The sequence below is a fragment of the Cannabis sativa genome, chromosome 7 (assembly GCF_029168945.1).
Source record: "Cannabis sativa cultivar Pink pepper isolate KNU-18-1 chromosome 7, ASM2916894v1, whole genome shotgun sequence".
NCBI classification, from domain to species: domain Eukaryota; kingdom Viridiplantae; phylum Streptophyta; class Magnoliopsida; order Rosales; family Cannabaceae; genus Cannabis; species Cannabis sativa.
This window is the reverse complement of record NC_083607.1, coordinates 780,714-842,784: the sequence shown is the minus strand read 5'-3', so window position 1 is coordinate 842,784 and position 62,071 is coordinate 780,714. Positions and strand designations below refer to the sequence as shown.

Below are 62,071 nucleotides of genomic sequence, written 5' to 3'. Positions count from 1 at the left end.
CGTTTTTGGGTTTTTAGGGGTATTGCCATGCTTTTTATCGATAGGGAAACTTTTAGTTTCGAGTTTTAGTCCGGGAAGTGATTTAGCGTGTCACTTATAGCGTTGTGGTTTTTATGGTTTAGGAGCCGATGTCCGCCGTTCGCTTCGATTCCGGTCGGGTTGACGGCACACCTGAAATCGGAATCCAGGTAAGATTAGTATAACAGTATGCATATGTAGTTTACATGTTTAGCGTGCATGTAGGAAGCCTGTTAGTTTACATTAGATATGTATTTAGGCTTCGAACCACCCAACCCTGTCACGTCGGTACAGGCTGGAGTATGACCGACGGCGGAGTATGGCCGGTTCGACCGATCAGCCGACACGGTTGGTGGTTCGGTCTTATTGACCTATCCCGTCGGTACAGCCGGAGTATGACCCGGCGGCGGAGTATGACCGGTTCGGCCGATCGGGAGGATACTTGTCAATAGTGCGGGTCCCCGAACGTTCAAAACTCAGTACCATGTTGGACATGGCAGTAGTGCTCAGTACCATGTTGGACATGGCAGTAGCGGGACTCAGTATCGTGTTGGACACGGCAGTCAGTTTTATGTATGATATTATTATGCTTTTCTTACTGAGTCTGTCGACTCACAGTTTACGTTGCATGTGTAGGTAAAGGCAAGGCGATTCTTGATGGACCGTGAGCGAGCTTATGGGATTGTACATGTCGGGGCGGTTAGGCCTGGAGCGTACGATCCTCGGGACAGCACGGCTGAGATTTTGTAATTGTCGTTAAACGACTTTATTTTGATGTAAAAGTTGAACAGTGAAAACGTTTGTAAATATTTTTTTTATAAATCGGGATCCCGAGACTTTTTTTGCAAAATGGTTTATAAGTTTAATGAAAAAGCAAAATTTTAATTAATCACGTTTTTCCATAAACCTCGTTGATTAGCAACGAGCTGCACAGTACGTTTAAAAATCACGTAATACGCCTAAGTTAGTTAGGGTGTTACAATTTGGTATCGTAGCGCGAGGTTGTCTTCCGAAGATCGTCACGACATGTACGGTCATCATCGGCGAGTTAGCTCGGTTCACGGTTCAGTAAGCCTTTATTGCTTTAGTAGTTTATTTTATTCAGTTATGAAAAAGAAAAGCCTGTTAGGAAGCATGTTAGTAGCCTGATAGTAGAATAGGCGCATGTTTCATTTCTAATTTCCAAATTAAGCGGCATTAGTAAGCTCGCCTTGAATACGACCTGATATGCCAACTCTTGGTTTCGCAGGCGGTTCTAACTAGATGGACGCCAGGCGGACTACCAGGAGTCGAGGCAACTCAGTGGGGTCGAATCAGGGAGAGGGAGCTCGGTTTCCCCCACTGCCAGGGGCGGGGTAGAGGTCCCCGAGGCGGGGGCTCGTGGTCGGGGTGATGTGAACCCGCCACAGCGCCCGAGCTCCCCGGCCGATCGGGGAGCCCGGTGGGAGTTACGGTTTGCGGAGATGCAAGCCGGATCGAAGAACAAGACCTCGAGATTCGAGAGGTTGAGACGGCGGGGTGCTCCCAGGTTCCGGTGCCGGTAGTTCCGGCGGCACACCCCTGCGCCCGGGCCGAGATGGTAGTGGCGGCCCACAGATTGGAACCTTTATCTGAGCGGTTCCGGAAGCAAGCACCTCCGGTATTCCTGGGAGGTCCAGATGTGTCGAAAGCCGAGCAGTGGCTTACGGTGATCACCAGGATTCTGAACTTTATGGGTGTCACCGCAACGACGAGTGGTGTGCGCCACATTCCGGTTCCGGGAGGATGCCCTGGTATGGTGGGACATGGTGTCTCAGATTCACGATGTCACCACCATGACTTGGGAGAGGTTCCAGGAACTTTTCAACGCGAAGTACTACAATGAGGCGGTTAGAAGCGCCAAGAGACAGGAATTCGTTCACACGACCCGGCGGGAGAACATGAGTGTCACGCGAGTATACAACTCGGTTGTGGGTTGGCGAGGTTAGCCTCGGGTATTGTGCTTAGGCCGACCGACTTCGGCGAGAAAGGAGAAGTATCCGGACGGGTTGAATCCCAAGATCGAGGCATGACCCGATGATTACCACCGACGACGGCACCACCTACGCTCGGATGGTGGAGAAGGCCTTGCGAGCCGAGGGCGCGGTGGGGTGCATGTCGAGTCGGCTAGTACTCGGTTGGTGGCGGAGCTCCTACCCCTCCCGCATCGGGCTTCGGCGGGGGGAGTAGTGGTTCGGCCATTGATCGGAGGAAGAGGGCACCCACCGCTTCCCGGCGGCTCGAGCCGAACAAGAGGTTCGGGGGAACCGAACGAGAGGGAGTCGTCTGGTGGTAATGAGACTCGCTTCTCCTACCCCGAGTGCCCTAGCTGCAAGAGGCACCATCGGGGAGAGTGCAAGGGCGGGGATGCTTTCATTGTGGCATGCCGGGCACTTCAAGAGGGAATGTCCCCGGCTCGGCCGGAGGCACCGAGAGCTCCGGCGATACCCACTCCGGCCCGGGGTATTCGCGATCACGCAGGCGATGCGGATGCCGGCCCATCGGTTGTTACGGGTCGATTCTTATTAACGACTCGTTTTATTCAAGGTCTTGTTTGATTCTGGGGCTACACGTTCTTATGTGGCGGCCAGAGTCTTTAGTAAGTTGGGTAGACCCTTTGATAGATATGAGTCGGGGTTTGGAACCCCGTTACACAGCGGAGAATTGGTTATCTCCAATAGGTGGATTAGGTCTATGCCGATCAGGATAGATGGTAGAGAGTTGAGCGCTGATCTGATAGAGATGAGCTTAGTCGAATTTGATATTATTTTAGGAATGGATTTCCTATCTAAATATTCGGCGAGCATTGATTGCAAGAGGAAGATGGTGGTCTTCCAACCGGAAAGTGAAGAACCGTTCGTATTTGTGGGTTCGGTTCAGGGATCTCGGATCCCGGTGATCTCGGCTATGTCAGCGAGAGAATTATTGCACGGTGGGTGCTTAGGGTTTCTGGCCGTGGTGGTGGACACCACTCGGCCAGACACCATTCGGCCAGAGGACATCAGAGTGGTTCGGGAATTTTTGGACGTTTTTCCCGAAGAACTTCCAGGGTTACCACCTCATCGGGAGATTGACTTCGTGATTGACTTGGCACCAGGGGTGGATCCGGTTTCTAAAGCCCCGTATAGGATGGCTCCAATTTGAACTTAAGGAGTTAAAGATTCAGCTCCAGGGGTTGCTTGACATAGGGTTCATTCGGCCCAGTGTGTCACCTTGGGGAGCCCCGGTTTTGTTCGTGAAGAAGAAGGATGGCTCTATGAGAATGTGCATCGACTACAGAGAATTGAACAAGCTGACGGTGAAGAATAAATATCCCTTACCTAGGATCGATGACTTGTTCGATCAGCTTCAGGGGAAGACGGTCTTCTCTAAGATTGATCTCCGTTCGGGTTATCATCAGTTGAGGATCCGAGAGGAGGACATTCCAAAGACGGCTTTCCGCACTAGGTATGGACACTACGAGTTCCTGGTTATGTCATTCGGACTAACCAACGCTCCCCGCAAAGATTCATGGACACGATGAATAGGGTATTCAAGGATTTCCTCGATATCTGTGTGATTGTGTTTATCGACGACATCCTCGTGTACTCTCAGTCAGAAGAGGAGCATGAGTTACACCTCCAGATGGTACTGCAACGACTTCGAGAACATAGACTCTACGCCAAGTTCAAGAAATGTGAGTTCTGGTTGTCTCAGGTGTCCTTCCTAGGGCACATAGTGAGTAAAGATGGGATCAAGGTGGATCCCGGGAAGATCGAATCCGTCAGGGATTGGCCGAGACCGAAGACAGTGACAGAGATCAGAAGCTTTTTGGGATTAGCTGGGTATTACCGTAGGTTCGTGGAGGGGTTCTCCAAAATTTCAATGCCCCTAACCGAGCTTACAAAGAAGAATCAGCGATTTATCTGGTCAGATAAATGCGAAGCTAGTTTTCAGGAGCTGAAACAGAGGTTGATTACTGCTCCGGTATTAGCTTTGCCTTCGGACGAGGAGAAGTTCGTGGTCTGTTGTGACGCATCCAAACAGGGTTTGGGGTGCGTACTGATGCAAGCCGATCGGGTTATCGCTTATGCCTCCCGTCAGTTAAAGGATTATGAACAGCGATACCCGACTCATGATTTAGAATTGGCCGCAGTGGTTTTTGCACTGAAGATTTGGCGGCATTACTTGTATGGTGAGAAGTGCGAGATCTATACTGACCATAAAAGTCTCAAGTATTTCTTTACTCAGAAAGATTTGAACATGAGACAGAGGCGTTGGTTGGAGTTAGTGAAGGATTATGATTGCGAGATCCTCTATCATCCCGGAAAAGCCAATGTAGTGGCCGATGCCCTGAGTAGAAAGGGGCCCGGGCAGGTAGCTAGCATGGTTCAGATCTCACCTCAGTTAGCAGAGGATATGGTCAGGTCCAGCATTGAGTTTGTGGTAGGTCAGCTACACAACTTAACGCTGCAATCTGATCTGTTAGAAAGAATAAAAGTTGCTCAGACGACAGATCCGGAGTTAGTGAAGATCCGAGATGAGGTATTGGCTGGTCAAGCCAAGGACTTTTCAGTGTCAGATAGTGGGATGCTTTTGTATAAAGCCAGGGTTTGCGTCCCGAACAGTGTGGACTTGAGGAACGAGATCTTTGAGGAGGCTCATTCTACCCCGTATTCTCTGCATCCCGGCACCACCAAGATGTACCAAGACTTGAAACCGTACTTCTGGTGGAACGGTATGAAGAAGAATTTGGTAGAATTTGTATCGAGATGCCTCACATGTCAGCAGATCAAGGCTGAACATCAGAGACCGACGGGGTTGTTGCAGCCTCTAACCCTACCAGAATGGAAATGGGAGGATATTACTATGGATTTTGTGGTCGGGTTACCTAGGACCACGGGTATGTATGACTCCATCTGGGTAGTGGTGGACCGATTTACGAAATCTGCTCATTTTCTGCCGGTCAGAACAACGTTTACAGTGGATCAGTTGGCAGAACTGTACGTCAGGGAAATAGTGAGACTTCACGGGGTACCGAAGTCTATTGTTTCGGACAGGGATCCGAAATTCACCTCCAAATTTTGGCAAAGTTTGCAACGGGCAATGGGTACAAAGCTAAAATTCAGTACAGCATTCCATCCTCAGACAGATGGTCAGTCCGAAAGGACAATTCAGATATTAGAGGACATGCTGAGAGCCTGTGTTATGGACTTTGAGGGTTCATGGAATAAATACCTACCGTTAGTAGAGTTCTCATATAACAACAGTTATCAGAGTACGATAGGGATGGCACCCTATGAACTGTTGTATGGTAGGAAATGTAGATCCCCTATCCACTGGGGATGAGCAGGGGAGAGGAAATATCTAGGTCGGAGTCGGTTCGGCGGACCAATGAGGCAATAGAGAAGATTAAAGCTAGAATGCTTGCCTCCCGGAGCGGACGGAAGAGTTACGCGGTCCGAAACGTCGAGATGTTGAGTTCCGAGTAGGGGACCATGTGTTTTTGCGAGTATCTCCGATGAAGGGGATTAAACGTTTCGGGAAAAGAGGCAAGTTATGCCCTAGATTTACAGGACCTTTCGAGATTCTCGAGAAAATAGGTCAAGTGGCATATCGGTTAGCATTGCCTCCAGCTTTATCAGCAGTGCACAACGTATTTCATGTCTCAATGTTGAGAAAATACGTTTCAGACCCCTCTCATATAATCAGTTATGAGAGCCTTCAGCTTCAGTCAGATATGTCCTATGAGGAACAGCCAGTGCAGATCCTGGATAGAAAGGATAAAGTCCTTCGGAATAAGACCATAGCGTTGGTCAAGGTTCTCTGGAGAAACAGTAAGGTGGAAGAAGCCACTTGGGAGCTAGAATCAGATATGCGAGCTCAATATCCAGAGTTATTCAGGTTAGATTTCGGGGACGAAATCCTTTTAAGGGGGGGATAGTTGTAAAGCCCGCTTAGTTAATTTGGAAATTAGCAGTTATTTATGTTAATCAGGAAATTATTTATAGCTATTTAAATAATTTATCATTGTTATTTATGGAATTCAGATATGCATAATTATGTTATCAGCAGTTTTTATATTTCGCATTTCCGGTGTCCGGTACTTTGGAACGCGGCGTTTGGCTCAGTAGAAATCACAACTTAGTATGTTAGTATTTTGGGGACGGGTTTAGACATTGGGAATGTCGGGAATGGCCGGGAATTTAGAATGTCCCAAAAATACCCCTTTAGTATGATTTTAGTGATTTTTTTGGTGGAGGGGCAAAATGGTCTTTTTGCCCCATTAGTGTTTTGTCTTATATGATTTATTAAATGGAAAATAATTAATTATATGTTGATTTTATTTATTCTTTTCTTGGCTGAAATTAAATGAATAATGTGTTAATAAATCCCTTTTTCTCTCATTTCAAACACTTAGTCAAATTTTAAAGAAAATAGAAAAACTCTCTCTCTCTTTTTTCCTCTCTTTCGGCTGAGGCTTGGGGGTTCAAAGGGCTGGTTTTCTTTGGTGATTCAAGCTCTAACTTGCTACTTTATTGATCTCTTGTGTGGTATGTGTTTCCTAGGCCCTTCCTCTTTAAATTCTTGAAGAAAAATGATGAAAATGGATGATAATGCATGTGTTTTTGAGAGTTGTTTTTACTGCATTGTGTTTTGTTGTTGATTTATGTTGTTCAAAGCATGATTTTTGATGGTAAATGAGTTGTGTGAAGCATGAGTAGCTAGATTGTTCAAGCTTTTAAATTATATGTGAAAATTGATGATTTTTGTGAGAAAATGCCATGTTTAGTTTCTGTGTTATTGCTGGTTGTTATTGTTAGTTTGCAGAGGTGTTTTAATGCTTAGTTAAGTAGAATTAACTAGGCTAGGGTGCATGCTAGAGGGTTTAACCAAGTTTGAGTTCTTGAACTCAAAGCTTGGTCTTCAATGGTGAAATTTGCTTGTGAGGTTTCTGGGTAGGTTTGAGGCCTTGAAATGGTCATTTGGGACCTAGGTAGGAGGTCTGGAAAGTTTGGGACCATTTGGGTTCGAATTGGTCAAGATATGGGAATTTTTGGTTCTTTGCGAGGAACCGGAATTCGGTTGAGCATCCGGAATTCGGATGGGGGTTCGAATTTTCCCGAACCGGAATTCGGTTGGGCAACCGGACTTCCGGATGGGGGATTTTTCAGAACCCTAGTTTTCCTCGTTTTTGGGTTTTTAGGGGTATTGCCATGCTTTTTATCGATAGGGAAACTTTTAGTTTCGAGTTTTAGTCCCCGGGAAGTGATTTAGCGTGTCACTTATAACGTTGTGGTTTTTATGGTTTAGGAGCCGATGTCCGCCGTTCGTCGGTTCCGGTCGGGTTGACCACACACGAAATCGGAATCCGGGTAAGATTAGTATAACGGTATGCATATGTAGTTTACATGTTTAGCGTGCATGTAGGAAGCTTTGTTAGTTTACATTAGATATGTATTTAGGCTTCGAACCACCCAACCCCGTCACGTCGGTACAGTGGAGTATGACCGGCGGCGGAGTATGACCGGTTCGACCGATCAGTGACCGGTTGGTGGTTCGATCTTATTGACCTATCCCGTCGGTACAGTGGAGTATGACCGCACGGCGGAGTATGACCGGTTCGACCGATCGGGAGGATACTTGTCAATAGTGCGGGTCCCCGAACGTTCAAAACTCAGTACCATGTTGGACATGGCAGTAGTGCTCAGTACCATGTTGGACATGGCAGTAGCGGGACTCAGTATCGTGTTGGACACGGCAGTCAGTTTTATGTATGATATTATTATGCTTTTCTTACTGAGTCTGTCGACTCACAGTTTACGTTGCATGTGTAGGTAAAGGCAAGGCAGTTGCTGATGGACCGTGAGCGAGCTTATGGGATTGTACATGTCGGGGCGGTTAGGCCTGGAGCGTACGATCCTCGGGACAGCACGGCTGAGATTTTGTAATTGTCGTTAAACGACTTTATTTTGATGTAAAAGTTGAACAGTGAAAACGTTTGTAAATATTTTTTTTATAAATCGGGATCCCGAGACTTTTTTTGCAAAATGGTTTATAAGTTTAATGAAAAAGCAAAATTTTAATTAATCACGTTTTTCCATAAACCTCGTTGATTAGCAACGAGCTGCACAGTACGTTTAAAAATCACGTAATACGCCTAAGTTAGTTAGGGTGTTACAAAAATAGTTTTTTCCGAAGTTTTTAAACACTCGTTTAAAGTATTCTTGTTAGTTTCTAAAACCGTCGCTTATACGACCGTAGTAAAACAGGCAAAATAGGTAACGGTTAAAAACCGTCACTAATGTAGACTTCCCGATGGTTTAAAACCATTGCCTATAACAGGGTATAGGCAACGGTTTTAAACTGTCGGGAAGTCTACATTGAAACCGTCGCCTATACCTGACCTGTAATAACTGTTATAAACCGTCAAAAATATTAATTTAAGCCATGGAGTTTTTTCGTGATGGGCTACCAAAAAACAAGATGCAACTTGTTGATATAGGTAGTACCAATCAATCCATTTAAGCTATCTTCAACTATGTAGTCTCATACCTATACAGTCTCAGAATCATCACACTTGACTTTCCTCAGGCAGTGTGAGATTACACAACTTACCCGATATTTCTCCTTACGGATCACATGACTACTGACTATCACAATATTAAGCACCTAAAAGGGCCACATAACAATAATAAATACAAAAAATTATTTACTGAAAAAATAATACAAAAATTATTCATAAAAAATAAAAATAAAAACACAAGACAAAAAAAAATTACTACCTAAATATCACATGATATCACATCGAGAATTTTAAGACACTCATAACAAATAAAAAAAAATATTTACCAAAAACAAATAATAAAATAAAAACAGAAAATGACAAAAACAAATCATTTTCTTATGAATACATTCTTCTTATGTAGTATGATATATTATATACACATATTTATTTAATATTAATATATATCATTATGTAGAAGTATCAATATAATAAGCTGTTTCCTCACAGTACCTCTGAAGCTGCCTAGAAAATTATATATACGTATCTCTTTTTTTCATGTTTTCTTAATTTAAAATAAAATAAAATATAAAAATAATTGTTGATCATGACATTATAATAATATAATGATATATAATACAATTTCATCACAAAACTATATTTTAATAAATAACAATATAATTTTCCCATACAAATTACTATATATAAACGGTTTCCTTTCATATATATTATCTAGTAAATAATATTATTAGAATTTAATGTTATTTAAAAAAAAATGTAGTATTTTTTTTTTAAATTTAATAAAAAAAATATGTAATTTTAAAAAGAGAAAAATTTTTTGAGCTCCTGAATTAAGTGGGATTTAGCCACACAGGTTCGACTCTATTTCTTTTTTTTCTTTTATATATATATATATTAATTTAATAAATGAGTTTTACTATTTTACTGTATTTTTTTTTACAAAATACTATTTTTTTATAAAACAACAAAATAGAACAATTAAAACAACAGTGGAACAACTAAAAATAATTGTAAAAACTTAACACAATACACAGTATAAAACTTATGTACAGTATTTATAAAAAAAATTCTACCTTACAGTAAAATAATTAGAAATTTGTGGTGTAAAAAGTTTATATATATAGCTTGAAATTATATGAAAAACGTGCATGTTTCTAAATATTATTATTATATATATATAAATATTTATACTTGCCAAAAAGCAAAAGAAGAAGAAGAAAGAAGAAGAAGAATAAGAGAATTAGCTAGAAAAGTATATAGTTGTACTTAAAAAAATCAAATGAAAACTTCAATTTATTTGATATTCAAGTCAACTGAAGGGTAAAAAGGTTGTTTAAATTAGGGCATTATATTTGAATTCAATATAGTCCTCTCTTTCTCTCTAAAAAAAAAAAAAATATAGTCCTCTCTATTGACTGTCAAGACTCCTATGTCCTTTTCTTCTATTATTCTTGTTCAACTTAAAATTGAAAGTTGAATCAATAAACTCTTATATATGCATGTGATATGTTACTCTGAAAAAAGCTATGTATATAAATATATATATTGTTTTAATTTTATTTTAATTTGTATAGTGTGTGAGACCTATAGTAATTATGGGTTTGATTATGTTTAGTGTTATATTAGTTAGGGCGAAGATGCAAAATGACCTTAAATCTAACAATTAAGTTAATAAATGTCCATTTTTTAAAAAAATTAACAAAATGTCCTTTTAGTTAAAAATTTGATGATAAAATTACAATTATAACCTTGAATAATTAAGTGTTTGGTATAGTTATTTTGCACAATAGTATATCGTTTTTATGTGCAATAATATATTAAAAAAAACTGAAAGGTAGTATATATATATTTTGAAATAACTGAAAGGTAGTATATTAGTTTAAGATTGTAGTATATATTATTTTAATGTGCTATGGTATATAATGAACGAAAGACGGAAATTAAAAAAATATGGAATATTAGTTTCAGTTTGAGGTATAGTTATATTTCACTAGGAAATATTGTCTTTATGTTCATTAGTATATCATGAAATAAAGAAAAAGAAAAAAAAAACATGTGGAATATTAAATTAAGTTTTTAGTATATATATATTTTCCACTATATTGGTGACATATTAATTTTTCACTATAGTATTTATGCTTATGATTGCAGAATATAATTTTCATATGCTATTATATATCGTGGAAAAAATCATTTAATAGTATGTTAGTTTAAGTTTATGGTATATTTATATTTGTCTAAGGTATATCGTTTGTATGTGATATGTATATCGTGAAGGATATAAAGAAAAAAAACTATTAAATATTAATTTAAGTATGAGGTATAGTTATATTTGACTGGGGTATATTGATTTTATATTCATTGGTATTTCATGAAGGAAAGAACAAGAAAAAAAACTTGTGGAATATTAAATTAAGTTTTTTGTATAATTTTTTTTTCACTATGCTGCTTATGATTGTGATATATAGTTTTTGTATGCTACTGTATATTGTGGAAAACAATTCATTTAATAGTATATTAGTTTAAGTTTGTGATATATGTATATTGGTTTAAGATATATTGTTTGTATATGATACGATATATTAATAAAAAAATAATTATATGGTTAAATAACATATTAGACAACAACAACAACAGCAAAATCTAAAAAAATAAAATATATAATACCTTTTATATAATGGAAAAATAGTTGACAAAAATTCAGTAGAGAGGTTTTGATTTATTATTTTTCATAATTTCTATTAAATGAATAAAACATATAATACCTTTTATATAATGAAGGGTATTTTAGGTATTAAAAAGTAAAAAAGAATATTTGCTTTATTATTTTAAAAAAGGGACATTAATTATCTATAGAGTTAGAAATAGGACCATTTACTTACATTTCTCTATTAGTTAATAAATTTATATGGGCCTAAGCTTTGGCCTAGCCCGCTTAGCCCAAGATCGGTCTTGTCTAACTACTTATAAAGTATAGTGGTAAATGCGTGTGTGTCGTGTTAGTTTGGCCTATATTTTTTAGACTGTTTAAATACGGGTCGTGTGTGTCAGGCCTAAAAAAATATGGATCGTATCGTGTAATAATTTTATAGATCCAGCATGGGCCTGCAAGTCCGGTAATTTCGTACTGTGCTCGGATTCGTGTCGTGCTTTATTCAGTTCGACCCATTTTTTTCAAATAGACCAACTTATTTTTTATACCGGCTCAAATTTGTACTCAATTTTTTTGCATTTTTATTACAATTGATGAACTAAATACTAAAATATATGTGTATTTTATAATTGTTTTAATTATTCTTATATCTTTTTTTCAATAATAGTTACACACAATTATATAAAAAGTAATTATAATTATTATAATTTGTGACAGTCAGTAGTCCCGTGATCCGTAAGGGGAAATACCGGGTAAGCTGTGCAATCCCACACCGCCTGAGGAAGGTCAAGTGGGATGATTCTGAGACTGTGTAGGTATGGGACTACACAGTTGAAGAGGGCTTAAATGGATTGATTGGTACTACCTATGTCAACAAGGTCCATCTTGTTTTTCGGTAGCCCATCTCGAAAGAACTCCACAGTTAAGCGTGCTTGGCTTGGAGCAATTTCAGGATGGGTGACCTCTTGAGAATTTTTCTTGGAAGCGTGCGAGTGAGGACAAAGTACGCTGGAAACACTTGTGTTGGTCTGTAGGGTCAGTCATCGATCCAGGAAGCAGCCAGAGTGGCGTACTCGTGTATAAGAGCCATTCATTCCGTGGGTGTGAGGACCCAATGGAGGCTTGAAGCGGGGACGTTACAAATGGTATCAGAGCCTTGACCCAGCTGGAAGTGTGGTCAACGAGGACGTCGGACCCCGTAAGGGGGGGTGATTGTGACAGTCAGTAGTCCCGTGATCCGTAAGGGGAAATACCGGGTAAGCTGTGCAATCCCACACCGCCTGGGGAAGGTCAAGTGGGATGATTCTGAGACTGTGTAGGTATGGGACTACACAGTTGAAGAGAGCTTAAATGGATTGATTGGTACTACCTATATCAACAAGGTGCATCTTGTTTTTCGGTAGCCTATCTCGAAAGAACTCCAAAGTTAAGCGTACTTGGCCTGGAGCAATTTCAAGGATGGGTGACCTTCTGGGAAGTTTTCCCAGGATGCGTGTGAGTGAGGACAAAGCACGCTGGAAACACTTGTGTTGGTCTGTAGGGTCAGTCATCAATCCAGGAAGCAGCCAGAGTGGCGTACTCGTGTATAAGAGCCATTAGTCCGTGGGTGTAAGGGCACAATGGAGGCTTGAAGCGGGAACGTTACAAATGGTATCAGAGCCTTGACCCAGCCGGAAGTGTGGTCGACGAGGACGTCGGACCCCGTAAGGGGGGGTGATTGTGACAGTCAGTAGTCCCGTGATCCGTAAGGGGAAATACCGGGTAAGCTGTGCAATCCCACACCGCACAGGGAAGGTCAAGTGGGATGATTCTGAGACTGTGTAGGTATGGGACTACACAGTTGAAGAGGGCTTAAATGGATTGATTGGTACTACCTATGTCAACAAGGTGCATCTTGTTTTTCGGTAGCCCATCTCGAAAGAACTCCACAGTTAAGCGTGCTTGGCTTGGAGCAATTTCAGGATGGGTGACCTCCTGGGAAGTTTTCCCAGGAAGCGTGCGAGTGAGGACAAAGTACGCTGGAAACACTTGTGTTGGTCTGTAGGGTCAGTCATCGATCCAGGAAGCAGCCAGAGTGGCGTACTCGTGTATAAGAGCCATTCATTCCGTGGGTGTAAGGACCCAATGGAGGCTTGAAGCGGGGACGTTACATAATTTAATTATTTATATCATTTTAATTGATAAATAAGTTTATTATTATTATTATTTATCAAATTATTGAACTTTTTAACGTGTCATGCTTTCAAATTAATTTATTCATACTTATATGTTATGTTTTAAGGCTTATCGTATCACATCGTGTTTAAGTCTATATTTTTTTTTCGTGTCGTGCCTAAGCATATAGTTTTTCATGTCGGATCGTGCTCGTGTTGGTTTCGTACCGTGTCAAAAAGCTTAATCCATATATATAGCATTACCTACAAGGACATTAAAATGAGCATAGTCTAGTGGTGCCTAGCATCATATAGAGGTGTCTAGTAGCAATATTTCATAAAAAAATATTATATAAAACTCACTACTTAATTATACCAATAACAATTAATTAATTAATTTTAGAGGTCTTTATTTCATACTATTCACATATATCACTAGTAGTCCAACACATGACCCCAAACAATATTGAACACATTATTATTATTATTATTATTATTATTATTATTATTTTGAGAGATGATCATAATAATTAATGTTGAACATTTCTAGTTAATGCAACAAAAGGACAAAATATAAGATAACACTTTAATTATATTCTTTTTAATTTTAACAACAATGACAAGAAATAATATTTAATACATCTATACTTAGTCCAACCACGTTATTTTTATTTTGTCGGACTTGCACATATAAATATATATATATAATTATATATATATTATATTGTTTACATTTTTTTTTTCTTTTTTGAGAATGGGGCCAAATAGTCTATATATACAATCACATTTCATTGTAAGCTTTTTAATTTTTGAGATGTTGATGGATTCATCATGTATTGATCTAATTTTTTTTTTACAATTAATTAATTAGTAATAAATAATAAGCTATTTATGTATGAAACTATTTATTAATAAACAAAGCTGCATGGTTAATTGGAATCATATTTAACAAATCATTAATTTTACACAATTTTACACATAAAATAAAAAAATAAGACAATATATATTATATATGAATGCTTTTTTTTTTCCTTTTTCTCTTTACCACATATAATGTAGTTTTATCTATATATATCTATCTTTTATATATATGCATGATGATCATTTGGATCAATACTTATATAATTTTATAAAGTATATATATGAATATAAATTAATTCTATGCCAAAATAAATCAAACTAAATAATAATCTAGTTATTATATGAACAAGAGCATTGTTATTAGGCATCAGTAGTGCCTAGCACCTTCTTGACATGTCGCGTTGTGATTGGTTAGCGATACTCTCTAAAAACTATATTAAACTATATGAGATCCGATACTTAGTTGGACTAATAGCGATACTGACACATGAAGGATACTAGGCACTACTGATACCCTTTAGCATTTCTCATATGAACAAATCTAATGATATTGATAGGTCAATTAAGCCAAAAAAAAAAAAAATTAGGGCATATATATTATAATTATAACTAACTCTAGCTAGCTATAGCTCTCTCTATATATATAAATATTATTATTTTAATTAATAAAACACAATTTATGTAACACCCTAACTATCTTAGGCGTATTACGTGATTTTTAAACGTACTGTGCAGCTCGTTGCTAGTCAACGAGGTTTATGGAAAAACGTGATTAATTAAAATTTTGCTTTTTCATTAAACTTATAAACCATTTTGCAAAAAGTCTCGGGATCCCGATTTATAAAAATATTTACAAACGTTTTTACTGATCAACTTTAACATCAAAATAAAGTCGTCTAACGACAGTTACAAAATCTCAGCCCTGCTGTCCCGAGGATCGTACGCTCCAGGCCTAACCGCCCCGACATGTACAATCTCATATGCTCGGTCACGGTCCATCAGCTACAGCCTTGCCTTTACCTACACATGAACATAAACTGTGAGTCGACAGACTCAGCAAGAAAAGCATAATAATAACATACATAAAACTGACTGCCGTGTCCAACACGATACTGAGTCCCGCTACTGCCATGTCCAACATGGTACTGAGCACTACTGCCATGTCCAACATGGTACTGAGTTTTGAACGTTCAGGGGACGGTACTATTGACAAGTATCCTCCTGATCGGTCGAACCGGTCATACTCCGCCGTCGGTCATACTCGGCTGTACCGACGGGATAGGTCAATAAGACCGAACCACCAACCGGTGTCGGCTGATCGGTCGAGCCTGGTCATACTCATTTCTTGGTCATACTCCAGCCTGTACCGACGTGACAGGGTTGGATGGTTCGAAGCCTAAATACATAACTAATGTAATCTAGCAGGCTTCCTACATGCACGCTAAACATGTAATCTACATATGCATATTGTTATACTAATCTTACCTGGATTCCGAATTCAGGTGTGCCGGTCAACCTGACTGGAACTTAGCTGAGCGGCGGATTACAGGCTCCTAAACCGTAAAAATCACAACACCGATAAGTGATACGCTAAATCACAACGGGGACAAAGGTTTTAAAACCAAACCTAACTCACTGCAATTAAATACTAAAATACCCCCAAACTAACAGAGAACAAACTGTCTGAAAACCCGAAACTAGCACAAAACGGAAAGTTGAGAAAAACCGGTTTCTCACCTTCGCAAAATCCGGGTTAGGTTTTACATGCGATGTAAAACCGGTTAGCGGTTACCCAGAAAAAACCCAAAAATCATTTCACCAACCAAAACGATTCCAAACTCAACCAAACTTTCCAGACCTGCTAATTAGACCCTAATAAACATTTCCAAGGCATCAAACCTACCCAGAAACCACATACACAAATTTTGCCATTGGAGCTCAAGCTTTGAGTTCCAAACTCAAGCTTGAGCAAAACCACATAAACAAGCAATCCACAAGCTTAATTCTACTAAACTAAGCATAAAAATACCTCTGCAAACTAACAGAACATCCAGCAATAACACAGAAACATATCATAGCATTTCATCCAAAAATCACATATTTTACATAAAAACAACAAAGCTTTGAACACCCTATCTAGCATGCTTCAAACCACTCAATTAACATCACATAAACATACTTTGAATCACACAATTTAACCATAAAAACACAAAGAAGAAACTCAACTAGAAATCATGCATGCATCTCATTTTTTCCACATTTTTCTCAAGAAATTTAAAGAGAAGGAACTAGGGAACACATACCACAACAAGAGATCTCTAGAGTAGCAAATTAGGGCTTGAATCTCTACCAAAAATCCCAGCTTTGAACCCTAAGTCTCAGCCGAAATGCAAGAGGAAAAGAGAGAGAGCTTTCTATTTTTTAAACTTTCTAATTTTTGACTAAGTGTAAAATGAGAGAAAAAGGGATTTTCAAGCTTAATATACCATTTTAATAAATCCACTTCAGCCAAAAGCAATTAAATAAATAAACATTTATTTCATTTAATAAACTCATATAAGACAAAACACTAATGGGGCAAAAAGACCATTTTGCCCCTCCACCATAAAATCACATAAATCACACTAAAGGGGTATTTTTGGGACATTCTAAATTCCCGGCCATTCCCGACATTCCCAATGTCTAAAACCCGTCCCCAAAATACTAACATACTAAGTTGTGATTTCTACTGAGCCAAACGCCGAGTTCCAAAATACCGGACACCGGAAAAGCGAAATATAAAAAGCCGCCGATGACATAATTATGCATATCTGAATTCCATAAATAAAAATGATAAATTATTTAAATAGCTATAAATAATTTCCTGATTAACATAAATAACTGCTAATTTCCAAATTAACTAAGCGGGCTTTACAACTATTCCCCCCTTAAAAGGATTTCGTCCCTGAAATCTAACCTGAATAACTCTGGAAATTGAGCTCGCATATCTGATTCTAGCTCCCAGGTGGCTTCTTCCACCTTCTTGTTTCTCCAGAGAACCTTGACCAACGCTATGGTCTTATTCCGAAGGACTTTATCCTTTCTATCCGGGATCCGCACCTTTGTTCCTCATAAGACATATCGGACCGAGCCGAAGGCTCTCATAACTGAGTATATGAGAGGGGTCTGAAACGTATTTTCTCAACATTGAGACATGAAATACGTTGTGCACTGCTGATAAAGCTGGAGGCAATGCTAACCGATATGCCACTTGACCTATCTTCTCGAGAATCTCGAAAGGTCCTGTAAACCTAGGGCATAACTTGCCTCTTTTCCCGAAACGTTTAATCCCTTTCATCGGAGATACTCGCAAAAACACATGGTCCCCTACTCGGAACTCAACATTCCTACGTTTCGGATCTGCGTAACTCTTCTGTCTGCTCTGTGAAGCAAGCATTCTAGCTTTAATCTTTTCTATTGCCTCATTGGTCCGCTGAACTGACTCTGGACCTAGGTATTTCCTCTCCCCTGTCTCATCCCAGTGGATAGGGGATCTACACTTTCTACCGTACAACAGTTCGTAGGGTGCCATCCCTATCGTACTCCGGTAGCGTTGTTGTACGAGAACTCTATTAACGGTAGGTATTTATTCCATGAACCCTCAAAGTCCATAACACGGGCTCTCGGCATATCCTCCAATATCCGAATTGTCCTTTCGGACCGACCATCCGTCTGAGGATGGAATGCTGTACCGAATTTTAGCTTCGTACCCATTGCCCGTTGCAAACTTTGCCAAAATTTGGAGGTGAATTTCGGATCCCTGTCCGAAACTATAGACTTCGGTACCCCGTGAAGTCTCACTATCTCCCTGACATATAACTCTGCCAACTGATCCACTGTAAATGTTGTTCTAACCGGCAGAAAATGAGCAGATTTCGTAAATCGATCCACCACTACCCAGATGGAGTCATACATGCCCGTGGTCCTAGGTAACCCGACCACAAAATCCATCGTAATATCCTCCCATTTCCATTCTGGTAGGGTTAGAGGCTGCAACAACCCTACTGGTCTCTGATGTTCAGCCTTGATCTGCTGACACGTGAGGCATCTCGAAACGAATTCTACCAAATTCTTCTTCATACCGCTCCACCAGAAGTACGGTTTCAAATCTTGGTACATCTTGGTGGTGCCGGGATGTAGAGAATATGGAGTAGAATGAGCCTCCTCAAAGATCTCGTTCCTCAAGTCCACACTGTTCGGGACACAAACCCTGGCTTTATACAAAAGCACCCCACTAGCTGACACTGAAAAGTCTTTGGCTTGACCAGCCAATACCTCATCTCGGATCTTCACTAACTCCGGATCTGTCGTCTGAGCAACCTTTATTCTTTCTAACAGATCGGATTGCAGCGTTAAGTTGTGTAGCTGACCTACCACAAACTCAATGCTGGACCTAACCATATCCTCTGCTAGCTGAGGTGAGATCTGAACTATGCTAGCCACTTGCCCGGGACCCTTTCTGCTCAGGGCATCAGCCACTACATTGGCTTTCCCGGGATGGTAAAGGATCTCACAATCATAATCCTTTACTAGTTCCAACCAACGCCTTTGTCTCATGTTCAAATCTTTCTGAGTAAAGAAATACTTGAGACTTTTATGGTCGGTATAGATCTCGCACTTCTCCCCATAAAGGTAATGCCGCCAAATCTTCAGTGCAAAAACCACTGCGGCCAATTCTAAATCATGAGTCGGGTATCGCTGTTCATAGTCCTTTAACTGACGGGAGGCATAAGCGATAACCCAATCGGCTTGCATCAATACGCACCCCAAACCCTGTTTGGATGCGTCACAGTAGACTACGAACTTTTCCTCGTCCGAAGGCAAAGCTAGTACCGGAGCAGTAATCAATCTCTGTTTCAGCTCCTGAAAACTAGCTTCGCATTTATCTGACCAGATAAATCGCTGATTCTTCTTTGTAAGCTTGGTTAGGGGCATTGAAATTTTGGAGAACCCCTCCACGAACCTACGGTAGTACCCAGCTAATCCCAAGAAGCTTCTGATCTCTGTCACTGTCTTCGGTCTCGGCCAATCCCTGACGGATTCAATCTTCCCGGGATCCACCTTGATCCCGTCCTTGCCCACAATGTGCCCTAGAAAGGACACTTGAGACAACCAGAACTCACATTTCTTGAACTTGGCGTAGAGTCTATGTTCTCGAAGTCGTTGCAGTACCATCTGAAGATGTAACTCATGCTCCTCTTCTGACTGAGAGTATACGAGGATGTCGTCGATAAACACAATCACACAGATATCGAGGAAATCCTTGAATACTCTATTCATCAGGTCCATGAATGCTGCAGGAGCATTGGTTAGTCCGAATGACATAACCAGGAACTCGTAGTGTCCATACCTAGTGCGGAAAGCCGTCTTTTGAATGTCCTCCTCTCGGATCCTCAACTGATGATAACCCGAACGGAGATCAATCTTAGAAAAGACCGTCTTCCCCTGAAGCTGATCGAACAAGTCATCGATCCTAGGTAATGGATACTTATTCTTCACCGTCAGCTTGTTCAACTCTCTGTAGTCGATGCACATCCTCATAGATCCATCCTTCTTCTTGACGAACAAAACCGGGCTCCCTGTGGTGACACACCGGGCCGAATGAACCCTATGTCAAGCAACCCTTGGAGCCGAATCTTCAATTCCTTAAGTTCGAGTGGAGCCATCCTATACGGGGCTTTGGAAACCGGATCCACCCCTGGTGCCAAGTCAATCACGAAGTCAATCTCCCTCCGAGGTGGTAACCCTGGAAGTTCTTCGGGAAAAACGTCCAAAAATTCCCGAACCACACTGATATCCTCTGGCCGAATGGTGTCTGGCCGAGTGGTGTCCACCACCACGGCCAGAAACCCTAAGCACCCACCGTGCAATAGTTCTCTCGCTGACATAGCCGAGATCACCGGGATCCGAGATCCCTGAACCGAACCCACAAATACGAACGGTTCTTCACTTTCCGGTTGGAAGACCACCATCTTCCTCTTACAGTCAATGCTCGCCGAATATTTAGATAGGAAATCCATTCCTAAAATAATATCAAATTCGACTAAGCTCATCTCTATCAGATCAGCGCTTAACTCTCTACCATCTATCCTGATCGGCATAGACCTAATCCACCTATTGGAGATAACCAATTCTCCGCTGTAACGTGGTTCCAAACCCTGATTCATATCTATCAAAGGGTCTACCTAACTTACTAAAGACTCTGGCCGCCACATAAGAACGTGTAGCCCCAGAATCAAACAGCACTGAATAAAGCGAGTCGTTAATAAAAATCTGACCTGTAACAACTGATGGGCTGGCATCTGCATCAGCCTGCGTGATAGCGAACACCCTGGCTGGAGTGGGTATCGCTGGAGCTCTCGGTGCCTCCGGCCGAGCCGGGGACATTCCCTCTTGAAGTGCCGGGAATGCCACAATGAAAGCATCCCCGCCCCTTGCACTCTCCCCGATGATGCCTCTTGCGGCTAGGGCACTCGGGGTAGGAGAATCGGGTCTCATTACCACCGGGACGACTCCTGCGTTCGGTTCCCCCGAACCTCTTGTTCGCTCGAGCCGCCGAAGCGTGGGTGCCCTCTTCCTCTCGATCAATGGCCGAACCACTACTCCCCGCCGAAGCCCGATGCGGGGAGGGGTAGGAGCTCCGCCACTAACCGAGACCTTGGGCCGATTCGACATGCACCCCACTGCGCCCTCAGCTCGCAGTGCCTTCTCCACCATCTGAGCATAGGTGGTGCTGTCGTCGGTGGTAATCATCAGGTCATGCCTGATCGTGGGACTCAACCCGTCCAAATACTTCTCCTTCCCCGCCGAAGCCTGGCCTAAGACGATTCCCGAGGCTAACCTCGCCAGCCGGTCCAACCGAGTAGTATACTCGGTGACACTCATGTTCTCCCGCCGGGTCGGGTGAACGAACTCTTTCCTCTTGGCGCTTCGACCGCCTCATTATAGTACTTCGCGTTGAAGAGTTCTGGAACCTTTCCCGAGTCATGGTGGTGACATCGTGAATCCGAGACACCATGTCCCACCATACCGGGGCATCCTCCCGGAACCGGAATGTGGCGCACACCACTCTGTCGTTACCGGTGACACCCATAAAGTTCAGAATTCTGGTGATCACCGTAAGCCACTGCTCGGCTTTCGACACATCTGGACCTCCCAGGAATACCGGAGGTGCTTGCTTTCGGAACCGCTCATACAATGGTTCCAATCTATGGGCCGCCACCACTATCTCGGCACAGGCGGCGAGGGCGGTGCCACCGGAACTACGGCACGGGCTGCGGGAGCACCCCGCTGTCTCAACCTCTCGAATCTCGAGGTCTTGTTCTTCGATCTCGGGCTTGCATCTCCGCAAACCGCAACTCCCGGTTCGGGGCTCCACGATCGGCCGGGAGCTGGGCGGCTGTGGCGGGTTCTCAACACCCCGACCACGAGCCCCCGCCTCGGGGACCTCTACCTCGGCCCCTAGCGAGGTGGGGAAACCGAGCTCCCTCTCCCTGATTCGACCCCACGGAGTTGCCCCGACTCCTGGTAGTCCGCCTGGCGTCCATCTAGTTAGAACCGCCTGCGAAACCAAGAGTTGGCATATCAGGTCGTATTCAAGGCGAGCTTACTAATGCCGCTTAATTTGGAAATTAGAAATGAAACATGCGCCTATTCTACTATCAGGCTACTAACATGCTTCCTAACGTGGCTTTTCTTTTTCATAACCGAATAAAATAAGCTACTAAAGCAATAAAGGCTTGCGAACCGTGAACCGAGCTAGCTGGCGATGATGATTGTACATGTCGTGACGATCTTCGGAAGACAACACAGCGGCTACGATACCAAGTTGTAACACCCTAACTATCTTAGGCGTATTACGTGATTTTTAAACGTCTTGTGCAGCTCGTTGCTAGTCAACGAGGTTTATGGAAAAACGTGATTAATTAAAATTTTGCTTTTTCATTAAACTTATAAACCATTTTGCAAAAAGTCTCGGGATCCCGATTTATAAAAATATTTACAAACGTTTTTACTGATCAACTTTAACATCAAAATAAAGTCGTCTAACGACGATTTACAAAATCTCGGCCTCGTCCCGAGGATCGTACGCTCCAGCCTAACCGCCCCGAGCATGTACAATCTCATATGCTCGGTCACGGTCCATCGCCCTGACCTTGCCTTTACCTACATATGAACATAAGCCGTGAGTCGACGGACTCGGCAAGAAAAGCATAATAATAACATACATAAAACCGACCGCCGTGTCCAACACGATACCGAGTCCCGCCATCGCCATGTCCAACATGGTGCCGAGCACTTCTTGCCATGTCCAACATGGTACTGAGTTTTGAACGTTCAGGGGACGGTACTATTGACAAGTATCCTCCTCGATCGGTCGAACCGGTCATACTCCGCTCGGGTCATACTCCAACTGTACCGACGGGATAGGTCAATAGCCGAACCACCAACCGGTGTCGGCTGATCGGTCGAGCCTGGTCATACTCATTTGGTCATACTCCGGCTGTACCGACGTGACGGGGTTGGATGGTTCGAAGCCTAAATACATAACTAATGTAATCTAGCGGGCTTCCTACATGCACGCTAAACATGTAATCTACATATGCATATTGTTATACTAATCTTACACGGATTCGAATTCGGGTGTGCGGCCAACCCGATTTGGAACTTAGCCGAGCGGATTACGTGCTCCTAAACCGTAAAAATCACAACACCGATAAGTGATACGCTAAATCACAACGGGGACAAAGGTTTTAAAACCAAACCTAACTCACTGCAATTAAATACTAAAATACCCCCAAACTAACAGAGAACAAACTGTCTGAAAACCCGAAACTAGCACAAAACGGAAAGTTGAGAAAAACCGGTTTCTCACCTTACTGCAAAATCCGGGTAACCGGTTTTACATGCAGTGTAAAACCGGTTAGCCGGTTTTACCCAGAAAAAACCCAAAAATCATTTCACCAACCAAAACGATTCCAAACTCAACCAAACTTTCCAGACCTGCTAATTAGACCCTAATAAACATTTCCAAGGCATCAAACCTACCCAGAAACCACATACACAAATTTTGCCATTGGAGCTCAAGCTTTGAGTTCCAAACTCAAGCTTGAGCAAAACCACATAAACAAGCAATCCACAAGCTTAATTCTACTAAACTAAGCATAAAAATACCTCTGCAAACTAACAGAACATCCAGCAATAACACAGAAACATATCATAGCATTTCATCCAAAAATCACATATTTTACATAAAAACAACAAAGCTTTGAACACCCTATCTAGCATGCTTCAAACCACTCAATTAACATCACATAAACATACTTTGAATCACACAATTTAACCATAAAAACACAGCAGCAAACTCAACTAGAAATCATGCATGCATCTCATTTTTTCCACATTTTTCTCAAGAAATTTAAAGAGAAGGAACTAGGGAACACATACCACAACAAGAGATCTCTAGAGTAGCAAATTAGGGCTTGAATCTCTACCAAAAATCCCAGCTTTGAACCCTAAGTCTCAGCCGAAATGCAAGAGGAAAAGAGAGAGAGCTTTCTATTTTTTAAACTTTCTAATTTTTGACTAAGTGTAAAATGAGAGAAAAAGGGATTTTCAAGCTTAATATACCATTTTAATAAATCCACTTCAGCCAAAAGCAATTAAATAAATAAACATTTATTTCATTTAATAAACTCATATAAGACAAAACACTAATGGGGCAAAAAGACCATTTTGCCCCTCCACCATAAAATCACATAAATCATACTAAAGGGGTATTTTTGGGACATTCTAAATTCCCGGCCATTCCCGACATTCCCAATGTCTAAAACCCGTCCCCAAAATACTAACATACTAAGTTGTGATTTCTACTGAGCCAAACGCCGAGTTCCAAAATACCGGACACCGGAAAAGCGAAATATAAAAACTGCTGATGACATAATTATGCATATCTGAATTCCATAAATAAAAATGATAAATTATTTAAATAGCTATAAATAATTTCCTGATTAACATAAATAACTGCTAATTTCCAAATTAACTAAGCGGGCTTTACAATTTAAGTGTTGACGTTGGTATTATTGGATCGATCGAACAAAGTCTTTTTCATTTTCAAATATATATTTTGTCGCATAATTAATTAATGAAACTAATTATAATAATTAAATAATAATATTACTCATGGATATTATGGGCCCTATATGTCTATACATATAAAAAAGAACACATTTAGTATTAGTACTTTTTTTTATGTCACTTTTAGTAATAATGGAAACACACGACCATAGTACAAACCATATATATAGATTTTCCCATTGCTTTATATATATATATATTTATATTTATTTGTTATTACTAATTATATATGACCGTGTCAGCAAATCGTTATATGTAATCTCATTAGTCTCTATTCTTACTAATCTCAATTTATATATATATATATTTATGTTATAATAACGTGTTTGAAGGGTTTAGATTCTGTATGTACGGCTTTTGATTCATCTTATTAACATATATATATATATACATACATAGATTTCATGAGAGTCAGATGATTCAAGGTATTTACGTGAGTATTTTCCAAGGCCCAACCCTAATTACAATATATATTCACATTATCCTCTCTTCAAATTCAATCTAATCTCTCCAAAAAAACACACCAAATTAAACTCCTCTCTCTCTCTCTCTCTATATATATATATATGTATAGATATATGAAGCTTCAATAACACAACTCTCTCTCTCTCTCTCTCTCTCTCTCTCTCTCTCTCTCACTAAAAAAATATATAACACAACACAAAAACAAGAAAATAATTTCTTTATTCTTTCTTTTTTTAATACCATATAACAAATAACATATCAAACAAAATAATTTATATAGCCATGCAGCGTGCGGTGCATGCCCTAGCCAAGAATAGTACTTTTGTGGCTAACCGAAACAAGCTAATTAGCCGGTCATCATCATCCCCGGTGATGGTGCCTCGGTCGTCATCATCACCGCCACTACAACCACCGTGCGACATTTTCATAAACCACCGTGGCATTGACACAAAAAAAACTGCGGCGGGGCTCCTCCACTACCATCTGTCTGGGTTAGGGTTTAGCCCATTTCTCGATAGCAAGAGCATGAAGCCCGGGGACAGTTTGTATGACAAAATCAATGCGGGAATTCGCAGTTGTAAGATTGGTGTGGCCGTGTTTTCGCCTAGATATTGTGACTCTCCTTTCTGTCTCCATGAATTATCTCTTTTAATGGAGACAAAAAAGAGAGTTATTCCCGTCTTTTGTGATGTTAAGCCTTCCGAGCTTAGGGTTTCGAAAAACCCTAATGGGAATTATTCGAAATCTGAGCTCGAAAGGTATGAGAAAGCACTTGAAGAAGCTAAATTCACCGTTGGTCTTACTTTTGACACCATTAATGGGTAAGCAAATAAATGAATTAATTATAGTTAATAACATTTTTAATTATTATTAATTAATTAAGTTTTAATTATCAAATTTCTCTAATAATTTCAGGGATTGGTCGGAGTTTTTACAAACAGCTACAGATGCTGTCATTGAAAATTTAATTGAAGTAGAAGGAGATGAAATATACTAATATAATATATATATAAATATATATAATATATAGATACAGTTGACTTCTATATAATATATATTAATTAATATAAATATATATTAACTGATCAGTACTTCCCAGAAAATTCGATGATAGTACTAGTCAAGTCATGTAGAGTAGTATTAATAATTAATAATTCTTTTGTTTATTTATATAATTGAATATTAATTAATTAATTAATTAATTTGTTGTATATATATATATAAGTGATTGAAGAAATTAATGTAACATTACACATGTGTTGTATATTAGTGTTATAATAAATAGTGCTAACACAATATATATGTTGAAGATTGTGAGATTGATCTATTTCAAGATTGATCCGTACATATGTAACAAAAGTCAATTTGTTGTACAATTTCATTCATTTTTTTTTTTTTTTTTAATTTTATAGAAATTTATTTGTATCAGTTTATTATAATTAATATTGATAGGTTTCATGTAATTTAGTGTTGAATAAATTGTAAATTTACTCGATCATCGATTATGAAGTATAATATTGTTTTTATCAATTAGTTTGTTAATATTCTCTTCTCTTATTTTTTTTTTAAACTTCTATAGAAATGTTGTTAATATTATTATTATTGAACAGATTATTATTAAGGCTAATTTACGGTATAAATACTTTTAAATTTCGGTTGTAAATAAATATATACTTATAAGTTTAAATTTAGCGATAATAATAACTAAGTTATAATTCTGAAACTTCTGTAGGTACCTAATTGTTAAGTGCATGTTAAGTAAATTATTCCGTGATAATCCTTGATCAGTTTAGGTCTTTAAATTTTTTATTTTTTTTAAAAAATAGTTTGAATATACTAATAAAAAAATGATACGTGAATATAATGACTTAAAATTTATTAGTCATCATGTACTTACAAAATTCTAAAAATATAATTTAAGTATTATTACCGCAAAAAATTAAATTTAAGTTTATTCACAACGGAGAAATAAAACTTAAATGTTTATGTCGCAAATTACTCTTATTATTATTATTATTATTATTATTGAAGAAGTAGTATATATTACATCATATTAAGAATAAAATATAGAACATTGTTGTTTTTTCTAATAATTTTACTAGCTAGTATACATATATTTCAATCCAATTACCAAAATTAAAATATAATTATCAGTAAGTGGAGAGACACTATAATTTTTTTTTTACTTTTAGTCACATAAAATTACTAAAAGTAAAAAAGTTATGCTAATTATAAATTATCATTCCTATGTTGTGACTAAAAGGTCCGTGGCTAAAGGAATTAGTCACAAAAATTACAATTTATTGTGACTAAATGCATTTTTAGTCACAATACTTGTTGTGACTAAAACTAAATTAGTCACAACTTGTATCTAAATACTATTTCGTCACAAGTAACATTTTGTTGTGATTAAAGTCACATTTAGTCACAAAAAAATTATGTTGTGACTATAAAGTTATCACCAAAAAATAACAATTTTTTGTAGTGAGATCTTCTTCCATTCCCGAAAGCTTATAAAAACTAGTGTAAGGGCATGTTCTTATTAGCCAATCCAAATATGTTACAATTGATATTAAAATTACGATCAAACATGAAAAAAAAAAAATTATGACTTAAAATATATTATATTATTCTCATGCTATTATTATATATTAAAAAATTCGTAATTAAAAATATTAGTCACAAAAATAATAATTTATTGTAAATAGATGTATGTAGTTTAAAAGTACGTAATTAATTAATGATAACAAACTCTCGTATCTAAATATACTAATTTTTAGTGACAAAATTAATAACATTTTTTTTTTGAAAGTGACATTAGATACTAAAAATTATGCTAATTTTTATTAACAATGCATGCCTCTTAGGATGTATTATATGTTTGACTCTTTAGAAAGCTAGTTTGTTATGCTCGTCTAGAGGGACGGAGGTAGAAATTATAATTGAGGGGGCCAAAGTGCAAAAAATATAAATTAAGAGGGCCGGACCAATTCGGTAAATTTTTAATAAAAAAACTCAAAATTATAACTAATTAAAAAAATTAAAATTCTTAATGGAAATAGAATCCTCGAGATAATTATAATTTATTGAAAACTCAATTAGAGAGAATGAAGTATAAGTTCTTCTATATTAATTAGCAATTACGTGATCAATCCTGAATTATTTATAATTTATTGTTTTGTTTTGTTTTAATAATATGTTTTAACTTTATAATTCACATGAAAAATCATAGATTAAGCAATAACAATTAAAGGGATATTTTATATTTTTTTACTTGTTTAATAATGTATTTATTATATTAGTTAGAATATATATTAGAATATTGGTAACGGGAATTAAAGTTAATTAGAGCTCAATAATATTCTAAATATTTTTATTTATTTAATTATTTATATTAATTAATTGAAACTTTAAAATTGTAAGAAAAATCTGAAAAACTGCTATCTAATTTCTGTGTTGCTCTTAAGAAAATGTTTCACTTAATTTGTATGGATATATATAATGGATTTGCTTATATTAATTAACTACTGATATTTGCCACTGAATTAAGTATATGCATGAAATAGTATTAATTGTTTTTTTTTTGGTAAGAAGTATAGATATATATTTATATGCTATTATATTATTATATTATTATATATAAATATATTGATCAGTTCAGAAAATTTAGTTGATTTTATGAGCTTTATAATGAATCTATCGTGTATTTTTTTAACAAATTAATTTTTTTTTAAAAAAGAATTCATTTATAAACCTAAACGATTACAAAGAAAATGGCTCCTCAGCTCGAAGAGTATGACGAACACAAGGGGTGAAACCCTAATCCACATAGCGCTAACCTTGGATAACAAAGCTTGATTGGCTAAAATGTGAGCCACATAATTAGCCTCTCTAAAAATAAAAGACAAACCCATAACAGAAAGGTGTAAAAGCAATTCTTTAATTTGAAATAACGGCCCGTCAATGTCCCGACATCATTCTGTCTTTAATCAATTAATTTAAGTTATACATATATATATATTTATATTATTATATAAATATATTGATCAGTTGAGAAAATTACTTGACCAAAAAGCAATTGTAATTATTATATTAGTACTCAATTTATTATGAAACAATTATTGTTGTTGGTTTTATGTTTTGTCCACATTTGGAAAGAAAAATACAATTTCTCTTGTAGTTGTAATTACAATAAGGAACACGTACAAATTATTTCCTCTAGTAAAAAGTAGTGTGCATATAAATATTTTGTTTTTGTTTAATTAATTATGTTTTAAGAATATATATTTTTTTTATTTTTTTTAATAAAAAGATTGACTAATTTTCATGGCTGTTAGATTTTGGGGATAAGATGAATGAAGTTCGGTCTCAAAACCAATTGGCAATGGGAAGAGTAGCTCATATATATTACAGTTTATTTCTACACATTAGCAATGTGACACTAACTCTTAATAATGGTATATGGAGAAATTTTAAATTATTTTTTATTATATGATATATAGTATATATTATAGTTATATTAGATATTTTGTTTATTTTCAGAAAATTAATTCTGAATAATTTATAATATTATCGAAAATAGAATTTAAATACTCAATTAGACACGTGTCTATATATTTTATTTTACATGCATTTAACAGATTATTTCTGGGCACCATAAATTATTTAAATTTTTTTTGAAAAATGAACAAAATACTTATATATTACAACTATAATATACAACGTCATATGAGAAAAATTAGACGTCTTGAATTACGAAAAATTTAATTTTTGCTTCCACTTAAAAAGCTCAACCATATGTAAATATAGAGAAATGTTGAAAGACATCAGTGGTGTTTAGCACGTTATTGGTCAAATTAAGTATCGAGTCTCATATAGTTTAATGCAATAATTTTTAAGAAGTATCGCTAGCAAATTGTAAGGCGACACATCTAAAAAGTGTTAGGCACACTAATGGTGCCCAATAACAATGATCAGGCTCGACCCTAAGTATAAGTGAGCTAGGTTTAACCTGTATCTAAGGTCCACCTAGCCCAAAAGCCCAAAAAATATTTCCCCCTTGTAAAATTATACATATTTTTTTTTATTAATTTTATAATATCATATTTTTTTCTAAATAAAAGTGTAAAAATAAATTTTTTTTTATGATTGCACTAAATTTGAGGACCGACCCTAAGAATAATGCTCATATGTGGAGTAATAATCCAAGAGGCAAAAAGGAATTTAATCGAAATTTCTGTGAGATTATAAACCACCGAAAGATGATGATGGGATGCCACTGTTATCTTGATATATATATATAATATTAAATATATATAATTATAGTTAGTGTGGTAGTGAATAGTAAATAGTGATGAAATATTGACCCAAAAAAAGAAAAAATAGTGATGAAAGTGAAAAGTGTGTGTAGTGTTAACTTATTTGAAAAAGCTATGGAAACATATATAACAATTATAAGCAGCAATATATATAATATATATATATATAGTATATATTGGAAACAAAACTATGGATGGCCCAAAGGATATAATATAATATAATATATTTTATATATATATATATATTGAGTAGATCTCAAGTTTAAATTAAATGACCTAAAGTTATATAAATATGTATATATTTATAACTTGTAATAAGAGTAAAATTAAAGCCTACCATCACCATGCAACACCGTCCTTTTACGTAAGACACTGCTTAGAAACTTTGCTGTACATATATATAATATCAAATGTTATACAACCGTGTATATATATATATATATATCTTCTACATATTAATATATTGTTTATTTTGAAAAATATAGTGAATTTCATCTCTTCTATATATATAAGTACTTAATTATAAATATTATGTAAGAATATTATTATTAGTTACCAGTGATCGTTTAACGACGAAAAGAAAAGAGCGAGTGGAGTTATTTTGCCCTCTCAACTTTATTACAAAATAATATTTTGTTTTATGCCTCCACAAAATTAATATGTTTTATTTACGCTAGCTCTTATACATTTCAATTTTTATACTCATAAAATTCATATTTTTTTTAGTTTATCATCATGTTTTTCTTTTATTATTTTTATTCCTATAAAATTGATATTTTTTTTATAATTCTTTTACCAATTTTTTTTTTTTGCCCCCATTAGAATATGTGGCTGGCGTAGTGCATAACAACACCATTTAGAGGTAGCGCTTTGTGATATTGGTTAATAATACTCTATAAAAATTATTATAGTAAATTATATAAATCTCGATATATACTTAATTATACTGATTATATATAATATTATATCTTGAAGAATATTAAACACAAATACTGATATCTATAAAATACTGTATTTAGGGTAGTTTGTTTATAATTTTCACGGCTTCTTGTATTGAAAATATAATAAAATGTTGGCACAATAAAATTACAAAATAAACAAGTTATGCACTAGACAAATTTTACTAGTTGGAATATAAGGGTTATTTAAGTTAAGGTATGATGTAAAGAAAATTTTAAAATGATATTTTAAAAATATTTTTAAGTGAAATAAGGTTTAAGGAGGATTAAGTTTAAACGATAATAGCTTTTAGCTATAGTTGGTTCATATTTTTAAGAATTATTAGCAAAAAAGGAAAATGGTGGAATTTAATATTCAGATTCTAATATTATTAGTTAAAATTAACCAAGTAATTTAAAGAATAATAAATACGAAGATATTGTAATAAAAGGAGGTATCTTGTCAAATGCAAATTTATTGTGTTCAGATATATTTGGGAAGTCAAATTTTATGGAATTCGGTTTGTAATCTATGTGGTATAGGAAGGTATCATTATAAATGTTTTTATGGTAACTTAAAAGGATACCATTTTTTGAAGTTTTACAAGTTGTCTTTTGGAAATTAAAATATGAATAATTATGTCATAATAGCTAAATTGGATTATTTTAAGTAATTTTAATTCAATATAGATTGATTTGATTATAATAAAATTTTACCATAAATAAATATGTATAAAAATTGCTCTTTTGGGATAAGTACAATAAAGGAATTTCTAATATTTTAGAAATGGGGACATTAATAATGAATTAATATAGTTGATTTTGTCTATTTTGGGTAGGATTATGGAATTAATGGGTCATTAATGCTTAATAATCAAGGTTATTTTGTTTCATTGTCTTGAATTACACTAATCATTGACAATCAAGGTTATTGAAGTACATTATTCGTTATTGTAAAGACCGCATTTGATGAATACCTTAAATTATTAAATAATTAGGGTTTATGTATGAGATTTTATTTTTATTGATAATAAGACAACTATGTGAATTTATTTGAGCTCGTATGTATTTATTATGCTATTTAATGTTTAATTACCCAATTTCTGTGTTTGTGTTCGGAAGCGGTGGAAAGCGGCGTTGGGGCCTTTAGAGAATTGTATTATATGATTTAGAATATTTTTCGGGATATCATTGTTAAGTTTTAACGGTGTTGGTATTTTCGGGGTTTGGTTTGACCATTTTGCCCTTCATGCATATGGATATTTTGGTTTTATTACCTTGGGGTATTTAGGTCTTTTGATAGGGGGTTTTGTCTTGTTGTGGGATGTTACTAGCTGAATATAATTTAAATATTATGTAAAGGGGGTTTTTATTCTTTTGATAAGTATTAAAGAAACTCATCTTTTCTTCATCAATCTCCTTCTTTCTTTCTTTTTCGAATCATCAAGAAACCTAGCCTAGGTTTGATTTTGCTTGCTGATTTTTTGGAATCCCTAGCAGTGTTGGTGAAGCTTTGATCCAAGGTAGTGTACCCTAGCTCTCTTCTTTTGATTTCTTTAGTTGAAACTTAAGTTGGATAAATTCTTGAACTTTGATATTGGGGAGCTGTATTGAAGTTTGTAATTTGAAATGAAATTCTGATGTTTAATTAAGGTTACCTGAGTTATTTTATGTTGTTTTGTTCATTGTAGTAAGGTTTTATCAAGGTTTGGGTTTGAGAACTCAAACCTTGACCTTTAATGGTACTTTTGAAATATGAGTGAATTATTGTGATTTGTCACTTGGGATTGGTTTAATATAATATATACAGGTATTCTGGAAGTTTTGAAAAGATTTGGGATTGTTTTGAATTAAGGGGAAGAATTTTTGGGTTCCCAGCTCAGAACCGGAATTCCGGTTCCTGGGGGCCCTGTTGCAACCGGTCGACCGGTTGGTCCCAGGAACCAAACTTCCGGTTGGGAACCGGCCTGCCGGTTGGGGCTTTTTCCCGAGCCCTAATTTTTCCCGTTTTTAAGTAATTTAGAGTATTGGCATCCTTTTCATCGATAGGGTTAAGCTTAGTTTGCATTTTTATTCCCGATAAGTGTTTTAGCGAGTCTCTCATCGGTTTTTGAACATAATGGTTTAGGGCCCTGTTAAACGTCGAGCTGCACTTCCACTCAGGCTGACCGGCACACTTGAGCACGGAACGAGGTAAGATAGCTTAAGAATATATATATGAATGTTTATGCTTGTTTTGGATGTTAATGTAATTACGGTGTTACCAACACGAGTACCCAGGGTACGTCGTGTTCGTGGTACAACACTTAGTAATTCCCGGGAGTACAGTTAGGGCTCTACCAACACAAGTACAGAGTTGGTACTTTAGTGCATTTGGTATAGTAGTCGTACTACCCTTAAGAACGTTCTTAATCATTTGGTGAGCTTCGTTGTTAAGCTCAGGGCAGCTTGATCATAAAGCTGGCAGCGTGCCACTTTTATATTTCTTGCATATCTTACTGAGTCTGTGACTCATCAGTTTGCTACCTTGTGTAGGTAAAGGAAAAGCAAAGCTGGAGGAACAGTGAGGTGGAACTCGGCATGATTGTACATATTGCGGCAGTGCAACCTGGAGGGTTTCGGTTTATAAATATTTTGGAGTCTGTATTTTGAAGATGCATGTCCGCAAAGTTTTTGTGTAGAAAAAAAATATATATATATATATGTAATAGTAAAGTACTTTTAACCTAAATTTTGATACTCGGGATCCCGATCCATATGGTTATTAATATATAAATTATTAAAGTAAATTTCCGAGTTTATTATTATTAAAATACGGGCGTTACAGTTACTTACTTTATTATTGCGATAATTTTCAAAGTAAACTTTTGATATCCTATGGATTGGAGCATTGCAGGATTTTTGTTATTACTAGATTACATATCAAAAATTTTAGGTTTTAGGGTCTTAGTAAGGGATAGTAATCCTAAGATGATGATGAAGTAAAATACAAAAGTTAAGTTGCTACTAGCCAAAGGGTCTCCCTTTGGCTAGTTATAGTATTTTATATGGGGATCTAGTTTTTCAATTTTGAGTTTTGAGTGTTTTGATCGGATTGATTATTTTCTAATAAAATTTTTTGGTTTTTTGATTTGTTTTCAGTTTATTCATATTCGTTAGCTTTGGTGACGACTATCAGCAATGGGGAGATGTATTTCAACAAGTTAGGAGCGTTGTTTGAAGATGTTATAGCTTTATTGTCTAAATTTCCGGGGGCAGTTTTGTCCCATGTGGCTCGCTCTGAGATCTTAGCGGCTCATGGCTTGGCAAAGCATGCTCTGCGGTTAGACGATGAGCTATCCCGGTTCGAGGAGGTTCCAGCGCCGGTGGCGGACGTGGGCGTCGTAAATTCATGAGTGATTCTAATCACTTTGTCAAAAAAAAAAAAAAAAAAATACAAGTGCAATATTATATACAGAAATTAGTGACTTAATTAATTATATAGTACAACAACTAATTATAGATTATGTACTACTTAATTACCTTTTATATTTCTTGATAATTGCCTATTAATTCGTTTAATAAAAAAACATATAAATTGATGTGTATGGAAATTAAATGAGGAAAATTCTCAATATATATAACTCACTATATATATATAAATATATATATATATATATATATATATATATTATATCCCCACCTACAACATCACCACTTCCTCATGTCTTTGATTTTTGTTATATTGATTTGACTTAAGAGACATCACTATATATATTTATATAGGAATTAGGAAACTTAATTAACAATCTCTTGACTCACTAACAAAGTAAGTTAAAGGATTTTCATTAATCAAGATAAATGGCATAGAAATGATACTCAATGACTAGATTCACACTGTTAAACATTGAAATAGTGTAAGGACTCACTAAAAAGATTTATTGAATGAAGTCCGAATAGAACGAAAGAACACCAAAACCACTGCTTTAGGACAGAGATCAGTGCAATCTTGACATTTCGACAGGAACCGAGCCACGGCAAGGACAACATTGAGTTGAGATTCAGCGACGAGAGACTCTGTACCATTGGGGCTTCAATGATTGAAGTCGTAGAAGCCAGTGGTGGTCGGTAGCAGTCGTGAGGAGCGGCAGATGCAGAGGCGAGTGATAGAATCCATTAATTCTGTGGTGCAATTTGGGATTTGGGATTTAGTTAGTCGGTCGAGACTGGAGAAAGAGGAAGGTAGTGGAGATAGGACCTCACCATTTAGAAAAGGATTATAAATGGAGATCACTGATCGTTGTCTCGTAAAGATTTTTAAAATTCGGGTTTGAGAGAAGAAAGAAGATTCACATTTAATGGGGATGGAGAATTATTGGGATTGAAAATCGCATGGTTTTGTTAAAAAAGTAAGAGGAATCGCAATATGGTTTGAATGACATTAATTAAAGGAAACGATGGTCTCCGTTAAAGTTAACGGAATAAAAAATAACAAAACGTTAAACTAAGAATTGCCATTAGATAGACACTTTTAATATATAAAGATATATAAGTTCACAAATACTTTTCCTCCAACCTCCCTAGCTAATCATTATATATGTGAAGAGGAAGTTTTCAAAGGCACATGTGTCACTTTGGTTGTGACTTGTGAGTGTTAAATATGCAAATAAAAATAGGGAAATGAACATGGTATACTAATTTTTGCTATTTTTTTACAAAAATACTGTTAGGCAGAATTTTTTACTTTTTTACTGTGTTTTTTTATAAGTTTCATACTGCAGTATATTGTGTTAAGTTTTCACTAGTGTTTTACTGGTGTTTTACTAGTGTTCTACTGTTGTTTTGAGTTGTTCTGCTTTGTGTTTTACTGGTATTTTATAAAAATACAGTATTTTTGAAAAAATTTCCGTGTGATAGTATTTTTGTAAAAATTAATCCAAATTTCAATATTTTCGTAAGTTTCCCTAAAAATATTACACATAATTAAATTTGCATGGGATTCTTGGCCTCTTATATTGGGCCAAAATCTCCAATTTGATTTTCGCCAAGGTCCGATCCAATCGTTTAAAAGCCCACTTATTAGCCACCATTTTATTTTATTTTATTTTTATTTTTATTTTTTTAAATAATATATATATTAATATTAAAAAATTTTGGTATATATGGATAGCATTTGTTATTATTATATATAATATCCTACCTGTCAAATATTATTCGATCTTTGTGGCTGAAAACAAAGACAGAGTTAAACAATTGTTGAAAAGGCATGTGAGTGCATAGTATTTTTTGTTTATTATTATTATTTTATTCACATGCATTCCATATTTAATACTTCTACATGCTTTATTTTTAAAAATTAATTTATTTTATTTTTTATAAAAAGAATAAAATTATGAGTAATTAAGTTTAGTTTTTAACATTAATAATACTTAAGCTATATATTTTTGTTAGTATCTGTTCGTTAGTGTCAAATAATTATTTACGTGTCATTTTCTTGTTGTTGGTATATTTATTTATTTTTTAAATAAAAATAAAAATTTAATGAGCTAAACCAATCAGACATTACCACGTGACTATTGACTTGACACTTAACGGCTAAGTACCTACCGAACTTTTAGAAATATATAACTTAGGTGTTATTACTGTAAAAAATTAAACTTTGATATTTATCAGCAACCAATAATTAAACTTAAATATTTACGCTACAAATTAGACTAAAATTAAACTAATAAATCTGATTTTGTTCAAAATATATATATATATATTTTTAATATAATTAAATTTAAGAATCCTAATAACTACTACACAAAATGTTACATTAAAAAAATATTTACGGCAAAATTCTTTTAATATTTGTAGTTTTGACATATATATATATATATAACTCTAATAAAAAAAGTGACGACAAAAGTATTTTATCTTACAATTTTGTTGTAATCGTACTATTTTTTAGTTGTTAAGTGTCAATTAATAAGTCTGTTAAGTGTCAGTTCAAAAACACGTAGCGACATATTTCTTTTAGCTTATTCAATATATAGTCTAATAATATGTCGCCACGTATTTTTGATTTGACGCTTAATGACTAAAAAAGAGTACGATTGTAACAAAATTATAAAATAAAATATTTTTATTACCATTTTTTTTAATTAGAGTCATATCATAGGGGTAAGTTGGAAAATACCACTTTTATTAATCAATTAATCAAATTTACCTCTAATTTTATATTTAATTGAAACATACATTTTTTATATATATTGTACCCAAAATATCCTGACATACGAGAGTCACATGGAGAGTATCTTGAAGTGACAGGGGAAAAATTGGTACAATATTTAAAAAAAGAGGTAAAAATGATAGACTTTAAAAAAGATGATAAAAATAAAAGAGAATAATATAAAAAGGATATAGGGTGTAATTTCCTTCGTATATCATATGTGTAATAATTATAAAAATTTAAGGGGATTTCACCGCAGATATGATCAAATAATAAAAAAAAAAAGACAGCATTTAAAGCAAAATTTTATAGTAAAAGATCTTGTCTTCCAACCAACAACTACAACATCACACCAATGGAGTCCATTTTCTTCTTCTCATAGATTCTTCTTCATCTTCATCTTCATCCTCAATTTATATATATCTATTACTAAGTTCACTAGCTATATATATATATAGAGAGAGAGTTTGATCTTTGGAAATTAAGAAAATAATTTATATATATAATGAGGTTTATTGTTGTTAGTGTTTTTGGTATAATATTATTAATTATAATTAATATATGTAAAGCTAATTATGATAATGATGAATATCAAAATAATTATACTCAGTTTCTCATCTCTAATGGAGTTGCTCGTACACCTCCAATGGGGTAATAATATTAATCTTAATTTTCATACAATTTTTTTTTCTATAATTTCAATTTTTTTTTTATATATATTAAAAATATTATTTATATTTATATTTATACAATTTATTATATGCAGTTGGAACAGCTGGAATCATTTTCAGTGCAATGTAGATGAGTGGACTGTAAAGACCACAGGTACTATATATTTCATATATCTCTATATAAATATTAAATATTTATATAAATATACTTTTTATTTTTATTTTTGCTGAAAAATATATATTCAATATATATATTTTTTCATTTTTGTTAAATAATTAATAATTAAGATTTAAGAAATCAAAATATATCAAATGATAAATAATTTGTTCATTTTGATTTTGATCCATATATAATTAGGATTTAAGAACTATTTTAAGAAATTAATCAAAATGATAAAAAGAAAAGAAAATTATTCTATTATTTCTTTTACATTCATTAATCAAATATATATATATAATTTTTTTTTCTTATATACTTTGTTTTTTTTTTTCACCCAAAGGTATAAACTTTTTAAGCCAAACTTAATTTCCTTTATTATTTTCCCAATATATATATTTTTATATATAAAAACATTTAGTATACCTGAATAATTTTCCAAAATTAAGTACTAGTATATATACTTTTTTTCCTTTTGAAAAAATAAAAGTCATTTTATATATGTAGGATCTTGACTTTGAATTTCTTACTATACTTGTTTTTTTTATTTTTATTTATTTATTTAAAATTTTGGTATAAAAGATGAGCTTGATTTGTTAAACTAAACGTATATGGTACTTGTATTTACTAATTATTATTAATTGAATTGAAAGTATTTTGGTTAATTAATTAATTAGAGAGACTGTGCGTGTTTCACTTCACTTGACCACAAAATATTGTTCATATTATTATTTATTTATTTATTTTGAACGAGAATTAATATTATTGTTTATTAAAAGACCAACTTTTCTTTTGTATAATAAAACCAAAAAAAATATATATTTATATATAAATACATTTTTTTTTGAGTATTAATGTTATTTTGGACACTGTGTTTTATAAAAGTTATCGATTAAATTTTCTATTTTGTAAAATAATAAATTGAACCCTATATTTTTTAAATGATACAAAATAGTACCTTGAATTTAGTTTTCGATATTTTTTTTTTAATATAATTAACTTGAAGACAATTTTTACCTTGTATTTTCTAAATGTTACAAAATAGTACTCTGAACTCAATTTTTGATTTTTTTTTAATATAACTAACTTGAAGATAATTTTTACGACGATATAGAAAATGTACCAGATTTCTTCATAACAATTCTAGATCAAGATAGTACTATTTACTAATATTTTGATAAAAAATCAGTTTAGATTATTATTTTGTATTATTTTAAAAAATATAAGACCTAATTTTTTATTTAATAAAATAAAGAGTTTAATTAATAACTTTTCTAAAAAATATTTAAAATAGTATTTTCTTTTAAAATACAAAAATAATATATATATTTATGTAGTTAATTGAAGAGAATAAGTCCAAATATTATTATTATTAATAATATTACTCGGAATGTTTGAAGAGAATAGAGAAAGAGTCAATTATTCAAAAAAAATTCCTCTACTGCTAATTTGATCACCATGCACTTTCTTTTTCATTTTGTTTTTTTTTTTTAAAAAAAAGAAAAAATAAATAAAATAATTATTTGTTATAAAGTATTCCAATTTTAAAGTACATGACTTAAGTTAAAGTAATATATATTTAATCACCACAAAATTAATTTTATAACTAATACTTTTAAATACGATACCAACTTTTCTTTAATTTTTTTTTTTTTTGAGAAATCAGAAAGCGAATTTCATGAAAACCAACCTTACATCTTAACAACACCTCATTTAAATAAGCCTAAAAAAGCTATACATTATTTCACTTTGTTTGAGGCTATGCATCTGTATAAAGAGACTAGAGAGCTAGCACTAGTGTGCCAATCCATCCAATCCTTAGTTGCCTTTATGAATTTCAAATTCACATGACAATTAAAAAATAAATGGTTAACATTTCATGTTTTGAACAACAAAACCAAACAATCGCAGCATGTTTAGGACTATTAAATCTATTCCATACCTCATTGTTCCATTTAACTCTTCCATCTTGTAGACAAAGAAGTCGGAAGCCTCCTTGATGTGAAAATGATCCAACAAAACATATCTCTTACAACTACTATTTTTCTCTAGTACTAACTACTCTGTAAAGGTGCAGAGATGTCACACCAATCTGCATTTTGTAAGTAAATACTATAAATCCATTTGATCCATAAATTACTTTTTTTTTTTATGCTATGGCCCAAAAGAATTTCCCCAAAGGAGCAATGTTCATTACAAGAAATGTCACTTTTACCAGCATAGTTCGCTACTGCGCTGGTAAAAGTTACTTTTACCAGCGCATTTCGCAAACTGCGCTGGCAAAGAGATCAAAGTTTTACCAGCGCACATTTGCAGTGGCTAAAATCTAACTTTTACCAGCACATTTACGCACCCACACCTCCGCACCATCGCCCTCCTCTCTCGCCGTCTTCCTCCCTGTCTCGATCTCCCTTTCTTCTTGTCTCTCTCGTCCATCGATCTCCACCCACCCCTCCTCCCGTCGGTCTCCCTCTACTCTTCGTCGCATACGTTGGACCACCACCACCTCCCGTCGGTGTCCCTCTCATCTTCGTCGCATACGTCGGACCACCAACACCTCCCGTCTGTCTGTTTCTCTCTCTCAGAGCTCGGTATAAATACATTTATTTATTTATATACTTTTTTATTTATTATGTATATTTATTTTGTTATTGTATAAATTTAATGTGTTTAAAAGTTAGTTGTTATTGTAACAAAATTAATTAGTTGTTTTACTTTAATATTTAGGTATAATTATAAAGCTAATGGATGAAAAAAATGGGAGAAAATAAAGATTTTTCTGCCATTTTTTTTCATTTTTTTTTTTACATTCAAAACCGTCGGGAAACCCAGTTATAGGGCACGATTATAAACCGTCACCTATACCCAGTTATAGGCGATGGTTTTAAACCGTCGGGAAACCCACATTAGTGACGGTTTTGAATCGTCGCCTATTATACCCGTTTTACGGCGGTCGCATAGGCGACGGTTATAGAAACCGACGAGAATGCTTTAAACAACTATTTAAAATGTCGGAAAAAGCTATTTTTGTAGTAGTGATTTTATCTACTAAAACCTCGCACTTTTTGGCTAAAATTCTAGTAGAGAAAATTGGCACTCCAATTACCAGAATGGTAATTTGCTTCTTTGAAAACCAGATGACATTTTAAACAACTATTTAAAATGTCGAGAAAAGCTATTTTTGTAGTAGTGATTTTATCTACTAAAACCTCACACTTTTTGGCTAAAATTCTAGTAGAGAAAATTGGCACTCCAATTACCAGAATGGTAATTTGCTTCTTTGAAAACCAGATGCCATCAAGATTCATTCCACATCTTGATCCGACATACCACCATAGTACACCACAGACTTTGCCTCCTTTGGAAAGAGACTCGAAGCTTGTGAAAATAACTTCAAGCCTCGTAACATATGGTATATTGACTTGAAATCATCATTACAAAAAAAGAGTACATCATTTGCAAAACTCAAGTGATTTAGATTTTTCTCACTACAAAAAACTACTACTTTTAGTGACAACTTTTTAATTACAACATTTTTTTTTGTGACTAAATGTGACTTTTAGTCATAACAAAATGTTACTTGTGACTAAAACATAGTATTTAGTTACAAGTTGTCACTAATTTAGTTTTAGTCATAACAAGTATTGTGACTAAAAATATACTTAGTCACAACAAATTGTAATTTTTGTGACTAATACCTTTAGCCACGGACCTTTTAGTCACAACATATGAATCATAATTTATAATTGGTAACAATTTTTTTCATTTTTAGTCACAAGTTCTGTTGTGACTAAAAGTAAAATTTTTTGTAGTGTCTCTACATCTATTATGAAACTTGGAGTCTTCTATTTGCTCAACCTTCTTCATAACTCGAGAAAGATACTCCATTCCTAGGACAAACAAAAGAGGGGATATTGGGTCTCCTTGCTGCAACCATGTATTAGCTTTAAAGAAACTATGTAGTTCTCCATTAAACATTAGAGAAAACCGAGGCGTTTTGACACAACTCATAATGAGATTAGTAAAGCTATTCTGAAATCTAAAAGCAACTAGCATTTCTTCAAGGAATTCTCATTCAACTGTGTCATATGCTTTCTGAATCTAGTTTAATCATACAACTTGGTCTACAATTCTTCTTTCCATAATGACGAACCAAGTCTTGACCTATCACTATGTTGTGCGCTATGAACCTTCTATGTACAAATCTACCATGGTTTTGAGCAATAAGATGAGGTAGAATCATTTTAAAACGTGTACAACTCATCTTGGCACCTACTTTATAAATAACATTGCAACACGCTATCAGCCTATAATCACTGATAGATTCTAAATATTTGCTCTTTGGCACAAGAGTGATCACAGTTGAATTTATTTCTTTCAAAATGTTACCTAAGTGGAGAAAGGATAACATAGTTTCACACAAGCTGTCCCCAATAATGTCCCAACACTCCTGATAAAAATAACCACCATAGCCATCTAGACCCAGGGCTTTAATTCCAAGGATTGAGAACACAACTCTCTTCACATCATCATATAACAACTTTGCTAATAAGGTTACTGCTTGTTGATCTGCCACACATGTACCAACTCTAACTATGGACTTATTTATCTTAAGCTGACTAGTCATGCTTGTGCTCAACAAACTTTGATAGTATTCAAGGAATACACCTGTAACATCACCTGACTTATCCATTCAAAGACTTGCACCTAACTTTATAGAATAAATTCTATTTTGGAGTCTACTGTCTCAGAGACTAGCATTAAAGAGGATTGTGCTTCTATCTCCATCTTGAAGCCAATTTAACTTTGCTTTTTGCTGTAAGAAAGAACAATAAATACTGTGTACCCCAAGGTATACCTTTCTGGCACTACAAAAAACTGTTACTTTTAGTAACAACCTTTTAGTCACAACATAAATTTTTTATGACTAAATGTGACTTTTAGTCACAACAAAAAGTTACTTGTGACTAAAACATAGTATTTAGTTACAAGTTATCGCTAATTTAGTTTTAGTCACAACAAATATTGTGACTAAAAACACATTTAGTCACAATAAATTGTAATTTTTGTGATTAATACTTTTAGCCACGGACCTTTTAGTCACAACACAATAGTGATAATTTATAATTAGCCACAACTTTTTTATCTTTAGTCACAAATTTTTTTGTGACTAAAAGTAAAATTTTTTGTAGTGTGGCCTCCTCTTCTTCAACAATTAAGCAAGTAAAATTTTTTTGTGACTAAAAGTAAAATTTTTTGTAGTGTGGCCTCCTCTTCTTCAACAATTAAGCAAGTCTCTGTTTAAAGGATCTTTTCAAAGGCTATCTTGACACTCTTGCAATCAGTTCAACGCTTGAATATCAGGTGAATGAAGATTCAAAAACATTTTTTTTATTCAAGTCCTTAAGGGCTAGTTTTAAACTTTTAAGTTTAGTCACAGAACAATACATCGAGGTCCCATGAACTTTGTTGGACCAGTTGTTCCTAACTAGCTAAAAAAAATTGAGTGTTGTGCTCCACATCTTAAAGTACTTAAAAGGCTTTTTCCCAGACTCGAGGCTGGATACACCGTTAGTAAGGTCAGACAATGATAAAATAAATCTTCATTCATAAGGGTTACCTCCGCAATGGAAAACAAATCCAATCATTGTTGATTTGCCATGACCCGATTAATATTTGAGTATATTCTATCCTCTTCATGCTGCTTATTGTTTCAAGTAAAAAAAATTACCATTGTACTTAACATCTTCAAAGGAGCACACCTCTACACATTTCTTAAATGCCATTGAAGTACCACGTCGATCCCTCGAGTCAATCCTCTCTTCTTTATTAAGAATGTCATTAAAGTCCCCTAACACAATCAAGAAATCTTAGTTTTAAGATCAATCAAGTCTCTCCATAAAATAGTTCTTCCCTTCATCATTCATACCATACACAAAAATGGCATAAAATCTCGTTCTTTTATCAATTGGTAGTACATTTGATAATAGAGATTGTGAACATAAAAGAATTCCAATCAATGACGATCTTTCCTCCTTTGTGCCAAGCAATGTTGAACGAAAAATGCTAACTCGAAAAACATGAACATACAAGGCTTCCATTCTGAGCTTTCACTCTCGTTTCTAAGAGTCCAACTAGACCAACCTTATGATTAGAGATCAAGTGCTTGACCTCATTATGTTTTTGTTACTACTCATATTATTAAAACTTTCTATTTTATGTAGAAAATTATGTATAATTTTTAAGATTTTTTTTATATAGTGAAATTCTAATATTATTAATTTTGGTTGAATATTATATAACAGCAAATGCTCTTATTACAACTGGCTTGGCAGCACTTGGATACAAATATGTGAACATAGGTTTGGACATTTCTTCATTTTTTTGGTATTTTAAATTATATATGGAAAAAATATAAATATTATAATTGAATTGTATTGTATTAAGAAAAGAAATATAAAACAATGAATAAGTTGTTTATTTGCAATAATTAATTAATTACGAGAACATTAACATATAAAATTAATAGAAAAAGTTAGATATTGTAACTTTTTTCTTCTTTTTTTCATGTGGAAGATTTAGGCATGAAGAACTTATCACAAGCTTTATATATACATATATAATTTGACTAAATTATCTCTTTCAAGATATTATTTTCTCGAATGAAATCACGAAATTATTAAAATTATTCAATTTTTTTTTTTTTCAAACGATTTACGTTATATGTATGATTAAACAGATGATTGTTGGGGAGAATCAAACAGAGACGAGAAAGGAAATTTAAAAGCGAAATTCAAAACTTTTCCTTCTGGAATCAAAGCTCTGGCAGATTACATTCATGGAAGAGGATTAAGACTCGGCTTATATTCTGATGCTGGGTAAATTTTATTTGAATATATAGCATTAATTTAGTAATCAATAACAAACAAGTCTATATATATAGTTTGGAAATAGAAACCTAAATACTTTCATGGTAAAATTATTAAAATAAAGTGAAATATACAAAGTTTCCAAATAGAATATTAAAAAAAATATTTTCTTCATTTGTTGATGTTATTTTATTTTTTTTTTTAATTTTTATTTCATTTTTTATTATATAGTTTCATGACGTGCAGTAAGACAATGCCTGGCTCACTTGGGCATGAAGATCAAGATGCAAGAACCTTTGCTCAATGGGTTAGTTTATATTTAATATCAATATTCATAATATCTAACATAATTATCATGGATCATTTTTCCATCAAAAAAATTAAGATTAATTATTTTTTTTTATGAATCAGTGTAATTTTATTGCTCACAACAATGTTTATACAAGCTATACGCACCTTAACAAAGTTTGCCAATTAAGGTCTTGATATGTCTATCTATACATAAATTTACAAATTGTTAAACCAAGTCTCATATCCTTTTGACTTTCTTAGGCCATACAAGAATTACTCTTTGATTTACATTTTCTTTGATCGTGACAGTTAGATGTACCCAATTAAGCTCATTTTCTTGCCAAATTAACTCATTCCTCGTTTTCCACACATGGTAAACAAGACTAGCTAAACCAGCAGCCATCACTTTCCTTGAAAACCTGCTGGTTTTAATTCGGTTAATCCACTTGGAGACTCGGTTTAGCTCAGTCGTGGCTTGCGCTCCCCAGCCAAGCCAATGTGCAATTTCAAGATTAATTATTATTATATTATTATAATTTTTTTTTTTTTACAAAATCACTTATGTAACAGGATGTCTTCATCAAATCATGTATTTTGAATATTATTAATTATTTATTTTATAAAAGTGATATTAATGAAGAACTGTATTTTTAGCCATAAAAGTTAAAGAATAAATATAATTTTCGCCCCTATCCTTTAAATTTTTTTTGTGTTACATGAAAAATTGCCCCCAAATTATGAAAAGGTTACAAATATCCTACCTCAGATTACATTCTGCTAATTTTTTTTTAAACAATTTACTTATGTGATGCAACTAGAGAGACATTTGCAACAATTTTTATAGTTCAGTAAAAATTTTTGTAATAAAAAAAAAATTCAAAGGACAAAATTTACAATAGTCAATGTATTTGAAGGGGATAAATTATATTTATTTAAAATTAAATTAAGTACTAAATAGGTGATTATTTTTTTTGTGCAGGGGGTCGATTATTTAAAGTATGATAATTGCTACAATGATGGATCTAAGCCTCAAGAAAGGTTATTATAATTTTGGTCATTACATTAGACATCAAGAAAATTATCTATACTTCATAACAAATATTTCTACAATAATTATTAATAGCCTAATTATATAAAAAAAATGATTATGCTATACTTATTGATTATTATTATTATTTGAAACAGATACACTAAGATGAGTTATGCATTGTCTAAGGCTGGTCGGCCAATCCTTTATTCCTTGTGTGAATGGTAATTAAACTTATTCTTCATGATAATTATTTATTTTTTTTTTGAAAGAATTCATGATAATTATTTAAATTTTATTATATATTAGATTTGTCTCATAGGATCAAAATTATAAGGGAAATTATGTACTACTTTTTAATTTTTTTTCTTTCAAATATACGATTTGAGTTGCTCTGATAGTTTTTATGTGGATTGTTATGTGATTTTTGGTTATAATTTAGATTGTTCTGTTGGTTGTTATGTATTACTATATAGATTTCCGAAAAGAAACTGCTTTAAAGTGTAAAAATGAAAAAAAAAAAAAAAACTCCAAATTATAAATTTTAATATTGTTAATTTGGAAATTAATTAACATTGAAAATATTTTCTTACAGGGGACAAGAGAATCCAGCAACATGGGCCGGTCGATATGGTAATTCTTGGCGAACTACCGGAGACATTAAAGACACTTGGGAGAGGTACAAATTATAACATTGAGTTGTAATAATTAGTTGACTTAATACTACAAAAAACAACTTATTTTAGTGACAACTTTTTAGTTATAATATAAATTTTTTATGACTAAATGTGATTTTTAGTCACAATAAAAAGTAACTTATGACTAAAATATAGTATTTAGATGCAATTTGTCACTAATTTAGTTTTAGTCACAATAAATATTGTAATTAAAAATATATTTAGTCATAACAAACTGTGGTTTTTGTAACTAATACTTTTAGTCACAACATAGGAATGATGATTTATAATTAGTCACAATATTTTCACTTTTAGTTACAAGTTTTGTTGCGACTAAAAATATTTTTTTTTATATAGTTTAAATACTAATCATTATTGTTAATTATTTGTGTGGTGTTTTAGTATAACATCCATTGCAGATCAAAACAATATTTGGGGAAGGTATGCAGGGCCAGGCAAGTGGAATGGTAATTTTCGAAAAATATTTTACAAAATACTATTTTTAATTTCGATAATTATTTACATACCAATATTTCGATAGGGTTATGTTTTAGTATAATTATTTTAAGGGTAAATATCATTTTGGACCCTTTGTTTTGTAAAAGTTACTAATTGGACCATTGTTAAATGACAAAATGGATCATGTATTTTATAAAATGGTACAAATAGGACCCTAAATTAATTTTTTGTCAAAATAAAATTTAATTATAATCCGATCTAAAAGTGCTATAACAAAACTGTTTACATTTTCTGTATCTGTTCGTATTAGTAATTGTCTTCAAGTTGGTTGTATTGAAAAAAAGTTGTCAAAAATAAGCTCAGTGTCATATTTTTACCATTTTGGAAAATATAAGGTTCATTTTGTCATTTAACAAAACACAGGGTCCAATCGGTAACTTTTGCAAAACACAGAGTCCAAAATAGTATTTACCCTTATTTTGCAAATAAAATAATTTTATTTTGATAATTTTGTGTGAAATATAATATTTTCGAAAAAATTCGATTAAGGCAAGGGCCCGTTGGAAATGTTATTTTACTGAAAGAAACAAAATAATGTCATTTTTCCAAATATCCTAATGTTTATGATGATGATTTTGTGAATAGATCCAGACATGTTGGAAGTGGGAAATGGAGGGATGAATGTAGAGGAATATCGATCACATTTTAGTATTTGGGCAGCAATGAAGGTGTGTTTAATTCTTAATTAATTCTCTTAATTAGTAACACTAAATATTAATCTCTTTTATTATTGACTTATCAAAAATCTTGCTTTGGCATATATAGGCTCCATTGCTAATTGGATGTGATGTTAGATCTTTGAGCAAAGAAACTCTTGAAATCCTTGGAAACAAAGAAGTGATTAGTGTTAATCAAGACCCTTTGGGTGTTCAAGCAAGGAAAATTCGATCCAAAGGTGGACTAGAGGTATGACAAAAATGAGATTTAAACACTCTATTGCATGAGTACATGTGTAACTTCTCTACTTAGTTGTGTAATCTCATATCTACACAGTATACATGGGTATATTATTTTGGTTGTTTTCTAAAATAATGATTGACCTTACAAACTAACACGAGTCTTTTTAGCGTATTCGTGTTTTATCCTTACTCGCACGCTTTCTAACAAAACTTCCCAGAAAATTAGCTATTATGAGACTACTATTAATTTTGGAGTTCTCAAGTGATAGACTACCCAAAAAAATATGCATGTTGTTGGTATATACACCTATCAATTTATTTAAGTCATCTTCAACTATGTAATCTCATATATACATGTCTTAAACTCGTCACACTTGATCTTCCACATCTTACTTAATTTTTCCTTTTACGAATCACAAGAATCTTACTGTCACAACATATTCTTTTAATTATAGGAGTGGAACTAACTATTTAAATTTTATTTTCTCTCCCTATATAAAATGAATATATATACATATCTATATATATACATTGTAGGTTTGGGCTGGGCCATTATCAAGAAAAAGAGTGGTGGTAGTGTTTTGGAATAGAGGTAACTCCATGGCTGCAATATCTGTGGGATGGAGAGAAATTGGACTCTCAACCTTTACACATGTTCTTGTTAGAGATTTGTGGAAGGTAAGCAAAGCAATAACCCTTAATTATTTATTTATTTAGTTTACATATATTTCTATAGGTTAGATATGTGATCATTAATGAATGGTTAGGATCGTACTTTTATTACTTGTAAGATATACACAACCATTATCCTTTATTTTTATATTATTATATTATCACCAATACTTTTTCTTTTGAAAAATGCCAATTCAACTAATTTTATAAAATAACATTTTATATTTTTAATTCACTTTACATGTGTACCGATTTTTTTTTTTATTTTAAATATGTAACGACCAAGTACCTACAAAGTTCTAAATATATAATTTAAGTATTATTATCGCCAAAAATTAAACTTAGATATTTATTTAGAGCCGAAAGTTAAATTTAAATATTTATGCTGCAAATTACTCTTAACTTCACAATTTTCACCACTACTTTTTTTTTAATATATATATTTTTTTTAAAAAAATACCCTTTATTCTTATAATTTATAATAAAATGTCAAATATATACCATTTACATACTAAATATTTAGTAAAATTAACATTTAGTAACTAGCTAATTTCTTGTGTGTGTGGTTATTTTTTGCAGCATTCATTTGTGTCAAGAAATATGAGTTATCGATTGAGTTCTTATGTTGGTCCTCATGGATGTAAGATGTATATACTTTCACCTCATTAACAACATCATGAAACTTAATAATTTTGAGTGAATATTAATTAAGCACTTTTTCTAAGAATAATTATATATATTTATACCTATATATATGATTTGGTCATGTAAAGATAATAAATTCAACTTAATTATACCATGCAGATCAAGCTGTTCAGTTTGGATATTTAATTTCAAAGTTTGTGTCATTAATAAATTATTTACATATTGAGAATATTTTAGGGAATAAGTGTCAATATTGTAATTTGTCCTTAGAAAAATGTATATTGAATTTATGAGACCAAACTGTGGCCCATGATTATGGGCTACGGCCCATATGTGGCCTTGTGTTGTTTCAAGAGGTTTTTATAAAAATAGTGGATTTTGAGTAAAATAACAAAACAGAATAATTAAAACAAGAGTGAAACAGCTAAAAAACAACCGTAAAAACTTAACACAATATATATAATATAAAACCTAAACAATATTTTTGAAAAAAAAATATAGTATTTCTGAAAAAAAAAATTTGCTCCACAATGAAAAAAATATAAAAGTTAGAAATTTTAGTATGTGGTATAAAAACCTCCTTTTCAAAGCTTTAAAAGTAATCAACTTTTTTGTTTGTCAATTTTGCAATTTTTCTTTTTTTTCTTTCAAAAATGACATTTATAATTAAGGTTTTCTAATAAATAAATATAGTGAGTAAATACTTTCATAATTAATGTAATATATTTTGAGTAAGAACAAGCACAACCAACATATTTCAGATAAATGGTATAATAATAGATGTAATTCGTTTTTTTCTTTTTTTTTAATTTTTTTTATGAATATGTTACTCGCGTTTTTTTAAATGCCCCATGTAAGTGAGGCATTTTCCAAAGGCAATTAAATCCTTTGCGATTTGTAGTAGGGAAGGAACCCGATAAGCTCTTCGGGTCCCAAAAGTTTACATTTAATATAGTTACCCAAGTAATTAGAATTAATATGAATTTTGGGATTTTTATATCATATACTGAAATTTCTAATTATTTTACTTTTTTATTGTGGGATAGAATTTTTTTAAAAAATACTGTGTAAATTTTATACTGTGTATTGTGTTAAGTTTTCACGGTTGTTCCACAGTTGTTTTTTAATTGTTCTACTGTTGTTTTAATTGTTCTATTTTGTTGTTTTACAAAAAGACAGTATTTTTGTAAAAAATTATTTATGACAGTAAAATTATAAACTTTTACCTAAAATCTAGTATTATTTATTTATTTATTTATTTTTATAAAAACTCCAATTTTATAAGGCCTCACTTAATGAAGCATTATAAGTGTGAGGTTCTTCCTAATTTTAAAAATGCTAATTATTTATATATTATATATATATAAAGGGCTCCCATTTTCTTTCAAAAATATATATTTTATATACAAAAATTATAAAATATAATAAATTTTGTATTAAGCCTAGAGTTGTAAATCTGAGACGAGCTCGGGAGGCACAATTACACTGTAACATGAAAAATATGAGTTTAGGCAAGACAGAATATAATACTGCAAATTAGCACAACAAAAAATAGGCTTAAACACGATACTGCAGAATAAGCCCAAAAATATAACACATAAGCATAGATAGACAAGTCTGAAAGCACAACACAATAAAAATTCTTATAATTTGATAGTAATAAAAATGTATTTACTAAAAAAATATTCAATTTTAATCATTTTAATTAATTTTTATATGATTATGTGTAAAGTATTGTTAAAAATCATATAAAAACAATTTAAACTATAAAAAATACATATAATTTAGTGATTAACTTATTAATTATAAGGAAACAAATAGAATAATGATGAAGCTCGAGTTTGACCCGTATAAAAAAACAGGCAAACCTATTTATGAAATATAGGCAAAACCATTTATGAAAAAAGGGCTGGCACAAGTTCAAGCACGACAAGAAAATGTGGGTTTATAGGCCATGTCGGACTTATCCTTAAAATATGTAACGTCCCCGCTTCAAGCCTCCATTGGATCCTTACACCCACGGAATAATAACTCTTACACACGAGTACGTCACTCTGGCTGCTTCATGGACTGATGATTGATCCTACAGACCAACACGAGTGTTTCCAGCGTGCTTTGTCCTCACTCACACGCTTCCTGAGAAAACTTCCCAGGAGGTCACCCATCCTAAAATTGCTCCAAGTCAAGCACGCTTAACTGTGGAGTTCTTTCGTGATGGACTACCGAAAAACACGACGCACCTTGTTGATATAGGTAGTACCAATCAATCCATTTAAGCTCTCTTCAACTATGTAGTCTCATACCTACACAATCTCAGAATCATCCCGCTTGACCTTCCCCAGGCGGTGTGGGATTGTACAACTTACCCGGTGTTTTCTTTTACGGATCACGGGACTACTGACTGTCACAAAATATTGGCATATATAACCTAACATGATTCATATCTTTTTATGAGTCAGTACAATAAAACTCATATTATTACATACTTTTCAAAATATGAATCAAACCAACACTACTATTTAGCTATTTAGGCCTCACCATTTATGCTGTCCACATGTTTCATACATGTAATGCGTTTTTTCCATGCATGCTAGCAATTTTTTTCTTCATGTAAATCATGTTATTAATTAATAAAAAACTTGTAAATTTCTAAAAAGAAAAATTGTTTAGTCAATAAAATTGACTTGTGATCAACGTTTAAACTATGTAAAATTATAATTACTTTCCAAAACTAAATGGCATGGTACTAATTAATTATATATAATTAACACATGTAACATACGTTATAACATTAATTTATACTTATATATTCAATTGCTTTTATATGAAATTCAATTATGTATATATATATATGTAAATGATATAGAAAATAAGTTGTAAATTAGTGTGTCTAGAGTTAGCCTTTTTTTGTCGTGCCAGGAGAATATTTTTCTTGTAATGACCCATAAACCATCATATTAAAGTGAATGAAAAAATACGTTATTTATAATCTATATACTATAAGTCTATAACGTTACCCTCATATATATATCTATTCAGTGACGGACCCAGAATTTTTACTTTGTAGGAGTTTATTTATCATTAAAAAATATTTATACTTATATTATAATCACTCTTACTAGATTTATTTAATTTTGTGAGGGCTTTTTTATTATTTTAGTTTATAATTATCAAATTAAAAAAAATACATTTAATTTTTTAAAAGGCAATATTTTTGTTAGTGGGGCTATAGCCCCCACATTGTTAAGAGTACTGAAATCTTGGTTTATGAGAAATTCATTGGTGACTTTTTATTTATATTAAAAATAAAATGATTTATTATTAAAAATAAAATAGTTTATGAGAAATTCATGGGTCATTTTTTATTTATATATAATAAAATAAAAAAATAAAACCCATTAAATTTAGAAAAAAAAATACGATTGAGTTTTGGCTGTTGTACATCGATTTTTTTTTTCTTCTTCTCTTCTTTTCTTCTAGAATTACCATTTTTCTATAAAAACACTCATTAAAAGAAAAAGTTATATTTCAGCACATACAGTATAATAAAGAAGCCATAAAATTTATAATTTCGTCTTCTATTAAATAAAAATAAAAGCAACTTAAAGCATTATTATAATTATACTGCTTTGTACATGCTGCGACAAAAAGGAATGTCAATCTTATTAATTTTTCCATATTCTAGCTATTAATGCAAACCAGAAAAAGAAAAATATTTACCAAAACTTATCATAATTAAACCTAAGGCATTAGATGCAAAAAAAAAAGTGGACAATCCAGATATATGCGGACCCGGCTAGAATGAAAAGTGCAAAATACAAAAATTACACTATTGTCTCTATCGAAGCAAATGAAGATTGAAATCCACCAATGACTATCATTAGTTTTCTTATCTACAATTTTTAGACAAATGCTATCTTCAATTATCAATAATTTAGAGACTGATTTTTAATTTTCTTTTTACCTTACACCCATTTAAGTAATGTTTCTTTAAGTATTGGAACATCAATTTTTAATTTATTTTTGGATTAACTTAAGAACATATTTAAATCATCAAGCTTTCTTAAACATTAATATATTGCATTCGGTATTCACTTTTAATTGACAACATTATAAACTATAATATTTAGATATACATAATAATAATCTCCCCTAATAACTAATAATATCTTTTCTTTAATTTTTAATTGTATCACTTTTAACTAACATAGAAAAAAACTAGCATAAAATTTAGTATACGTGCCTTGCACGTAGTTTTTTGCTAGTATATATATATATAGTTTGTAAACTATACGATTATTTTAGCTAAAGAAATTAAGAGAAATTCTACAATGCACCCCCTTAAAGTGGAAATATTGATGTATCCTTATCTGTTTTAGCACCCGAAATAATTTTTTAGTCAATTTTTTTTTTCATGATCATGTACGTTATAGTTATTTAAGACATCCTGTAAAATTTTAAGAAATTTAGAAAAGTTTAGCATGCCGAAAAATACATTCAAACAGTGTGTTGCACGCGTGACTATTTAATTTTATACGCATGTAAAATAGATAATTTGAACATTGTTTTCTATATTGTAAATTATTCTAAATTTCTCAAAATTTTGTAGGTTATCTTAAATAACTATAACGTACATGAATATGAAAAAAAAATTAGACTAAAAAATTCTTCTGGATGCCGAAACAAATCAAGGGTGCATCAGTACATACTTTTTAAAGAGTGCATTATAGAATCACCCAAAAATTAATTACTAAGATTTAGCACGTACAAAATTATTAATGAAAACACAAAATATTAAAATTTTAATAAAATAAATATATAGCCAAAAAATAATTATAGAATGTCATTTCCTCTCATTTGTGCTTTCCTATATATACTAATATACTAATTACATCAAAAAAAAATATAAATTATTCATTATCATTTACAATTTTAATTATTTTATCGTAATTGGTAATTAATTTGAACTGAAAAAAATGAAGTACTAAGAAATGGATCTCTTGTTTTTTTTTTTTTTTGAAATGTAATGGATCTTACATATATATAGATACATATGTATATAAATGCCCACTATAAGATATTATTAGATATTATTATATATATGGAAATATGATATAATAGTTAAATAGACATTGCATTAACATAATGACAATTGTATAATTAATCATGATCCAAAACTATATATATCAAGTTTATTTTTTATATATTAGAGATTATGATTTATAATTAGTCTCTTCTAATCATGATAATATCCTTAATATGGTTTACGTTATTATACTAAATTAATATGGATCTTATCTTAATTAATAATCTGTGTGATAAGATAGATTAACAAGGCACTCTTTTGCTAAAATAATATATACAAATGTTTACAAGTACTTAATTTAATCAATTGCTTAATTTCTAATACGTACTCTCAACTCTAATTATAACTTAATTAGATAATAATTAATTACATGCAAAAAATAGTTTCAATTATTAAATAGTTTCTTTAACGAATTAAAAAAAAAACATATATATATATACATATAATAAGTTGAAAAACTACTTGAGTTTAAGATTTTTTTTAAAAAAATAAGAACGTATTTGTAATTTAATATTAGATATAATATAATATTCATGTTGACATATAACGACATAAAAAAAATTTATCTTGCAATATTATTAATTGTCTGAATATATATACGTATAATATTTTTATATACGTATATAACGTTTGTAATAAGCAAAATATATGATAATAATTTTTTTAACCAATATTATTAGTTATTAATTATTATCATATATATATATAATATGAAACAAAATATATGATAATAATTCCGTTCACACAAGTACATGTTATATATATAAAATATATTTTTGATTCACCAAACAAAAAATTCTAAGTATATATATAATAATAATAATAAAAATAATTAAATGTAAAAATATTAAATATTGAAAGGAATATTATTACCAAAAATACAACACTAAATATATGGTACTCAAGTTAAACTTTTAATATGTGATTTTGTAAAGCAAACGAATATGAGAATTATGATTATATATATGGATTTATTAGAGCCACAAGAAATAATAAAAAAAATTAGAAATAAAATAAAAAGTAGGAAAAAGATATATATTAATCTTAATTTATTAATTAAGTCTTTTTTAACTTTATATGAAGTAGTAAGTGCTTTTACTTTTAAATTAACGTAAAAACAAAATTAAGAAAAAGACAAAAGATTAACAGTAGTACGAGGTAGACACTAATTAAGTAGTCAATTTACTACTAAATATTGATTAAACATATTAATTATATATTAAGTATTAGTTAATAATATTATCTCTTTTTCATAACTGAGATATTTTTATATAACAATCAATTGTGCCAAATCTCCACGTAAACACCCCTAATTATCTTAATTATAAAGTTAAGCAATATTGAGAATTAATTGCCAAATTTATTTAATCTTAATCAAACCAATTAGCTTGTATAAGAATTTTCATGTATTTTTTTTTCGAAGAATTATATGTCTTATAATCATTCTTTAATTGTTTGTCAATACAATAAAAAAAAAACATTAAAAATTTGAGAATAATTTTTTTTTTGGTATCACAATAAACATATCACATTATTTATCAGAAATTATATATGACTAATGTATATAGTTTTATAAATTTAACTTATAAATTTAATTCTCAATATATTATAATTTTTGTGATTAATCTATTAATTTTAATTTAATGATTTTTTCCACTTCTAATTACAATTTAAAATAGCCATTTGTTAAATAAAATTTTGGAAGACTATATAATAAATGACCCGAAGAGGCATTATTGTTTTTTTTTTTTATATATATATATATTTATATATATTATATACTTCCAAAGTTTTACGATAATTAACAAAGAAAAAATAACATGATAATTAATCAGCTTTCTTTTTCATGCTGCCATAATTATTCATTATATACAATAATTATAATAATAAAAAAAAACACCTCATATTATTATGTAAGTTTTGAACATGATTTCAAGACATTATTACTTACATGCATGCATACACATTTTATCACATTACAAAGAAAAATTAAGTACTATAAATATATATATACTTAGGAGCTTACATAATAATTAATAATTATATTATAAAAATTTTTTAATCACAATATAATATGTTGTGATTAAATGTAGTTTTTAGTCATAATAAAAATTACTTGTGATAATATTTAGATATAAATTGTCACTAATTTAATTTTAGTTACTTTAGTCACAAATAATTATAATTTTTGTGACTAATACTTTTAATGACAGATCTTTTATTAAAGATGACAGATATGAATGATGATTTATAATTATTAATCACAATTTTTTTATTTTTGGTCACAAATTTTATTGTGATTCACAATTTTTTGTGATGAGTATTGACTTATATAATATAATATAATATATGTGTATATATATTAAAAGAAAAAATAAATTTCATAATCAGACCTGACCCTAAGTATAGGTGGACTAGAAACAATATTTGCATAAATAATAGTTAAAATTTGTGTGTATAAACACACCAATATCAATTCATAAATTTATCAATATTTTAGTTTTTGTTTTTAATTTCATTCTCTCTTTTATAAATAATTTTAAGTTTTTTTCTTTGTTTTTTTTATATTAGTAATGAATAGTAATATTCACTCAATCATATGCATACATATAGAATACTCGATAATTAATATAATAAATATATAAACCTTGCATGTGTTTACACTATAAATATCAAAACCCTAGCTATATTACGATAACTAACGTCACTAACCTAATAATTAAGAACCAAAATTCATTTAACCCTAAAAGTAACAAAACCCTAGTGATTAAATGTAATTTTAAGTTAAGTGTCAAGTCATTATCCGCATGTTATTTTTTTATTCATATATTTAAATTAATTTTTAAATAAATAAAAAATTTACTGACCTAGATTAATCAGGGACTGTCACGTAACTATTGGCTTGACACTTAACGACCAAATACCCACTAAAGTTCTACAATTATAACTTAAGTATACAATTAAACTTATAAGTATTTCTCTGTAACCGGGAGTTTAAGTTTTTTTTTTTTTTTTTTTTTGAAAATACCGAGAGTTTAAGTTAGGTATTTATTATATCACAAATTTCTCAAAATTAAAAGAGCTATTTTGCAATGAAAGCCCCTTATATTTTGTTTTACACTTAATCCCTCTTATTTTTTTATGGCAATTTTTTTTTATATTTACTTTTCTTTGTAAATTAACACTATAAAATCACTGTATTCACTTCAAAATTTTATTTTTATGTATAGATGTATACAATGGTTATTCAATTATTTTTAACTAACGCTTCAAATTAAAATTAAAATATAAGAAAGTTTCGCCGTTGATTACTCAAAATTAAAATATCTTAAATTTTTCACACGTGTCATTCCCTCTCACACGTGTGAGAAAATAACATTATTATTATTTTTAATTAATTAATTATTTAATATGAAAATGGATCATGGAGGTAGTGACTACTACTTTTGTCTGTTCAATAAAAAAAGCATGACATCAGAGACGTAGAGGCACCTCCAAACCTGTGGGTCCCACACTCTAACCTCATCCACGTGTCAACCATCTCATCCTCACTATCTCCACGTGTCACCCTATCATTCGCCAGAATATATACTACTTATACCAAACTCCACCCCCTATAATAACTGCCCTTGCAACATTTTTCTCAACTTTTCATTTTGAGAAAATAATAAATTTCTCCATTTTATTAATTTCCTTTTCTTTCTTTCAAAAAAAGAAGATTAGTGTTAATTAATTATCTTAATTAGATGATAATTATGGAAAATAGTACAGATTCATCTTCATCCTTGAGATCATCACAAGAACAACACCCGAAATTGCCACCTGGATTTCGATTCCATCCAACTGACGAAGAACTTGTTGTTCACTATCTCAAAAGAAAGGCCGCCTCGGCCCCACTTCCCGTCACCATCATAGCGGAAATTGATCTCTACAAGTTCGATCCATGGGAACTACCAAGTAATTAATTATTAATTATATTATTTATTTATCGTGACCAGATAAAAAAGAAAATAATTATTATTTTTTAAAATTAAGAATCAGATAGAAATATAATTTAATTTATTAATTTATTTTTTATAGGTAAAGCGAGTTTTGGAGAACAAGAGTGGTATTTCTTTAGTCCGAGAGATCGGAAGTATCCAAATGGGGCAAGGCCGAACCGAGCAGCAACATCAGGGTATTGGAAAGCGACGGGAACCGATAAACCTATTATGAGCTCTAATGGGTGTCATGAAAAGGTTGGTGTTAAAAAGGCTTTGGTTTTCTATGGAGGGAAACCACCTAAAGGTGTTAAAACTAATTGGATTATGCATGAGTATCGATTAGTGGACTCATCATCATCATCATCAACAAATATTAATAATATTAATAATAATAATAATAATTCATCTTATAATTCCAATCATATTATTCCTCAACATCATCAACAACAACAACATAGTACTCCTCCTACGCCAAACAAAAAAGCATCTTTACGGGTAATTAGCTAATTATATATATATTTATATTATTAATAATATGTTCTTAATTAATTATTATAATTTTTTTTTGGATGATATTGTGTGAGTTGGTATTATTCTTGATATAAAGTTCAATACTTTATTGAAAAGATTAGATTAAAAAAATTTGATCTTTTCATAAAAGTTTTTTGTGTTTTTGTTTTTACATAAGAAAATGACATTTTCCAATTTTTTTTTTTAAATATTATTACTTTCAAATACATTTTATATTAATATGTAATTTATTTTAATTTTTTTTTTTTGGACTTGTAATGTTAAAATATATCTTTATATATATAAAATTTAGTTATCTAACATTTTTGTTGGTTTAAATTTATAACCTATTATTTATTTTAGGTTAATTTTTTTAAAATATATTTTAGGTTAATTTAACTTATACTAATTTTAAATTAATTTAAATATACATAAATATTAATATATTATTTGTATCATTATTATTTTTTTATTGTTATTTAATATTAGAAGTATGTTTAATTTTAATATTTTAAAACTTTATATTAATTTATTATTTTCTTCAAAATTTTAAAACTTTGATTATTGTTTTTTTTTTCAAAATAATAATAATAATAATAATAATAATAATAATAATAAGTGTGATTTTCTTTAATTTATAAAATTTTAAAAATACATATAACAACAATATAACTAAATAATAACCTATAATATATATATATATAAGTATTTTCATGAATAATTTATATTGTTTTATATTGATTAAAAATAATTGTTGAATTTTAATTAATTTAATTATTAATTATTTTAGCTGGATGATTGGGTTTTATGTCGAATATACAAGAAAAACAATGGACAGCAGCAAAGTCGATCACCACCGTTGATGATGAATAATATGGATCATCATGATCATGATCATATTATTATTGATAATAATAATAATCACAACAACAAAAATAATAATAATAATTTTACTTCTTTATTACTTGAAAACGAAGATTGTAGTTTTCTACAAGGAATATTATCATCATCATCAGCTAATTCAGATCAAACGGCCAATAATAATGATCTTCTTCAAATGGGAGTCAAACGACAACAGCAATCGTCGTTTTGGACAAATGAGTTACACGATCAAGTATCAAAGCGCTTTCATGCTGATCTTAATAATACTTCTAATACGTCGTCGTTTGTTGCTATATTAAATCAAACGGCGTCGTTTCATCATCAGAATAATTCCATCCCAGCTGGTTCTGTAAACGACGGCGTTTTGCGTAGTACTAGTAGTAATAGTAATAATAATACACCACAGTTTCGACTTCCCTCCATGAATTGGAACTAGAATATTATAAAAGCTCTTTTTATTTTTATTTTTGTGTCATGTGTAACTTCATAAAAAATTTATAAAAAGATTATAGTAAAGAAAAATAGAAAATTAAATGAAAAATTTATATTATTATGTGGGATTTTAGAACTTGATCGAGAGTCATGATGATATTCGAATATGTATAATATAATATTAAGTAATAATTAATTTATATGTTTTTGTGTCTTAGCATAAGTAATAATTAAAATTATATATATTAATAAGCCATACATACAATATTACATCACATTTGTATTTTAAATGTCAACAAAGAAAAGATTTTATGTATTTATTTATTTGAATATAATTGACGATTTTATGATTTGTTTTTGTTTGTCTAAATAAAGATAAATTGAGGAATATTTTTTTTGTTTATTAATAAAAAATATTCTCATATTAAATTTTATTAAAATATATTCATTTGTGAGTGAGTTGCTTAATATACTTTCATTCTCTATTTAAGTCTAGCACATAATTTACATTAATCTAAGTGATATAATGGGAACATCATCTATAAAAGTAAGTATATCATAAAGAATATAAAAATAAAAATAAAAATTAAAACATGCAAAACAAAGTGAGTATATAATGTAATTTCCTCAAACATACCAGAACTAAAATCTATAGTACTATATGTATATAATTTGTTATTTAGCTATTGGTCTATCCATTTTACTTGCTTACTATTGCTATATATACACAAATAAAAAAAAAAATTAAATTATATACCAATAGAATTATATAAGTTGAGTTACGAATTAAGTCGCTCGTGTACTAATATGATTATGCAAGCATACTAACACCCATCTAAAACCTAAGCTCGGTTAGATTATGAGTACTCCCACACGTGTGTGGTGGTCGTCGGGTTTGTGTTACTTTCTTTACATACGTGCACAAATAACTAATTTTTAGAAACAACATTATTTCTATTTTCACAATTTGTGATATATACCAAACAATTTAAGTGTGTGGTAGTTGCATGGGTTCTCTTCCCATATGCACGAAAATATAACTAATTGTGAAAAAATAATATAATTATATATTAAAATTTGCAAAAATACCATACTACAACTACAAGAAATGTCACTTTTGCCATCACATTCTTGTGTTGGCAAAAGTTAGTATTGCGCTGATAAAATAGAATTTACTTGTGCTGTGTTGGCAAAAGAGGGTTGGCAAATCAATATTGGTATTAGAACTTTTGCCAGCATAAAATGAAAAGCACTGGCAAAGATGACTTTTCCCAGCACATTTAGATTTTAGCTATTGCAAATGTACGCTGGTAAAACTTTGACCTCTTTGCCAGTGCAGTTTGTGAAATAAAATGTGCTGGTAAAAGTGACATTTCTTGTAATGCCACATTCAAAATTTGCTAAAATACCACATAATAATGAGTAGTCTGTACACTGTGCACAAATAACTAA

General features: G+C 32.3%; 3 protein-coding genes across 4 annotated transcripts; all 3 read left to right on the top strand.

The window, feature by feature from the left end:
* Window positions 1-25,156: 25,156 nt before the first annotated feature.
* Window positions 25,157-26,185, top strand: LOC133029110 (probable 2' cyclic ADP-D-ribose synthase BdTIR). The gene is made up of 2 exons (XM_061101591.1): window positions 25,157-25,671; window positions 25,766-26,185. Exons 1-2 carry the CDS (start codon window positions 25,223-25,225, stop codon window positions 25,845-25,847), a joined length of 531 nt encoding a protein of 176 aa, XP_060957574.1. The 5' UTR covers window positions 25,157-25,222; the 3' UTR covers window positions 25,848-26,185.
* Window positions 26,186-37,750: 11,565 nt separating this feature from the next.
* LOC133029255 (alpha-galactosidase 2-like) lies at window positions 37,751-49,919 on the top strand. 2 transcript variants are annotated; one of them, XM_061101727.1, is made up of 13 exons: window positions 37,751-37,950; window positions 38,066-38,124; window positions 44,433-44,489; window positions 44,867-45,005; window positions 45,243-45,303; window positions 46,267-46,325; window positions 46,473-46,538; window positions 46,910-46,993; window positions 47,394-47,458; window positions 48,096-48,178; window positions 48,276-48,416; window positions 48,947-49,087; window positions 49,661-49,919. In XM_061101727.1, exons 1-13 carry the CDS (start codon window positions 37,805-37,807, stop codon window positions 49,748-49,750), a joined length of 1,191 nt encoding a protein of 396 aa, XP_060957710.1. In that variant the 5' UTR covers window positions 37,751-37,804; the 3' UTR covers window positions 49,751-49,919. The 2 variants fall into 2 exon arrangements, with proteins under 2 accessions (XP_060957710.1, XP_060957709.1); XM_061101726.1 differs by having other exon boundaries at window positions 37,753-37,950; window positions 45,228-45,303.
* Window positions 49,920-58,421: 8,502 nt separating this feature from the next.
* Window positions 58,422-60,716, top strand: LOC115697858 (NAC transcription factor 25). The gene is made up of 3 exons (XM_030625017.2): window positions 58,422-58,769; window positions 58,893-59,290; window positions 60,096-60,716. Exons 1-3 carry the CDS (start codon window positions 58,559-58,561, stop codon window positions 60,621-60,623), a joined length of 1,137 nt encoding a protein of 378 aa, XP_030480877.2. The 5' UTR covers window positions 58,422-58,558; the 3' UTR covers window positions 60,624-60,716.
* Window positions 60,717-62,071: the final 1,355 nt, after the last annotated feature.

Coding starts and splice junctions, on each gene's coding strand:
- LOC133029255 (XM_061101726.1), top strand. CDS start 37,805: ATGAGGTTTATTGTTGTTAGTGTTTTTGGTATAATATTATTAATTATA. Junction 38,125..44,432: donor GTGGACTGTAAAGACCACAG/GTACTATATATT, acceptor ATTATATAACAG/CAAATGCTCTTATTACAACT. Junction 48,179..48,275: donor GTATTTGGGCAGCAATGAAG/GTGTGTTTAATT, acceptor TGGCATATATAG/GCTCCATTGCTAATTGGATG.
- LOC115697858 (XM_030625017.2), top strand. CDS start 58,559: ATGATAATTATGGAAAATAGTACAGATTCATCTTCATCCTTGAGATCA. Junction 58,770..58,892: donor CGATCCATGGGAACTACCAA/GTAATTAATTAT, acceptor TATTTTTTATAG/GTAAAGCGAGTTTTGGAGAA. Junction 59,291..60,095: donor ACAAAAAAGCATCTTTACGG/GTAATTAGCTAA, acceptor TAATTATTTTAG/CTGGATGATTGGGTTTTATG.
- LOC133029110 (XM_061101591.1), top strand. CDS start 25,223: ATGGTGCCTCGGTCGTCATCATCACCGCCACTACAACCACCGTGCGAC. Junction 25,672..25,765: donor ACTTTTGACACCATTAATGG/GTAAGCAAATAA, acceptor TAATAATTTCAG/GGATTGGTCGGAGTTTTTAC.